Source organism: Colletotrichum paranaense (assembly GCF_030867605.1).
Source record: "Colletotrichum paranaense strain IMI 384185 chromosome Unknown Scaffold_31.1, whole genome shotgun sequence".
In the NCBI taxonomy this organism is placed as follows: Eukaryota; Fungi; Ascomycota; class Sordariomycetes; order Glomerellales; family Glomerellaceae; genus Colletotrichum; species Colletotrichum paranaense.
The window spans coordinates 1-54346 of NW_026848989.1; the positions used below are offsets into that span (position 1 = coordinate 1).

At 53.7% G+C, this 54346-nt stretch overlaps 18 protein-coding genes across 18 annotated transcripts; 6 read left to right on the forward strand and 12 right to left on the reverse strand.

The window, feature by feature from the left end:
- Positions 1-544: 544 nt before the first annotated feature.
- On the reverse strand, positions 545-1897 carry CPAR01_16754 (uncharacterized protein; the record flags this gene model as incomplete). The annotated part of the gene is made up of 1 exon (XM_060500998.1): positions 545-1897. The coding sequence occupies one exon, from the start codon at positions 1895-1897 to the stop codon at positions 545-547; it is 1353 nt and encodes a 450-aa protein (XP_060340282.1).
- Positions 1898-2711: 814 nt separating this feature from the next.
- CPAR01_16755 (uncharacterized protein) lies at positions 2712-3074 on the forward strand (the record flags this gene model as incomplete). The annotated part of the gene is made up of 1 exon (XM_060500999.1): positions 2712-3074. One exon carries the CDS (start codon positions 2712-2714, stop codon positions 3072-3074), a length of 363 nt encoding a protein of 120 aa, XP_060340283.1.
- Positions 3075-4236: 1162 nt separating this feature from the next.
- On the reverse strand, positions 4237-5784 carry CPAR01_16756 (RNA recognition domain-containing protein; the record flags this gene model as incomplete). The annotated part of the gene is made up of 3 exons (XM_060501000.1): positions 4237-4570; positions 4624-5228; positions 5284-5784. The coding sequence occupies 3 exons, from the start codon at positions 5782-5784 to the stop codon at positions 4237-4239; spliced, it is 1440 nt and encodes a 479-aa protein (XP_060340284.1).
- Positions 5785-6355: 571 nt separating this feature from the next.
- CPAR01_16757 (NADH-ubiquinone oxidoreductase 12 kDa subunit) lies at positions 6356-6763 on the forward strand (the record flags this gene model as incomplete). The annotated part of the gene is made up of 2 exons (XM_060501001.1): positions 6356-6581; positions 6684-6763. The coding sequence occupies 2 exons, from the start codon at positions 6356-6358 to the stop codon at positions 6761-6763; spliced, it is 306 nt and encodes a 101-aa protein (XP_060340285.1).
- Positions 6764-7329: 566 nt separating this feature from the next.
- On the forward strand, positions 7330-8074 carry CPAR01_16758 (uncharacterized protein; the record flags this gene model as incomplete). Its single annotated transcript, XM_060501002.1, has 2 exons — positions 7330-7732; positions 7818-8074. The coding sequence occupies 2 exons, from the start codon at positions 7330-7332 to the stop codon at positions 8072-8074; spliced, it is 660 nt and encodes a 219-aa protein (XP_060340286.1).
- Positions 8075-8416: 342 nt separating this feature from the next.
- CPAR01_16759 (uncharacterized protein) lies at positions 8417-9901 on the reverse strand (the record flags this gene model as incomplete). The annotated part of the gene is made up of 1 exon (XM_060501003.1): positions 8417-9901. The coding sequence occupies one exon, from the start codon at positions 9899-9901 to the stop codon at positions 8417-8419; it is 1485 nt and encodes a 494-aa protein (XP_060340287.1).
- Positions 9902-10738: 837 nt separating this feature from the next.
- Positions 10739-11786, reverse strand: CPAR01_16760 (uncharacterized protein; the record flags this gene model as incomplete). Its single annotated transcript, XM_060501004.1, has 3 exons — positions 10739-11205; positions 11256-11646; positions 11709-11786. 3 exons carry the CDS (start codon positions 11784-11786, stop codon positions 10739-10741), a joined length of 936 nt encoding a protein of 311 aa, XP_060340288.1.
- Positions 11787-12279: 493 nt separating this feature from the next.
- On the reverse strand, positions 12280-13389 carry CPAR01_16761 (uncharacterized protein; the record flags this gene model as incomplete). Its single annotated transcript, XM_060501005.1, has 1 exon — positions 12280-13389. The coding sequence occupies one exon, from the start codon at positions 13387-13389 to the stop codon at positions 12280-12282; it is 1110 nt and encodes a 369-aa protein (XP_060340289.1).
- An 834-nt stretch (positions 13390-14223) lies between these two features.
- Positions 14224-15943, reverse strand: CPAR01_16762 (eburicol 14-alpha-demethylase; the record flags this gene model as incomplete). The annotated part of the gene is made up of 3 exons (XM_060501006.1): positions 14224-15360; positions 15426-15623; positions 15698-15943. The coding sequence occupies 3 exons, from the start codon at positions 15941-15943 to the stop codon at positions 14224-14226; spliced, it is 1581 nt and encodes a 526-aa protein (XP_060340290.1).
- A 4063-nt stretch (positions 15944-20006) lies between these two features.
- CPAR01_16763 (uncharacterized protein) lies at positions 20007-21860 on the reverse strand (the record flags this gene model as incomplete). Its single annotated transcript, XM_060501007.1, has 1 exon — positions 20007-21860. One exon carries the CDS (start codon positions 21858-21860, stop codon positions 20007-20009), a length of 1854 nt encoding a protein of 617 aa, XP_060340291.1.
- A 941-nt stretch (positions 21861-22801) lies between these two features.
- CPAR01_16764 (uncharacterized protein) lies at positions 22802-23787 on the reverse strand (the record flags this gene model as incomplete). Its single annotated transcript, XM_060501008.1, has 2 exons — positions 22802-23279; positions 23699-23787. 2 exons carry the CDS (start codon positions 23785-23787, stop codon positions 22802-22804), a joined length of 567 nt encoding a protein of 188 aa, XP_060340292.1.
- A 116-nt stretch (positions 23788-23903) lies between these two features.
- Positions 23904-25005, forward strand: CPAR01_16765 (uncharacterized protein; the record flags this gene model as incomplete). The annotated part of the gene is made up of 3 exons (XM_060501009.1): positions 23904-24224; positions 24278-24463; positions 24526-25005. The coding sequence occupies 3 exons, from the start codon at positions 23904-23906 to the stop codon at positions 25003-25005; spliced, it is 987 nt and encodes a 328-aa protein (XP_060340293.1).
- A 3242-nt stretch (positions 25006-28247) lies between these two features.
- On the reverse strand, positions 28248-31196 carry CPAR01_16766 (kinesin motor domain-containing protein; the record flags this gene model as incomplete). Its single annotated transcript, XM_060501010.1, has 2 exons — positions 28248-30355; positions 30410-31196. 2 exons carry the CDS (start codon positions 31194-31196, stop codon positions 28248-28250), a joined length of 2895 nt encoding a protein of 964 aa, XP_060340294.1.
- Positions 31197-35329: 4133 nt separating this feature from the next.
- Positions 35330-35518, forward strand: CPAR01_16767 (uncharacterized protein; the record flags this gene model as incomplete). Its single annotated transcript, XM_060501011.1, has 1 exon — positions 35330-35518. One exon carries the CDS (start codon positions 35330-35332, stop codon positions 35516-35518), a length of 189 nt encoding a protein of 62 aa, XP_060340295.1.
- Positions 35519-37350: 1832 nt separating this feature from the next.
- Positions 37351-38598, reverse strand: CPAR01_16768 (uncharacterized protein; the record flags this gene model as incomplete). Its single annotated transcript, XM_060501012.1, has 1 exon — positions 37351-38598. One exon carries the CDS (start codon positions 38596-38598, stop codon positions 37351-37353), a length of 1248 nt encoding a protein of 415 aa, XP_060340296.1.
- Positions 38599-43067: 4469 nt separating this feature from the next.
- On the reverse strand, positions 43068-46679 carry CPAR01_16769 (cyclic nucleotide-binding domain-containing protein; the record flags this gene model as incomplete). The annotated part of the gene is made up of 5 exons (XM_060501013.1): positions 43068-44273; positions 44323-44756; positions 44808-45354; positions 45404-45546; positions 45620-46679. The coding sequence occupies 5 exons, from the start codon at positions 46677-46679 to the stop codon at positions 43068-43070; spliced, it is 3390 nt and encodes a 1129-aa protein (XP_060340297.1).
- A 2954-nt stretch (positions 46680-49633) lies between these two features.
- CPAR01_16770 (uncharacterized protein) lies at positions 49634-52005 on the reverse strand (the record flags this gene model as incomplete). The annotated part of the gene is made up of 8 exons (XM_060501014.1): positions 49634-49727; positions 49785-50317; positions 50381-50506; positions 50568-50625; positions 50984-51209; positions 51265-51644; positions 51871-51910; positions 51966-52005. The coding sequence occupies 8 exons, from the start codon at positions 52003-52005 to the stop codon at positions 49634-49636; spliced, it is 1497 nt and encodes a 498-aa protein (XP_060340298.1).
- Positions 52006-52489: 484 nt separating this feature from the next.
- On the forward strand, positions 52490-54005 carry CPAR01_16771 (uncharacterized protein; the record flags this gene model as incomplete). The annotated part of the gene is made up of 4 exons (XM_060501015.1): positions 52490-52546; positions 52605-52674; positions 52725-53223; positions 53447-54005. The coding sequence occupies 4 exons, from the start codon at positions 52490-52492 to the stop codon at positions 54003-54005; spliced, it is 1185 nt and encodes a 394-aa protein (XP_060340299.1).
- Between the last annotated feature and the right edge of the window lie 341 nt (positions 54006-54346).

Below are 54346 nucleotides of genomic sequence, written 5' to 3' on the forward strand. Positions count from 1 at the left end.
TTGGTTTCTTTTCCTCCGCTTATTGATATGCTTAAGTTCAGCGGGTATTCCTACCTGATCCGAGGTCAACCTGTAAAGAATTGGGGGGTTTTACGGCAAGAGTCCCTCCGGATCCCAGTGCGAGGCGGTAGTTACTACGCAAAGGAGGCTCCGGGAGGGTCCGCCACTACCTTTAAGGGCCCACGTGTGCCGTGGGGCCCCAAAACCAAGCGGTGCTTGAGGGTTGAAATGACGCTCGAACAGGCATGATCGCCCGAATGCTGATTGCCAGGCAGATTCCGCGGTTTCCCCCCCCCCCCCCCCCGTTTGGGAAGAAGAGGTATCCATGAAAAGATAAGAAAAACTTGCAGTCGTCTATATTCGTCAATGTCCGCGCTCATACCCGTTCGTGACGAAAAGAGAAGAAAGCCGACAAGAGGTGTATGAAGAAACAGGTCCGGAAGCCCGAAAGATCCAGTACCCCGGATCCGCCTGTACGTAAATAGCATCCGACGCTTCATGATTCAGACGACATGTCCGACGATCGACGCAGATTCAAAAAATCTCAGGCGACGACGCTTCGACCAACCCCCGCACCCCACCTCAGGCGACGAAGACCGCCGCCGGACGATCGAATAACTTCCCGTCCGCACGAAGATGAGTCCGCAACTGCCGAGGCGTTGACACCTACTCCTGCTGATAGTGCTTCCTGACGTCCTACTTCACGGCCGATCACATATCCCGCACCAAATCCTACCACAGACACCAACACCACCACGCCAGCACTGACAACCCATGTCAGCAACGTCGGGCTGATGAGGGCGTCCTCGTTGGCGGTGACCTTCTTCTTCTTTGTCGCACGGGACGAGCGTGTCTGTGAGGAAGAGGTTCGTTTGTGCTTATCGACACCGTCGCTCTTGGGCGATGAAGGGGCAGAAGACGCCGCTGTCCGTGACGGACGGGCAGCGGGAGACTTGGCAGGTGAGGCGGTCTGAGGTTGGGTAGGTCTCTCAGCCATGAGCTCAGATTCGGGCATCAGCCGTAACTCAACAGGTTGGGAGCTAGGTCCGACTCCGGCATGCGCGGGTGGAGCGCCCTGTCGCTCGGTAGTATCCTTATACTTGGGCAGACCACGGGCGGCAGCGGCGCACGACAGCAGAGTCGTGAGGGAAGCACGGAGAGCCGCGTCATTATCGGCTTGATATGCGGGGGACATGAAGTTTGGCGGGCCCCGGCTGACTCTAGTTTGAGATCGTTGGGATAGTGCGGGCCTTACACCGCTGTGCGGATGCTGGTGGATCGCCGAGCTGGCCGAGTGTCTCCTATCCAAGCCAGAGGGCGGATGAGAGAATGCGTTTGGCTGGGGTCTGAAGACCGGATCATCGGAAACGCGACCCAGGGCGGTAGCAATCTCGTCGCTATCGTCAGAGGCCTCCGAATCCTCCTGCGCCGATGGTTGCTGTTGGAACGACGCTCGCACCGGAGGCCGAACGTTCTCGGTCGAGCTCGTCAGACATCGGTCCTCCTCGCTTTCACTCTCCTCGTACTCCTCCTGGCTACTTGTACCAGCGTGGATAGCCGTCTGGTCGACATGAAAAGATCGTGGCACAGGTTGGTTTTGGTGATGTAAGCGACGTCGGCGGGCGGCCATGGACCCACCGACTCGGAGACCGGTGGTGACGATCTCGTCGCCGATGGAAGAAAGAGAAGATGAAGAAGGCTGCGACGAGACCTCTACCCACGAATCTGAAAAGAGAGATGTCAGCATTCTGTCAATCTGACCAGCCGAGTGGCTGTCTTCTAGTGACTGACCGTCATTCCGTCTGCGAGGGCCCGCGGCGGGCTGTGATCCGTTCGCCGACATTCTGTTATTCTGGAAGTTGTGTCCTGCGCGGTCGTCGCGCTGCTGTCCATCCATTTTGAGGTTTATATTTATTTATTTTTGACGCCGTTGAATTTCGAAGAAAGGAAAATAGTATCCAGAGAGTGATATAGAGAAAGGTCGTTCGTAATCGTCAGACGTTGTTGTCGTCGTGGTCGTCGAGGGAGGTGGTTGGACGTATGTGGGGAGTACTTCCTCCGTCCCAAACCCCGCGTTTTGGAGATAAGATACGCTCGTGAGATCTCCGTAGCAAGGGGTCCGAGTTGTCTGTTCGCTCGACGTTGAAAGTGGTTTGAAAAACGCGCTGGTTCACGACGGAAAAAGAGTTGAAGTAAGAAGGGGAAAACAAAAAAGTAGGTAAGAAAGGAAGGGTTGCAGCAGACCGCTTCGACTATAGCCGGCTCACCAGGCACGCAGGGTCGGTGAGATGGTGTTGAGGCCCGGCTGGTGGATGGCTGGCTGGGCCTTTGTGCAGCACGTAGAGGTCGGGGAACCTGGAAGGAGGGGAGGGGCCTCTCTGTCCCTGTGTCCACCTTGAGCGTGCAAAACGGCAGGTGGGATAACGGACGCTAGTAGATAATCTGGAATGTCACTGGATGTATATCTGCAGCAGTCATTTGCGTGGCAGATACTTGGTCCTCCGAGCCGGCGCTTGGAGGTTCCGGCCACCGTACCGTGTCAGGTGGCATGACCTCCGCCTTATCAGACGGGCGTTGGCCGGCTGCAAACAGCGCGATAAGCACAGTACGACATTTCTCTGATCAAGGGAACGTCCTTGATATGGATGACGCTATCGTTACGGTCAGGGGGGAGGAGAGACAGCCATACACTGCTGCGTACTCCGTACTGAATGGACGCATCCACGTCCACGTCCCGCCTCAGAACATCCCACTTTGGCACTTACACACCGTCCGGGCCGCTAAGTGCAGGCGCTGCAGGGGGTCAGGTGGGGTCGAGATTCACGGCGTTTTGCAGCGGGAAGCGCGAGCTGCGCCCACCACGAGTCCCTCGACCACTTAACACCGTGACACCGACACCGGCTCTCCAAGTTTCGGTCGCATATTGCGTGGTCTACCTCTGTACGGCAACATGGGAAATGCGGAGAGGGTTGCCGTCCGGCGCTGCTAGTGGTCTGCCGACGCCGCGACATGCATCCAACGACAAGGACGATCCCAAGACACGCCGTGATTCTCGTCTTATTATCGTTCCCTAAGTCATGCCAGATTCCACTGACGTGCTGTCGTAGGTAGCACTGGACTGCTGCCCTACTCCTTGTCCTTCCCTTCGCACCACCGTTTTCCAAACAGAATAGCCTCCGTTTGGCGCCTTGGAGGGGGGGGGCACCTAACTTGGTCAAACGGCTGAGCAGGTTTTACAACCATCTGCTGGCGAACGGGTGTTCTCCCGTGACGTTTGTTAGCTGAGAAGGGCAGGAGTGACCAAAGGACGGGTGTTCTAGTGGGATGGGACATTTTAGAGGAAGACACAGCTTTGCCCGTCATCACGGGGCTGAGTACGCACCTCGTGCCGCCCAATGACGCAGAATCGCACATTTTAAGCTGGCCACGAGGCTACCGTTGTATAGGACCGAAATCGGGCAGTTCGCGCCCCCCCCCCCCTCCATTCCCCCAAATGAGACATGGAACCACGTTCCCGTCTGAGAACACGGCCGCGATCTGAGATAAGGTCGCAGACGACATCAAACATCACGTGGTAGGTAAATAGGCATAGATGAAAGAGGATAAATGTGTATTCATCGAGGAAGGTATCAAAACTTTTATTACAATTGGAGCCCTTCCTTAACGCCGAATCCACCTGGCAATATATGCCTTTTTTGAAATGACATTCACGGGGAGAAGTATACTTACTCCACATCCTGCATCGCATTGCATGGTATCGTTCCAAGTTCAAGAGTAACCGAAAGGGAAGAAAAACGCCTGACTAGCCACATCAACAGCCGAAGCCGTTGAAAGCAACCCCCAGAGCCCACAGAAGCCGTCGTCATCTAGAATCATCGAGTCCCCTCCGTCGAGGTCTGCTAAGCTGGCAGACATCGGGAAGGATCTTCCCCAGTTTCATGATAATAAGCCGTCTGCCCACTGTGAAGATGTTGCAGTGCAACGAATGCCCTCTTGGTCAACCCACAATAGCGTACAGATCCCGCGCCGTCTTCTTCCGTAGAAGAGACTTGCCACAAGCCCACGGTCCAAATGAAAAGCCCTCAGGTCCATCTTGTCTCCCAAGAGACTGCTCTCAAAGCCCACAGTCCCAAAAAAGGGAAGAAACTTGTGTCGAACCGACAGCCCACAGTAGCCCACAGGAATGCCCGCGAAGTGCCCTCTGATCAATCATCAATGTGCAGCATGCATCACCGTTTAGAAGGTGACCTTGGAGCCCTTGAAGTCACCGAAACCGCCACGGTTGGTGGAGGAAAAACCACCACGACCGCCACGGCCACCACGTCCACCGCGGTCACCACCGCCACGGCCTCCGAAGCCGCCGCGTCCACGACTGCCACCACGGCCACCACCGAATCCACCGCGGCCGCCACCCTCACGCTGGGGCTTCTGGCCGGCGTAGTCCAGACGGACAGCGCGAGCACTGCGGCCCTCACCAAGGTAACCACCGTTCAGCTGAGTGAAGGCAGTCTTGGCGTCCTCGATGGAGCCGAAGGAGACGTATCCGAATCCCTTGAGGTTACCCGACTCACTACAAAGGCGTTAACATTGATGAAGTTGGTATAAGTTGTGGAAGATACTCACGGGTCAGTGGGCAGACGGACGCTGGTGACCTCAGCAGCCTCAGTGAAGAAAGCGCGGACGGAATCCTGATCAATGTCGAAAGGAAGGTTGCCGACGAAGAGGGTATCGCTCTCGGGGGAGACCTGGTCGCCGTGCTTCTGGGCGCGGTCGAAAGCGCGGGCGGCGGGGTTGCCCTCGCCCTGGGGCTTCTGGCCGGAGAAGTCGATGTTCATGGCACGACCAGAGAGCTCACGGCCCTGAGCGGCCTCGAGGGCAGCGGCAGCAGCCTCGGGGGTAGAGAAGTCGACGTAACCGAAACCACGGCTGCGGCCAGTGTTCTTGTCGGTAACGACGCGAGCGCCAGTGAGATCAGCGAACTCCTCGAAGGCGGCGTACAGGGAGTTATCATCGACAGCCCAAGCAAGGGAGCCGACGAAGAGGGTAGAGCTCTTGTCAGAGACATCGGTGCGTGCCTTCTTGCCGGGGATGACGGGGTCATCAAGGGCCTTGCGCTTCTTGGAGGGCTCTTCAGCCTTGGCCTCAGTCTCGGATGCTTCCTTAGAGTCGGAGGTCTCCTCCTCATCAGAGTCGGAAGAGTCGGAATCGGAGTCGGAGGAGTCGGAGCTCTGTGAAAGGATTATTAGAAAGTGATATGGTCCTCAAGACGATGGTTCAACTCACGGCCTCAGCCTTCTTCTCAACCTTCTTCTCGGTCTTCTCCTCCTCCTCAGACTCTGAGTCGGAGTCAGAGTCAGACTCGCTGTCAGAAGACTCGGCCTTCTTGGCGGTACCGTTGGTCTTGGGGGCAGCCTCAGCCTCAGACTCAGAGGAGTCAGAGTCAGAGTCAGAGTCGGAGGAGTCAGAGGACTCGGCCTTCTTGGCGGCAGCAGCCTTGGGGGCAGCCTTCTTGACGGGCTTCTCCTCCTCAGACTCGGAGGAAGAGTCGTCGCTGGAAGCCTCAGCCTCAGACTCAGAAGAGTCGGAAGACTCGCTCTCGGAAGACTCAGACTCGGGCTCAACGACCTTCTTGGACTTCTTGGAAGCCTTCTTTTCGACCTCCTTTGCAATGGCCTTGGACTTGGCCTTGGGGCTCTCAGAGGCCTTGGTGACGCCAGCGCCCTTCACCTTGGTGAGAGGGTCGGCGGCCTTGGTGGCCTTGGTGGATGACTTGGTCTTGCCCATTGTGATGATTTTGAAAGGGTAAACGGAAGGGGTATCAAGAACAAGAGATTGGTATTTGGAAATAGGCAAGAGAAAGACTTTTTCCAGAGAGGTTGCACAAGAGAAAAGTTGATTGAAGCTTGGGGGTGGGAGCTTGACTTTTAAGGCCAGGGTCTCGGTGGTTGGGGCGAAGGGTCTTGCGACAGAGATTTTTTTTTGCGATTTGCCAACTTTTCAGCGGGGCTTCTCCCTCGACTGCGCGGGCGGTGTGCGAGGGGCTGCAAGATAGCGGGTCCATCTGGGTACGTACCGAAAAGCCGCAGCCGAGTCGCTCTGGGGGAAAGCAGGAACGACGGCCGTGGTCCGTGAGCAACGGGGGCGCGACTGAGCCTGCGAATTAAGGCCGCCGGATTCTGGCTGACCTCTCTAGCTGCCAGGTTCCTCCAATCCCGACAGCCAACGGTCCCGAAGTCGACCATTACGATTCCACGAAGCTTGACCACACTCCGTCCGCGACCTCCGACCTCCCGGCTCAATTCGAACTTCATTCCTTCCTCGAGAAGACGACTTTTGAATACACAACTCAGTCATAATGCCGACCCCCGAGTCCGCGATGTTCCTGGCACAAAAGCCCAAGGTGCCCCCAACTTTCGACGGCGTCGACTACGACGACACCAAGGCATTCAAGCAGGCACAGGACGCCATCATCCGTGAACAATGGGTCGGCGCTATGATGCTGCGCCTTGTTGGCGAGGAATTGGGCAAGTGCTACAAGAAGGAGGGCGTGAACCACTTGGAGAACTGCGGTCACCTCAGAGGTTAGTAGGCCTTTGCGAGAGACGGAGGGGAGAGCTCGATTTGCAGTCCACCAGCGGGTGTATCTTGGCCGGGTGAAGAAAAGACGCTGATCAGTGATACAGAAAAGTACCTGCAATTGTTGAAGGAGAAGAAGGTTAAGGGCACACTGTTCGAGCAGCAGAACTACATCAGCAAGCAATAGATATGCTGTACGATGGGACGGAGTAGAAGGGACTGTTGTGAAGCAGGAAGCGGCGCTCTCGAAGACGACCTCTCTCAGGATTTAGAAATGGGGAACGCAGAGACGAGGCTGTGACGGTACCACGTCAACGAGCCGGAGCGTGATGGGCGATATCCCTCACGATATGTACAAATGAATCAAACAGGGCTTTTGAGGTTATGCATCTATCCGTGTCTCAGCTTCTGGTCACCCAATGACTCTCGAATCAGCCAGCTTTGAGTAAATTCCCGCTGGCTTCTATCAGATAATCTAGATTATTATCTTGTGTTCATCAATTGACTTTAACGACGGGTTGTAAGTGAGGGTGAAGGGCCGGTGAAGCGTAGTGCCCAGAGCCTCCCATGCCAAGTGCGCAACAGGCGCGTCCCGCCCGCCCCAGAATTTTTCCATCCCCGAGCTTCAAGCTCACGCATCCTGCAACACCACCAAAAGTTCAAGGTGATCCTCGTCGACGAACAACCCACAGAGATATCCAGCACCGGTGACGCAGATCGACCGCGCTCGGCAACCCCCCAGATACAGAAGCCATGATTTGCAGAACGTGCATGCGCCGCGGCGCCTCGGCCCTACCCCGTCTCCAGGCCCCTCGCGCCTCGTCCCTCCTCATCAGACCCTTCTCCCTCTCCGCGCCCTCAAGAAACGCAGTAGAAGCGCCTGCTGCAGGAGCTGCTGCTCCTGCTACTCCTGCCGCCACCAACGCCAAGGACGCACCCCCGAAGCTCTCCTCGTCCACCGCCGACATCCCCGAGGCCGCGGCGCCCATCTCTTCCTGCCCGCCCGGTACCGTCCTCAACGGCCTCAACTACTTCAAGAACAAGACGGACCCCGTCGCTCTCCCCGATGAGGCGTACCCCGACTGGCTGTGGACGGTCCTCGAGTCCAAGAGCGAGGCTGTAGAGTCTACGGATGACCTCGCCGCCGAGATGTTTTGTACGTTTCCCTTTTCCCAACCAATTTGTCCTGGCTCAAGAAAAAAACCATGTTGAGTACAACATCTAACATACAAAACGCACAGCCAAGTCCAAGAAGCAGCGCAAGGCCGCCGCCAAGAAGCAAAAGGCTCTCGAGGCCAAGGTTCTTGCCTCAGGCGACCTCGAGGCCCTCGCACCAAAGGTCCCGCTGCCCCAACAGTCCATCAACTTGCCAGGAGAGAAGGGTGGCGACGTCGAGCACAACCTCGAGGCGGCGACCAAGAGAGACGAGCTGCGCAAGGCGATGCGCAAGGACCGCAAGGCCAAGATCAAGGAGTCCAACTACCTCAAGTCCATGTAAGCGGGGGGTCGTGGTGGCACCGCTGTGGTGGCTTGTTGCATCTTGTATGGTTGCTACGTATGTGGCAGGAAGGGGTCGAGATTGTGTATCATAGAGAGCTCTCAAGAAGGGGGCTCCTGTACAATATCTACGGTCGTCATGACCGGCTTGTTATATCATCACCAAAATATCAACTGGACGAGTAAGAAGAACGATGTTCTTAGAGCACTGCGGGCTCTGGTTTCCAATATTAGAAGCTTGTGGGCATGATAACTATACATGGCCGTAGATAAAATTGCTTTGAAGTGGATATTCTTGCCCTTCCGTTTGCAATCTTATGTGGGCGCTCAGGGCGCTTCTGCCTTAATCGTCGTCCTCCTCTTCTTCGTTGATAGACGTTTGCTTGAGCGCCAATTCTGCCCTCAGCTGCTTCAACCTGTCCTCCACACGCTTCCGCAGAATCTTGTTTTGTTGGAGAGCCTTCTCCTGCTCCTTTTTTGCAATCTCTGCCTTGAGATTCACGATATCTTCTCTGACGGCCTTGATTTCGTCCTGAGGCGGCTTGTCCTCGTCGTCATCATCGTCATCGTCGTCGTCGTCGTCATCTTCGTCCTCTTCACTAGCGACGGACTCATCCCCATCACGTGCGTTGGCTGCCGGTGTGCCGGCGTTCATAGTCATCGGCGTGGCCCCCTCAACTTGTGTTGCTGGTGTGCCAACCTCAGTCGTGGCCTGGTTCAACTCCTCTTCGAAAGCAGCCTCAAGCTCTGCCTCCAAATCGTGGTCATCGTCGTCAAATAGTTCGCCGTTGGCATAGCCCTCAGAGGGGAAGTAGCCGCTGTCATCGGCCTCGCCATCGGCGTCCTGTTCGTCGTCGGAGTACTCGTCGCCAGACTGCATCTTTCTGTCGTCGATGAACTCATATTTGGAGGACATAGCGGCCGCATCGGCCTGCAAGAGTTTCTTAACCTCGTTCTCCTTCAATTCGATCTCAGAGCGACTGATAATTTTTGCGAATCTTTGATTCGTTGCGTCGTGCATCGGTGGCGTCAGTCCGTGAGGCCACTTGAAGCCTGGCTGAATCATCGCAGGTAATGGTGCCTTCTTTGCCTCTTCGTCACTCTTTACAGGCTGGAAGACCAGCAGCATATGGCAGATGTCGGCTGACTTCATGAGCGTCTTCCGGTCCCAGGACTTCATTCCTTCCGTGATTGTCGGTAGCTCAACCATGACCGCTGCGTACGGTTGGTTTTTTACGACAACGACCGCGCGCCGGCTTTCGTCGTCGAAAAACTTCATCATTATATCCGCGCCACCATCTTTTCGAGGGAGGCCCACCTTGCCTTCTTCGACGCACTTCCTGACGTATTCGCAATGCTCTCCTGGCATCATGCGCAAAATGAACTGCTCCTCGATTGTAGGGTCCTTCTCTTGGTCGCTGGCTTCCGAGTCGTAGCCATCACCAGGGGGATGTACTGGTGGTTTGCCTTTCGACTTGACAACGATGTGACCCGATCTAGGTGTCGATACGTTCGGCGTCTTGAGAAGCTTGATCTTTTTCGAAGACGGTTGGTTTGCGCCGTCGTCATCTTCGTCTTGTTCCCTCTTCTTCGACTCGATGAGCTTGCTCGTGGGCTTCGATTGACGCCCAGCTTTTGTCTTGATCGGTGTTGGTGCTACCGGCCCAGCCGGCGTTGGCGGTTGTGATGATTTGAGTTTAATCTTCATCCCAGAAGGTGTCGAAGCTGTAGGTGTCGCGCCGTTCTGTTCGCTGAATGATGTCTGTCGCGAATTCACGCTGAGCTTCAGCTTCGGCCGTGGCGGCGGCGGCGCACTGATGTCTGGCATCTTTCAAGGTCGCTCGTCGAAAGTATCACGGGTGTTCGCAGTAAGGTATTTCTGTTTGTCGCATCCAGGGGGTATAGTCAGAGTTAAGAGAAGGATTTCGTTTGTGTAGATCGGAAAGGCAGGCGCGCCTCGATCTTCGCGGGGAGGTTAAGTGGAGCGCATACGGGATCCCTTTCTGATTGAAGGCGCGGGAAACAATGTTCAAGGACTCGTTGAATCAAGTGCGCCGGAGTTGTCGCCTTGGAGAAACTCTTGGCAGATCCGTACGCAATAGAATTCTTGGGTAGAGATTCGAAGGTGCGTGCATCAAGGCCGGAGGCGCAAAGTTAGAAGCGGAAGTTGAGATCCATGGGTAATAAGGTACCTTAGGTCCTAGCTGACCACGGTACTTACGCAGTAGAAAGGTACCCGCACCCTGGAAAGTAGCTAACTTTGAGCAAGACCAGCCTTGCAGGTCGCGTGTGGTGAGTGGAAGCTTTAGCGTGACAAACGCTGGCGGCATGGTGCACAGACCCGACTGCTCCTTCAGGCAATGGAACCAACCGCATTCACTTCAATCACCTTACTGGAGACGTTGCGGTCGACCGGATACTCAGATCCATCTTGGTACGGAGTCACAGACTACGTAAGGTAGTTGGTTGAAAGCAAGTCTTTTTCAGTATCTAACTAGGATAACTCTGGATATGAGCTCTGTTGCCACGCTACCTGTTAAGTTCCATCATCGCTATTTTCTCATCATACATTGCGTCCTCTTCTACTTGCCTTCTATTGGCCGACAACCATTCTATCAATGTGCTTCACCCAAATATCGAATATTCTGCGCTTTGAGCCCGCGTCTCACTCCAAATCATCTCGTAGCTTCGGGTCATCAACAACCTGACTGATATCTTCCCATTGGAGCTCATTCCCTATGGCAATGAATCGGGATCCTTTACGGGTCTTGAGTTTCCGAACTGAGCCAGAAAACTGTTTCAAGAGGTTATCCTGCACAGAATTAGAAATTCCTTCGTCTTCAATGCCCTGAATAAAATCGTTGATGAATTTCCTCAAATCGTTGCCCCTCCTGCGAGGCGCTCGGTAGTACTCATCCATTTTGCCTTGCTTGTATCTCTGGAAGATCTCAAATTGCGTTGGGAGGCGCTTGGGAGCATTGGACTTTGCCGGGTTGGACTTGGGGGCTCTAGACTTGGATTGTTCGGGGACCAATTTAACGCGTCTCTTCGGTTGCTGTTGAGGCTTGGGCGGCGCTGAGATAGGCTCCTCACTGTCGACAGCTCGAGGCCTCTTTCTGACAACAGCCCGAACTAACACATGTCAGCTTCGTACTCTGTGTTTTGGGATTTGGATTTCCTACAGTTATCTGGGTCATCCTGCGTCGCCTGCAAGGACTGCTCAGCGACGAGTTGTGCAACCTTGCGGTCCAAAGCCGCCCTCTCTTCATCGCCCTGGAAGAGCCTATCTGCAAAAGCTCTAAGCTCTTCCTCCTGCTTCCGGATCTTTCCCTCTGCTGCTGCATAGTGATTGTTCAGTTCGGCTCCCAGATCATCCAGTCGCTTAGGCATGGGCTGCAGCTCCTGCAGCCTCGTCTCGCTGTTTTTGTTCGTCTCGTCGCTCTTCTCCTGGCGACGAGAAATGTCATCAAGAGCACGACGCATGGTCATGAGCTCTTGATAGATGACAATGTGGCTCATGCCAAAGGCCATCTGGGTTGCGGGAATGGTATTAGTTGCAGCGGCACCATTGTTCTGCATGTGCCCTGACGTATTAGAACCAACGGCATCATACAAACAGCTCTACTGTTGCTTACAGACGGTCCGGCAGGGGCAGCTGTGTGTTCGAGGTTCGACGCTGTAGCTGACCGTTTCTTCGACGTTGCCGGCGGCATTGTGATGGTTGTGGCTTCTCCTGGTTTATGTAAGAGAATAGGAAGGCACTGAGAGGAATGACGTGATAGAAGAACACACACAGAAGTGGTTGACGAGGACAGAAGAGAGGAACGTCGAGCCGGTTGATGATATACAGAATGAGGGCTGAAGAACCGCCTGCGTCTTGTTTGGCGATGTGTGGAAAAGGGTTGAAAAGAAAGGAGGGCTTCGATTGCTCCCACAGAAGTCGGGGATGGCAGGTCAGGTGTCTGGTTCCAGGATTTGCATGGCGTCGGAGGAAGTCAGGGCAGGTGCGAGAAGGTTCCTACCATTCCCAGATGTTCGTTGTGGGAAGGAGCCCAAGCCAGTCATTCATGCACCTGCTCTTCCTTGGGGGAGCTGAATCTAGAAGGGGCTCGAGGCATTCAGTGGCTTTTAACGATCATATGTATTAGCTTAAAGTCCTACTGCAACTTAGATATCGCGTGCTGGAAACTTGCAAAAGGCCTCCTCTCATGCGTGTACCTGGCCATTTGTCCCCGATCCTCCTCCATTCGTACTTCCTGCCGCTGGCTCTTTCCCATTCCTCGAAGACACGCCTTGCCTCGAAGTGCGACCGCCCTGCATCGAAGACTCGGCATCCTCCAAAGTCATAGACGGCTTGCGGTTCGGGATCTCACTCCCTCCACCGTTCCCCTTGACGGCAGTCCACTTCCCTACGCTCGTTCCCTTCTCCCGCTCCTCAGCAATCCAGCCTAGAAACAGCGCAACGTCCTTAGCCACCACGCCAATGACGGCCTTTGCCTGAATCCACGCAGGCAGCACCCCCTTCGCGTCCGACGCCGTAGCCATAATCCATTCAATCGCCCCCGTCGGCAGCTTTCGAACCCTCTCGACGCTCACGTACGCGCCCACAACCACACCCTTATCCTTGACGAGCTTCCCGTGCTCCGACGCAGCTAGGTCCGAGACGGGTATCGACACCACGACGAACTCGTCCACCGCACCCTTGGCCCTGGCCGAGATAATGAGCACGGGGAACACGCGGTTCTTGAGCGGCATCCCGAGCTTGTGCTTGATCTCCGACACCCCAACCTTGAAATTCTCCCACGACAACCCGCCCTCGTCAACGACGATACCGCTGCAATCCCACGCGAGCGCCTCCCGCGCCTCCATCACGTTGGGCGTAAACGCCTTCTCGGCCTCGACGTGGTCGTCCTTGAAACACTTGACAAACTCCTCCCACGCCGCCGTCCCCTTGCCCGGCCGATCTTTGTGGATGCTCCGCCGGCACGCCCACGTCTCGCTCGCGACCGAGCTGCTGTTGGGCAGCTGGTTCCTCGCCGCCTCCTTCTCCAGCTCCGCCGCGGGCACGATGCGCTCGTACAGCTCCACGGGCGCCGTCGACTCGGGAAACGTCTTTGTGCCCTTGGCCTTCCACTCATTGGGGCGCGCCGTGCCGTCCTTGGGCGCCACGGCGTCGATGAACGGAACGGCTTCTTGGAGCACGGCGATGAGAAACGGTGCCAAGTCCGCCGTCGTGGCGCTCGGCGCCGGGAGCTGCTCCGTCCGGAGGCCCCATAGGCGGACCAGGGGTCCCAGGTTTTCGTCCTCAGTGTTCATTCCGGCAAGGTCCGGGGGTTTGTTGTACGCCTAAGCTTCTGACTTTATGAGACTGTAGATCCTGGTTGTCATACGAGTAATGCGTGCTTCCGTCGCAAAGAGCTCAAGGTCCCCCTAATCTTGTCGCAATCGCAAATTCCCTACGGGGTTCTTATATGAGACGGGTAGATCGGAACGCAGTCTGTGGGTTAAGTAGATGTTGGCTACGCGACGTCAGTGAGCAAAACTCAAAACCCCACGTTTGGTACGCGGCTGTTCGTCTGGCGATTGCGCGAGGTAGTTTGACAGTGACGATGTCAAAGAATAAAGCTCAAGCTCAAGCTCAAGCTCCAGCTTTGGGATGAGTGTGAGGGGAGGAGAGGGATGCGAGGGGGAAGGGCGGAAGGGGATAGCTATACCTAGCTGTCTGAGACGTCCTTGCCAGGTTCGCCGCACTGACCTTGAAACAGAACCAGGCCGATCAGCCGGACCACTCAGCGACGCACTCGATTGTCGTTATCACCACTCTCAGTCATGTCAGGACCCCGCAAGCTACCAATGCTGGTCTACCATGCTCCAAGTGCATGATTATTCTCCGAAATCTTCTATACTGAAAAAAAGATCCATGGTCTGCACTGGTTGGTGGATGGCCGGTTGGATGGATAGTCGTGATGTCATAACGGTCTTTTGTATTAATATTATTCGGTGGTGACCGTCTAGTCTGCCACCTTCTGGCGCCGTAGCGCTGTCATGTCTAAGTCTCTTTTATCCCTCTTTACCATGTGATATATAGTCATAATGGCTTGCAATGTACAGTCCTCAACCCAGAATCCCTCCTTTAAAAATACTCATCATCTAGGGGTTGCGCTTCTCCCAGTAGATGTTGGCGGGCTCCAATGGCCGTGAGAAAAGGGAGGCGTAGTCTGTGCCGTTGATCTTATTGCTGCCATCGGCGTTGCGGAACTTGAATTCTCTGACAATCATGGCGGTAATGGTCTGCAGCTGCAGGTTGGCAAAGTGCTCACCGATGCAGCGGTGACGACCAGCGCCGAAGGGGAGGTAAGGCGATCCGGCACCCTTGCTAACCAAGCCGTAACCGTAATCGATCTTCTCATCATCGGCATCTTCGGGGCGTCCGAGTCTGGGGGCGATAGGAGAGTCGGCGTCCCAGCGGTGGGGGTTCCATTCCTCGGGCTCGGGGAAGTAGACGGGGTCGGAGCCAGAGACACCAGGAGCGGCGAGGAGGGTGTGACTGGTAGGAATGACGTACTTGGTACCGGGAACGGGCATGGGAGATGTAACGGCGCGCATGATGGAGTGGATGGGGGCGTGCAGGCGAAGAGTCTCCTTGATGATGGCCTGGTTAAGGGGCAGCTTGGCGAGGTCTTCGTAGGTCAGGGGAGGAAGGTCGGCGCCGAGAACACGGACCTGCTCCTCGTAGAGCTCCTCCATAATCTGAGGGTACTGGGCGAGACGAAGCATGATCCAAGAGCTGGTGGAGGAGGAAGAGTGCTGGCCGGCCATGAGGAGGGCAATCATCATGTTGGCGATCTCGTGGTCGGGGACCTTGGTGCCGTTCTTGTAGGTAGAGTTCATCAGATGGGTCATGATATCGAGTCCGTCGGTGCGGCCTTGCTCGCGGCGCTGCTTGATTTCATCCATGTAGATCTGAGCAACGGTGCGCTGGGCGTGATCACGCTTCTTGTTCCAGGGGAGAGGAGCCCAGTGCAGCACAAAGTTGATGGAGGTGAAGCCCATGTCGAGGTCATGGTAGAGAGAGGCAAGGGACTCGTCAAACTTGTTGCGGATCTCGGCGCCCTGAAGAGCGTGGGAGGCGGTGAAAATGGTGATCTCGGCCAGCTTGGGGGGCAGATTGACGACGCCAGACTTGCCCTTGAAGTCAGGGCTGCGCTTGAAGTAGTTGGTAACCTCGTCGGCAATGATGGGGGTGTAGGAGCGGAAGGCCTCAGTGGTGAGGGCAATCTTCATGAACTGGAGGGGCGCGTAGCCAGTCAGCATACAACTTTGCGCAACCAGAGTTTGGACTGTCCGCATACCTTCTTCTGCTCCATGAGCTTGGCGTTTGGGCAGTCGTAGACAACATCGCGTCCAAAAACGGGAGTGGTCAAAACAGTGTAGATATCCTCAGCATTCACATCCTTGAGCTTGCCGTTGAGGATGAAGTCATTGCCCTGAGTTCCGAGAGCGACCGTGGTCTTCTTGCCGAGGAGAACGAAAGTGAAGACATCGCCAAACTATGGGAGTAGCGTGCATTAGTAAGAGACCACACGAGGTAGGTGAGAGTTAGTTTCGGTGGTGGTGCGCATACCTTTTCGCGGTTGGCCTTGAAGAAAGCTGGGGGGTCCATGCCATAGATGACGGTGCTGCCGATGAAGGGGAACCAGTGGAAGACCATGGGAGGCTCATTCTTGTTCTTGAAGAGGATCTGATTTGCGACGTTGAGGATGACAGAGACGACCACGACAGCAGCGAAGACGATTGCGACTTGCGACGCAGTTCCCAAAGTCTGGAACTGCTGGGACACCGGTCCCGCGACTTCTTGGAGGAGACCCATGCTGGGCAGATGAGGGTCTGAGGACAGATGATGCGTCAATCGAAATGATCTGGCGCGGTTGTCGAGGTTGCCTGTGTTTTCGAGAGCAGTGACCGCACGCACAAGTCGAATATCAGTGGCACGAAGAAAGTGGAAGGCATCGAGAAGGGGGGTCCAGCAGTGGTTTTAAATTATCCATTAATGAGATTAGATACCTGCCGCGTTTTGTTGGGTTCCACATTTTCTTTGCGTAACCAAGGAGCACCACTACCTTACGTCTGTGTGCGCCTACCTTACCTCACATTACCTGGCCAGCCAGCAGCTAAGCCAATGTACCTAAGTATCCGTTGCATAGCGGCCATGGCTAAGGTAGGCGGTCAAGCATTTCGCATGTCAAAAATTGTCGTGGAGCCAAGAAGCTGTGACATCTGGCCACCCGAATCGATTTTGAGGCGTCTGTCACAGGGTTTCTAGCGCATTATGGCAGAGAAAGCCGCGCCGCAACCTCTTCTTCCTTTTGCTTTCTGCCCTTTTTTTCCCATGTTCGCTTCCATGAGATGCTAGGTGCCCCCCCAGTGGCCCCCTTTCCACTCGGAAGCACCTGTGCGTCCCTGTTGGTCCATGTTGGACGTTGCGCCAGAAAATCGGGAACAGGGGAGGGACCAATCGGTGGCACCAGCAGCTCATCCAATGACGGGCCGTTCGTATTCGTATCTGGAGACCCTCCCTGCCTATTCGAGCAATGGGAGATGGGAATGATTCGATGTGTGCTCCAATTCCCCAGACTCTGGAAACCACCTTTGAACGCGATCAAGCCATTTCAAAATTGCCTCGCTGGTGTCGTCAGTTTTGTCATTGCATGCTGCTGTTGTTAACTTCTTACCTCTTTACCATCTTCAGGGGTTCTGGGCTGGATCCTCTTCTTTCTTCTCATTTGTTTCCAACCCACCTCAGCCCAGCCCATCCGTGCCATCCATCCCACTTTGCTTGACGAAAATCTGCGAATCCTTCCGAGGCAGGTACCAGAGAAGCAGAGAAAAACGGTCTGGCCACTCACATGTGCTCAATTGACAACCCTGGCAACCCGAATAAGAACTCGAGCGGCTCATGCCGTCCAACTCCCCGATGTCCACTATCATTGCCTGCGCCTCCTAACGCGTACTTGTTTCTCATACAGTCTTCAGCTACACAAGGGAAATGAATAGCAGCATATGTCTGGAAGCTCAAGGTCTTATCTGCGAGGAAGCTCATGTAATCTCAAACGTAAGTATGGACGTAGATGAGGGGCTGCTATTTACCCCTCCATGAGTCCATTCCTCCTCTCATTCTGAATTCACTGAGCTAGGAGTCTAGTCTCTCGAGCCACGGGCAGTACAGGCGAATTGGCATCATCTGACTAATGCATCACAACGGTCTTAGCAAGACATCCTTGCACAACAGGTTTCGACGACCAAGTGAAAGCCACATCCGTTCGAAATCACTGTAGAACCTCACTATACTCATTGTTGCATCCTTACAGATGGGAATTTCATTATCGTTGCTACATGTCTGCAAGCGGTGCCACTTTGCCAATCGTCCTATGAAGCATAGATCTGCCTAGATAGCAATAGCCAGACGAACACACGATCTCTGCGATCGAGCTCTGCTTGACACTTGTTGCGGGGTCATGGGCAAACAGCAAGTGGCAGTCTACCTACTGCGAGGGACGAGGAGGGTGCCGTTAACAACGATTACTTTCAACTGATCATGATAGATAAGTAGAAAGAAGCATTGCCGAAGTATCCTTGAACTCTTGTTAGCTTATGACTTGCTGAGTGGTGACGCATGGTGCAAATCGTCGCGCCAAATTGATCGAGTATGTTCATGTTGCTCGCAACAACTCCGGCGCCGACTTTTATGAATGGGCTCAGCTTTGACTGTTGGCATAATCAAAGATCAAAGATGCTAGACTCGTCTTATTAATCTTGTCAAGTTGAAGACTCATCGCAGCGACGGACTCTACAACCGGGTCAATGTTTCAAACGCAAGTAACGGAAGGGAAATTTGGACGCATGTGCCGGCGGCATTCATTCGATGGTGTTTCTTCAGGAGTGAATCACCTTCGGAAATACCAGTATCGACCCCGTTGCGACGCGACACAATGACAAGCTCACCCATAAGTTGAATATAAGCGAAGAACATTCATGTTATGTCCCTGCGTTACGAAGATACGATACAATCGGTATATAATGAGAAATCGCCGACGGCCTTATCGTTACGCGAAACTCGGGCCAAGACGGGGAAGGGCTGACAGATTCTCATACGTAGGGTGGGGGTTGGGGCTGGGCTCCGGCCTTGGGCGAGGCGGACAGGTTGCCCGCTCGGAGCACTAGAGTAGATTTCATGTCAGCAACATGAAGACAGAGTAAGGTAAAGGGTATTACTGCAGAATGAAGAAACGTACAGGTAACCGCCTTAGTGACATATGCGAGGGCGATAAGCGGAGGGCAAACTAGGTCCTAGTGCTATAAGAGGATCTATTTGGCTGGCTGGACGCATTCCTCGGCCAGAGGATGTTATCGTGTCGGTCAAGCTCTTTTACTGAAGCACAACAGTGTTATCCGAACCTGATTCTGGTGCTCATGGCTGCTGCTGTCGTGCAAGACACTCCTTCAGCACTTCGTGTCGATCATCACCAGCTATACTGAGCATATTCCATGGAGAATACATCATCAAACTTGACGGCGACTTCTGTACCGTTCACTACATCTGTCGCCTAAATGATATTTTGATAACCTCACGAAGCCAGATAACCGCCCACCCATGACTCATGGCGAATTGCTCAGCAAGTTGCCATCCGACATATTTCTCTGTGCCTGGGACGAGTATTACACGGCACCGTGTCTCCTATTTAAACCGTCATCGCCGGCCACATCTCTTGACCCTTTCAGATTTATCAGACCCATATCAAGGAAGTCTTGTGCTTGCATGATTGGTATTGGAGGGCAGGGTATGCGAAAATGCCAGCTCGCTTGTGGTTGAACGCGTTCGGCCGCAGAGTCCCGGATGCCCGTTGAGTCACGACCATCGCCCATCGTGGGACACACTCGTCACCAGAGTGCCTTTTCCTGTTGCCTGACGATACCCGGGTAGTCATTCTTGAGTTGTAAAAAGCTGTAGTAGCGTTTGCTAGCGACGGACGACGCACCCAGAAGCGACTTACAAAAGCCCACATGGTCCATCGCATGCTTTTTACAGACTTCCTAGAAAAGGCAGGAATGGCAAGGATATGACGCATGTCATGCCCTGTCGTCGACCCTTCTGCCTCAATACATGAGAAAGACTACAACATAGACAATAGCGATCTCTTGTCACAGACAAGATAGTAAAATGCTCACAAAGCCTGTCTGGACAGCATGTTGCAAAGTTGACATATGACGGTGCCAAATGTTACTATGCTTGTTCATGGGACCAGTCTTACCTACAGTTACAAGGTCAAGAGATTACCGCTTTGTCAAGATACTGGTCTGAAAGGGCACGAGTACTGTATGGCGGATGGTGTTTATCACATACCTCATAGCAACATAATCAAGTTTTCTTGGTAGCATAATTACTCATCAAGACATGATCAAATCACACGGAGAACAAGCTAAAGTTTAGAGAGATGTCTTTCTTAAGACATTGATTCTTGCTATCTAGCGTCTAGACTATAAAGTCTGCGCTCCTTGTTTGATGTTTGTCTGGTTGTTTTTTTGTGTAATATAATTAGTTGATGCAGTAACGACCGTCGGCCATGGCAATCCGCCAGCCCTGAATGCATGCAGTTGGTTATGATATAAACAAATCAAACTGCAGAGGTATCTCTTTTGTGTAAAAACCCAGAAAGGAAGAATCCACGCCAGAAATGAAAAAGAGGAAAACAGAAAAAAAAAAAAAACAAGCAAGGTACTTTTTGCCTTTGTTTGCTTTGGACGCCGTAAACACCGGAAACCATGCTATGATGAAAAATAGTTGAATGCTTTCCTCATGGCCCGAAATATACAAGCCATGCATGCCCTTCCTTTATTGTTTCTGTAGAAATGTAGGCGGCAGTCATCGGGGTAGCTCAGAAGGACATACCAGTCCATCCATAAGGCCCGTCGACGTTGACCCAATTGTGTGCCTCCATGGCGGACTCCCAGCCCATCATGACGGCAAGCAGGCGGCAACCCATGGCGCTGACGGTGCAGACAATCGCATCGCTGGCGTTGGCGAGCACAGCAAGGTCCATCATATACGCGCGACCAATGTAGCCGCGTAGTCGAAGAGTCTCGGCCGAGGGAGCCAGCTGCATGTTCTTCGCCGTTGCAGCGTTGGACGCGCTCATTGAGGAGAGACCAAGATTCCAGAACATGGCCGCAAAGAAGCCACCCTCCCATCCAAAAGACTCGTCCTCGAAACGGTGCATGACGTGCTTGTCCGTGGCGGGCTTGTGGGTCTCCTGCTTGGAGGCAAGACGGATCTGCTCCTGGGCACGCATCGAGCCCTTGAAGTCCTCGGAGTCGTACACGGTCGGGTCATCGGATGCCATGACAATCAGCGACTGCTTCTTGGCAAGTTTGTCGTCTGCACCATCTCTACCGGTGTTGTTGTAGTTGGCGTCAATAATCTCCTGGGCGCGGTTGGCGATGATCTCCATCGGGATGTATGTGCCGCGGTATTTGTATTCCAACGGGTGACAATCCCCATGCCGAATATGCACACCAACTACAAGACCGTCGTTGGGGTTGGCGTCTCCTGTGAGAGACTTGGTCTTGACCTCCTTGACCCTGTTGATGACATACTGAGTGTCATCCTTGTTGAGATCAAATAGTGCCCGGTAGCCGTCGTGCGCGAGATCGAATAGTTCGCGAAGACCTTCCTCGTCCTGTGCACGGAAGTCGGCATAGGGTTTGCTCAAAGAACCAGCCCAAAGAGACTTGGCCGTTTCTGAGGTGACCACCAAGTGGCGAGCTCGGGGAGGGCAGGGAATCATCTCATGACGTGGTGGTGGGCGGCAGTTGGGAATGGGAGGCGGTTGGAAGATGTCGGTGTATTTGCCATACGCCCACCGGGAGTCGTCGATGAAGAAGGCTCGGCCCTGCCTCTGTGCAAGCCCGTAGAAGGTCCAAAGCTGCATGATAGAGTGTCCGATTCCGGCGTCTTCAGTCTCCAATACGAAAGTCATTGACCTCTGGCAAACAGGCTTCTCAACCAGAGAGTCCTTATTCTCTCCAACGAGGTCTCCGTCTCGGCCCTGACCCTTGCTCGGCCACTGGCTAGTGGCAAACTCCGGGAGGAGACCTGATTCCTGGGCTTCCGTGACATCGATAAAATATGGATCGGCCGGAGCATCGTTGCTCAAGAGATTCTGGTCGGTGACCTGAGAACGGTGTCGCATGTCCCTCACACGGGCAGCCACCTCACGGCACTTGCTACACATGTCTCCATATTCCTTCACCGACAATGGGAAGTCGTAACTCGGGGGGATCGAGACAGTCCATTTCGATTTGCCACTCTTGTCGGTGATGACGATAGGAGTTGGGAAGTCTGGCAAATCATCCTGCCCTACCATCTCAAAGTCATCGTTTTTGCCAAGATGAGGCAAGTTGAGCTTCGGCACGCCGAAGATGCTCCGGAAAGGGAAGGTCGCAAAGTAGAGGAAAAGCGCTCCGAATGCAAACCAAAACGTGAATCGAAATACGCGACTGGGCCGCGGGTGGATGGGTGATTTTCGGGGAGGTGGGATGAGGGCCGGTAAGCTTGGGGACGGCGGTGGCGACGAGAAGAGCAGGTGATTGAAGCTGAAGCGGGACGAGGTGGCGGACAGCGGAATCTTCTCGTAGTTGGTGTTACCCGTATGTGAGGCAGACCGTCGCAAGTTCATCCGCGGGTCAGAAATCGACAGCTTGGATTTGCTGAGATCCAGAGGAGCTGGCATATTTGCTCGCATTATAAGCAACGGGGTAGTAGAAATATTGTTGGTATCCAAAAGAAGTAGAATTCGTAGAGTCGTCGTTGTTGGGGGTCGTGTCCACTAATAAGAAGCGGTCCCAATGGGTATCTTGTAAGAGGGTTCGAGCTTGGAGCTTTCAGAATCGAAAATAGACTGATGATGGTCTTAGTAAAGGAGTGTCGGATGGCTTCGAGCCTAGTTGGTCATTGACAAGAGGATCTCCTTCCTTCTAGGAGGCGTTCATGATAGTAACTGTTCCAGCAACGGTCGCACAGGATCGGAGGTCGACGTGGGCAGGCGGCAATGCGGTGGCCAGCGCGGTGGAAGACGAGCAATGCAGCGTGCGTTCTGTGTACAGGACGAGACCGAGGCCGGGGGCGCGATCGGGTCAGGTCTGAAGGAAGAAGAAAAGTATGAAGAAACCGGGGGAGGCGGGGATAGAAGTAAGGTCGTGGGCAGACAGTGAGGGACGGAGCAAGGTGAGGCAGACTCGGCCAACTTCTTCTTTTCGGGCCAAGACTCCAGGCAAGGTACGAACACTCAGTACGGATACTCCGTGGCCTCCAGGGTAGCAGCTGCAGGAGGAGGAGCTTAAAGGTATCCAGCGGCCACGCAGAAAGTGGCCGACCCTTGTCCGAAATCAAGCAGAGAACGCAGTGAAAAAAGACCCAAGGGGACCCAAAGGGGACAACCGAAAAGGATGAAAAGTGCGATCAACTGCGTGAAGTAAATGACTGATGGTGGGTCTTGGCGGCGATCATCAGAGACCAGGGTTCGGTTGGAGTAGGAGCTTCAAGCAGTGGTGGACTCAAGAGGCTGGTATTGCCCCGTATGTTCGGCCGGACGTTGCGTATGGAGCGGGAGAAACTGGATCAGGCTGCAGCCATTGCTGTAAGGGAAAATCGGGAGGGTAGAGAGACGACTACTTAATAGACTGGGTTGGACGCCGGCTTGCCGACCGAAACAGTCTTGTATGTCATGTAATGCTGCTGGGTGCGTCGTGGACCGGTTGTCTCGTCCGCGGTCTGTGGTATATTGTTTGCAACAATGTGCCCCGTCTTTGCCTGTGTTCGGCCCTGGCGTTCCCCTCTAGGCTTTGGCTCTGACTTCCCGGCTTTTGGACAAACTCTATCCGATGCCAGTTCGAGTGACAGCGAGAGGATGAGGGAGTATGGTACTGCGCGGTAATTGGGCAGAAGCGAAGGATGAAGATGGGACGATGAGTTGTTCGTCCGGGCCTTTGACTTGATACCCGGTCCAGCAGCGCCGAGAAGGGGGAAGAACCCAGAGGCGAAAGTTGAGAAGGGGGGTGCGGCGTGCCGAGCAAAAAGATGGGCCGAAGGATGGGCAGATGGGGAAGGGCGGGAAGATTGGGGGACAAGAGGTGTCAGAGCTCCTAGGAGTCTAGGAGGTGTCGTGTGGTGTGCGGGTGAAGCGCAATTGCAGCGTCAATGTCCGTGGGATGAGGTGTCAGCTGTTGCTGTCAATGCCTTGACCTCTTGCTTTTCTGTGATGGTGTTGGTGCCGTGATGGTGCCTCGTCTAATAGAAACTCGGGTGTGGCGACGGGCCTTGCGTTTGCAACAAAGGACAAAGACTATGTTTCTCACGCTTTCTTTCTACCTGAGTTCGGTTAGGACTTGAGAGGGAAAGAAAAAAGTCTGGGGCGCCCGTTGTCAAAAATATTTTCAATCCAGCGGTCTTTCGCATTCAGCCTGATCGGCCTGCTTTGGTCTCTGCCCTTTTTTGGCTCAATTGCAACGGCGGGGGTAAGGTGGACCAACAAAATGCGTCAAACCCGGTGTGCTTGACAAAAGGTATGACGATTGGCAATGGTCAATAGCTGAGCATCCCAGAAAACCCAACTGCGAAACCATGAACCGAAGCAGCCGCGTGGCGGTGCGAGGTTCCATGGTGGAGGGAGCAGCATTTACAGGCTACAGGCTCCAGCAGTAAGAGCAGTGAGAGCAACAGTAGTAGCAGATCGTCCGAGGCTGGGCGGGACGGAGTTTCTGATTCTTGCAGCATCATGATCGTCCCCCGAATAGAAACTCAGTTCAGGGTTTCCCCTCGAGCCCCTCATCTTCAGCTGGCCCTTTCACGTCGTGTCATTGCTCCAATGCTGCTCTCACTATTGCCAGGGAGCCAGAAGAAGCAAGAAGCGAGGGAGATCCCACGGGATCGTCATACCCAAGGCGATCCCGCAGCAGTGACCACACGGTCGAACCCAGGCAGATGCCAAAGAGCCCCAACAACCGTCGACACGTCCCTACATTGTGACGGGCGGATGGACGGTTGGCGTTGTATTTCGCATGGGGGGTTTCGCGAAAGTCGGAACCTCGCGGCGAAAGTTGCAACACCATGAAAAGTGGGCAGTAGCTTTTTCAAGGCCAACCTTGACAGACGGAGCCCAACGGTGAGCCCCAAACCAACCTAGCCGTACTCCGTAAAAGAAGTGGAAAATTCGCCTCCAAGAAGACACCGAGGTCAGAAGGGGGAGCAGCGCGCATTGCATCTGCGACACTGGTTGACTGGTTTGCGGGACCGGTCGAGTACGCGCTGAGTAAGTTCCCAAAAAGGAAGCCGATGGTTCAAGGGTAACCCGCCGCGCAAGTATTTTCCTGGTATTGTGCATATGCCATCCACACAAGGTAGGTGCTAACTTGGTACTTGCTACCTCTTTAGAAGTCAGGAAGTGTGTGTGGTGTTGGGCGGAGGAACCTCACCGTTCAGTCGCAGCTTCCCAAATGCTTCTCCCCCCACCTTATGTGGTCGCCGGTCACGATTTTAGCACGTTTCAGAACCTCCGGGGTGATGAAGCAGCCAGTCAGAGCCCGCATTCTTGTGTCCCTGAGCCGCAGGGGTCCTCGGATGAGATCCGCCCCTCTCCATCCCAACAGGCCAATGAGAAGACGTATTTAGTACCTCCCGCAACGTCTTCTACTCCTTTCGGCGCTCTTACTCTCATCTCTGGCCTCCCATTGGGCATCTTGGTTACCGCACCTCCATCGCACCTCCATCTTGTTCCTCCCGGACCTTCTCCCGAAGACGGTCATCACTTCCTTTCTCTAAAATCTGAAAGCGCGTTCCTCCTCCTCTTGGCTGTCAGTGTCACGAGTGTCAACTCATGATCAAGCGCCGCTCCAGTTCGCTCATTCCCAAAAAGGTCATAAGACGGTCCTTCGGAATATTTGTGATGGGGATTGCGGGACCGCTTTGTGACCCCTTTTCCTACCATCTCTTCACCCTCAATCTATGACTTGTGCGAATTCTTCTCATCCCGTCCCCTTGGCTTCCCTCTCGCAAGTCCGTATCCCCAACGTGCTTCTGCATTTTCATCTGCACGTTACAAGGGTACAGAACCGCCGTAATAGGCTTGGACTCGTCGTCAAAAATATGTCACGATTCGAGGCACACACGCACACGCATCCGCATTCCCAAATCCAGAAGGCCGCACGTGGACATCAAAGATGGGGAACTCACACCCCTGTCGCGACCCCTTTCTGGATCCCCCAATTTTGGGTCAATTCCGAGCAGGGAAAAACAAAGGGAAAAGGGCACTGCACAAACTGGGTTACTGAGCGTTGACATACTGAGTATATACCAGGCCGTTGGAAAGAGAAAATCTGCTCTAGTTCATTTTTTCCCCTCCCCGCGCGCGCGGGATCCGCCGTCCTGGACTCCTACCTTGCTCGCTGTCACGCTGAGCACTTTTTAAAGTGGCATCTTAGCTCGGCTTTCCCGCCCGCGCCGTTGAAACCTTGAAGTATGACCCAATTACGAGGAAATCAGCGAAGCAAAAGGTAAAATACACAGCAAGCTGCAAAACAAGGCGTCACCATCACAATTACTATCGTCAGACGGGGGAAATGGTACAATGTCGTACCACCTACTGTGTAGTCTCTCACAAAGGCAGAAGGGAGCAAACAACTTCTTCAACTAGCCAAACACAGCATCTCTGTGCTCAGTCACAGACTCACAGGATCGTCCAAGCACCAACCAATGGATCAGCAATTATACCCACCAACCGAGACAGACAGACGGCAGCTGAGAGACACGGCTCCACGAAAGAGTCAGGGAGAGTCAGAGAAATGAGGCCAACGACTGGTCGGTGATCAATGATTGACAATAGACAGAGAGTCATGAGTGACAATCAAGGTTTCGTCCTTTTTGTCTGCAGATCGCCATACTTCGTGCTGCGCAAGGTAGGTATTCGGTACTCGGGACCGGGGGTTGCAAGTCCCCATTTGCGTCATATCAAAACAAATTTTGATATTGCGATCCATCGTCATCAATCACGCAGTGCAGCAAAACCGCGCCCATGCCCGTGCCCGGCAGGCAACCAGGGAATCAACAGATATCGCGAACCCACTCCCGACTGTTCCCTGTTCAACTGGGAAAGAAAGGCTCCATCGCAAGGCGCACGCGTCAATGACAAGTCATTGTCTCTTTTCAGAGTTTACGCCAACAAACACCAAACGACCCATCACAAGATTGATGATGGAGAAGCCTAAAGTCCCATGGGAAACCTAGATAGACAAGAAAGAAGACAGAAAAATAACGAAACCGAAAGAGGCATGATCCAGGTTTACAAGGCTTTCAAGGCTTCATCCGAGTCAAACCCCATCACCGGAAACTCAAATCAGCTTGCTCCCTCACAGCAAGTCTCGAACCCGTGTCCCTGCCCCATTCAGCCTCCTGCCACATGGGCAAACAAACAACTCTCTGTTCAGCAGCCCGTTTTCCAAATCTCACCATAACTACTCCGTACAATCAGTCATCAACACCATCAATCCAAATTACATCCCAACGCTCCGCGCGCCCGTGCTCGCTCCCGACCGTGCACCCGCCACTTCCGTCCATCGGGTCTCGTCTCTGCCGCCACGCCGCGATCTCTCCGTATTCAAACCCCTAAGCCACACGGGAGGAACTTCAAACCACCACCACCAACAACGTTAATGCTCTTTGAGATTTTGCTCTCTCCTTTTTCCCGCTTGCCATCACAAGCATCCCCCTCCCTTCTCCTTTCCCGATCCAGCCATCTAGCCTCTCGCCCAAAACCACAAGATTCCCATGTGCAAAATCAGCGAGGAAAGCAGAACTAAAAATAAGCTCCTCAAAGTTTCGCGCGCCCGCCCGACCCAAGCTCACGCACCCCTCCCCTCCTTCTCCTTCGATCCGCCTCGTCAAACCGTCATCTTGGGAAGAACCTGCATCCCATAAACTCTGTTTGCTCCCCCAAGAAAGCACTCTGAAAATGATGGTCGGGAATCGCCGAGATTGCACCTTTGTGATGGCCATGTGATGATCTGATATCTTTGTGATGGCCTGTGATAGTTTTCCTACGTTACCGTTGAGATTCTCGAGTACTCATTTTGCATGAGATGAGAAACTCACGCTAGGGTTGAACTAAGACGCCTTGATCTGACATCGCGACTAACATGCGGCCCCCCTTCGACATGGCGTTGAGAAGGGTCGCCCCGTCTGCCATCCCCCCCTTCCCCCGCCCCCTCTCTCAACGGTCGTCCTCCGCCTATCCTATTCTGCAATCTTAGATTCACCAAGTCCCGGCTAGCACTCCGTCTCGTGAGGCGACCTGCGTTGCCATCAAACAGAACTGGTGGTCACAATGGGTGGCAAACAGAATGCAGTAATCCGCGAGGTGAAGACGTGACACATTGTGACGGGTCCTTGCGATTGGCACACCGTTTCCCCAAGTCGATTATATATGCGCGTTGTAGGTCCAATGGGCATGTAAAGCAAACGTACCCAACCCTTACAATCATCTCCGCTGTTTGGCTTCGATCACGGCCACAGTCACGGGTACGAGCACGGGTACGGGAAGGATGGTGGCATTTGATGGATCGTGGTATTCTCTTCTTCTGGATGTCGTAACCGCTCATCCGTTATTAGCTAGCTGACCAGGCCTGCTTTCTGATGTACGTGAGCCATCATAATCATCCATCAATCCAATATTAAACTGCCACAGGCAGGCCTCGTCGCTTTTCCCAATCCTTCTCTGAAACTTCCGCCAATATCAATATCCTGAGCCTGCCTAATGCACTGGGACCACACCTGGTCGTACAGTGCCTGAAATCTCTGCCGACTCCTCCTTCGTGGGCGTATCAGTACGCTAATAAAACAAACCGACAGTCTCAGCTAACGTCGAAAGAGGGTGACTTGAACCGCCGTTCTTCCAACCAGCGACTACGGCGAAGTAAAGTGTAGGGTATAAGAAGAAAAAAACAAAACCAGATCGTTGTCGACCTTTCCCGAACGCCTTTCTGGCCTCGTGAGGCACCCTCGCGAAGTCCAACCATTCCCACACCAGATAAAAACGTTGAAACTCACACTCCCGACAGAAAAGACCGTCTCACATGCCCATCACCGAGACCTTGTTGGTTTCATCAAATGATGCTGCCTTCCTGAGGGGTTCGAGATCCGCAGGCAACTCTGGATGCACCTCAAGTTTACGATCGCTGACGACGCGAATGCTTCCCCGTGCTCCCTTCACGAGATGGCCCGTCTCGACGCGGTCCTGGATCATCTCATCCAGGATCTTGCTCATTTCATCGACACTCTTGGTACGGTTGCGAGGAGTGTTATGGGCGGCGGATGGTGCTGGTGGCGGGTTCACCGTCGGTGGTGGGCTGTGTTCGTAAAGGGCCGATGTCCTGCCATCGGTGTGGCCCTCTGCCGTGTCTCGAGAACGCGCTGCAGACCGAAGCGCACCCAACATGCGATCCTTGTCGTCCAGTCTAGCCCGAAGCTCTGCGATCTCGGCGTCCTTCTCCCGCAGAAGCGTTGACACACTATGGTCTTCTCCGACCATGATGCCCTTATTCGGGGCGGAGAAGCCAACTGAAGTCCTCGAAGAACTGGCTCTTCGTGCCTGCATAAGCCGTTTCTCCAGCGTCTGGATGTATCTTGTCTTGTCCGCTAGGTCGGCTTGCAAGGCGCGGTTCTGAGCTGATAGGGAGGCGCTTCCGTCACCATATTCGCCAATGCTGTCGTCGTCTGTTACAAGCCCTCCTTCGCCACTAGATTGGCGTTGTCCTCCACTCGATCGACCGCTAGAACGACGGCCTATGGTCGATGACGCCGATGTCATTGATGCTGTCCTTTCGAGAAGTGGCCTGCCGCCATTAGAAGTGGCCAATGATGATCTTGCTGATGCCATTGAGGACCGAGGATGGATGCCAAGAGCGCTGTAAGAGCCGCTGACGTTGACACCAATTGATTTGGAACTCAAGATCAGACGGTTGAGGTGATCGATCCGTTCTTTAAGCGCTGTGCGAGCCAGCTGCATTTCGAGCATTTGCTCTTCATGCCGATGCTCAGCCTCAAGTTCACGGGCCTTCTCCTCCAAGACGTCTCGCTCTCTTTCTTCCTCGGCATACTTTGCATTCTTTTCCTTGGCTTGTGTATCGAGCTGTTGCCGTAACTCAAGGATCTCCATGCGATACCGCTCCAAGAGAACTCTCGCACCGCCATCACCACCGCTTCCGAGAGCCTCTTCCGCCTTCTTGGCATGACTGACAATATTATTCTTTGCTCTGGATGCGAATTTGAGGGTGTTGATCGTCTCTGATGTGTGGGAGTTCGAGGACGCAGCGCTGCCAGCCGCGCCAATCTGAATAGTGCAAAGAATGCTCACCAGCGATCCGCCTGACAACGCGCCTTGCAAAAGCCTGGTCAGCTTGCTGTCGCGATAAGGCAGATGCTTCCCGTCCTTGTCGGCCGCCTTTCCATCCTTGTCCTTGTGCTCCGAGAGTTTGGAGATGACAGTGCCCAAAGTGAGCAAACTCTTGTTGATGTGCGAGCCTTCGGTTCTTCGCTCTTTGGACTCGGCAGCCTTTTCGGATCCAGCGAGATCGATCAAGCTCAATGTTGACACTCGCACGCCACCGGGTAGCATTCCGGACCTTTTGCTGTCGCCACCTCCAGGGTTCCCTGGTATCCGCTCTCGGCTCTCCACCACGATTTGTACGACTGCATGACTTCGGGAGCTCCTCGCATTAAACTGGGTGCTTGCAGTTCTACGCGCTTGGTCTCCACGCGCAATTACCCTAAGAAGCTGGGTAGGACTCTGAACAATCTCCTCTTTCAAGGGGCTAGCGTAAACACCGCGCTTGCTGTCTTCGCGTAGCTTGATCTCTTCCTGCCCACCAGTGGGTGCGCCGGGCCCAGTTGACATACTCAGCAAGTCGTGAATCTTTTCGTTGTAGATTTCCAAATAACTGACACGAAGCAGGAATTCGCGGGATGGTGTCTCTCTGATGTAGGAAAAGATATCTGTAATGGCGAGCGGGATCACACCAGGCGAAGAGGCGGTTCCTTGCATCGAAAACGTCTTTCCGGTACCAGTCATGCCGTAGGCGAAAACCGTTCCATGATAGCCTTCCATCACACGGCGGACTAGACGCTTTGCTAGGCAGTCGTATACTCGGCTGTTGTCGTCGTGTGTTGTAAAGACATTATCTGACGTCTTGGGTTAGAAGAATTTGCGTGGTTTTGCGGAGCAATAAGCCTCACCATAAAAGTAGTCTCCGCCTTCCTTTCCTCTGTACGCAACAAGAGACTTGCGTCCATCAACCATCCACTCGCCCTCGGCTTTGGTATTCTCGTTTCCGCTCGCATCTGGTCGCACTCTCACACTGACAATCACATTACCCTTGCCGTCTAGTTTGGAACCTCTCTTATCACTGCTGCCGTCAGATGAGGATTTTGCCGCCATTCCATCGATAGGGTCATCATACGTCGTCGCGGAAGTTGAATACGAGTCCTGGGCAGAAGAGCTCCTGCTTTGGGGCGGTGAAGAAATGCTGATAAGGCCATCGGACATACGCACACTTGCGCTTGATATTGACTTGCCCTCGGCACTGTTGTTCAACAGACTTGGCGCGCCGTTGCTTTGCGAATACGTAGACGCTACGGAGCCCTTTGACTTGCGTGTAGAGTTCCGTGAGGAGTCAGCACCAAGTGGACTCGGGGGGAGGCTACTGATGCGATTGTCGCCTCGGGGCGGTTGGGGGAATGAGTTGATGCTCACTGTCTTACGCAACGTCCGCACAGAAGAATTACTCATGGCAGAGGCTGTACGTGGTTGCGGAAGGGCTGAGGTGGGTGCGGGAGTTGTGGGAGGCAGAAAGCCTGCGGAGGGAGCTCTGAGGCCACTCTTCGAGTTCGGTGTTGACGGTGCCCTGGAAGCTGTCGTGGGAATGCCCCCCGTACTTTTCCTCGTTTTCGGTACAGGTAGAGCGGGCAGTGCCATGGTTGGCGGGCCATTTGACGGCCGGGCCGGCCGTGGGAGAGTCGCCATATCGTTGAATAATTGAAGGGAAGGAGCCGTGATCCGTACGCAACTACGAAGTCCCGAGTTGGGCAAGCAACCTTCTAGATTGTCGAGAGCAGTCGAGAAATTGGCCGGTCCATGAACTCGGAGGGTGGAAGAGGGTGGGTGATCGTCGGGATGTTGATTACGTCGATAAAGGGACGTCTTCCGCGTGGGTTGTATTCGTCCGAAAACCACGAGTGTGGACGGGGACCTGGCCTGCGAATATGCCTGTATCCCAGTACTCTGGACCAATTCGAGAACAGGGACGTATGAAACGTTATTATGCGTTGAGGGTGTACAGAGTGAGGTGGGAAGTTTTCATCGGATTGGGGGCTCGACTGTCAGGAGGGTTGTCAGTGCACCTGGACCATGACAATTAAGGCAGAGGGCACGGGACTTGGGCATGACTTGCAGATGCGCCGGCATAAGGGCGATCCCAAGGGGCGGAGCGGATAAGACCAGGGAGGAAGAACCAAAGGGAAAAAAACTTACCAAAATATGATTCAGTGGACAACGCTTGTGTTGTCGTGTTTGGTGGTGGGTCGAGATGGTGTTGGTGAGAAGAGAGAAAGGCAGCGTCGAGCGATTTGAAGGGGGAATCCTGGGATTGAGGTGGCTTCGTATGTCTCGTAGAGTGTTCCTTGCGGTTCAAACCGGGACCCTGTCGGCTCTGTTGGAAGCAAGTGTGGAGGGAAAACAAAGGTCTGACTGTAGTGGATTTTTTGTCGTCGAGCTGTATTCCTTGCGCTAGCGGGCGGCGGGCGGCGTACGGCTTGGGGTTTCTTTTTCGTGGGCTGTCTGCAGAGCACGGTGCCTCTGGTGTCTCGCGCAGCTAAAGTCGCAGGACTGGGATGGCGACGGGTACTCAGATTGGGCGGCAGGTCGGGGAAAGGCAAAAAATTGAGGTGGACGCGGGAGGAAGGGAAGGGGTTGGTTTCGTCGAGTGGAAATGTTTCGACAGCAGAGCTGGGCGCGGGATTTGCGAACGCGGATTCGCTGTAGCTTCGGAGCGTCTGAGCTTCACAAAGGAGAAGTAGGAAACAAGTCCACAGAGTTTGGGTGACGAAGTGCGGAAAGATATTCGACCGGGGCCGCGGTAAGGTAGAGTTGGGACGGAATTGCGTCAAGTCTGAGAGCTGGCGGATGCGATGAGCTCTGTGATGCCGATGGGGTTGCGATGGTTTGTGGAAAGGAGAGATCCGAGTCTCGAGCGCTGGGCTTGTTTGCGTCTCTTGGTCTTGGCGGAGTAATCCGTAGGTTAAGGTAAAGAAGAGGAGGCGGCGGCGGTGGAATCGTACAAGGCAAAGAGTCAGGTTAATTGAGGCGTCCCGTGGGCAAGGTAAAGGAGACGCAAAGCGTAAAAGCGCACAGCGAGACGAGATGAGTAAGGAGTGTTTGGTCGAGAAAATGGAGAAGGCGTGAGTGAATGTGGTGATGAAAAGTGCGTTTCGGTGCGATTAGTGCAGTGGGCGGCAATGTAAGCGGGAAATGGCCGCTATGTGCAACGACGTGGGCGGCGCGAGGAAGGTGAAGGAGTGGCTGAAGGTACTAGGCAGATCCGTCGGATAAGTTGGGAGCGATCTGAATGTGGACGGACGTGGTCGTGAAAGTAGACGTAGTGTAAACGTGGGCGGCAGGCAGGAGGGGGAGAACTTTGGAAGTGAAAGAGGTCGAGAGTCGAGGTGTTCCAGACCAGTGGGATCGTTTCCTCGAAAAGGTCTGTTCCGTGTTAGGCGCGTCCTCGATGCGAAGGATGTCCAATGTTGGACGTTCCTTCCTCTCTTTCTTTCCCTTTCCTCTTTTGCTATTATTGCGAGTGGGAAAGAACCTGGACAAAAGAGAGAGCACCTTCCTCCTCCTCTTCTCCTCTCCGTCTGCTCTCCTCTCTTCGTTGGTCCTACTTGCCCGGGGCAAAGTAGCGGACAAGTGACAGGGTGCAGGAGTGTAAAAAACAGTGGGCCCTTGTACGTACCGTTAAACCATTCTTTGCTTTTTCTGGACGGGAGCTTGTGAGGAATCCACAAAAAGTTGTGCTTGGATATGCCGACAACGGGAAGTATTGCGCAATAGGAATAGAGGGATAAGCTGCCAAACCCAGTGACAAAGTGACGATCCTCGATATCGGCGTCAACTAAGATTGCGGGACGTGATATCTGCAAATCGTAGAGGAAAGAGATAGTCGTCGTCTCTGAGTCAATCGAGAAAGAGCTTGTTCCCCAGAACTAGGTAGGTATTCTAAAGTACCTTAGCTGAATGTGAAGGGGGAAAAGGAAGGAGAAGACAGGATACAACCGGGGTCACGGGTGAGATGGGCAAATACGTATCCATGTACGAAATACTCGTGCCAAATACCAATAAACACAGAAAGGGGAGGAGGGAGGGAGACGAAAGAGAGATGTTGCCTCCCCTGGTCTTCTGCGACCTTGCCCCCGTTTATCGCTTGTCTTTCTCGTGTCTGTGTCATTCCCTGCCTTCGTCTCGATTCTTCCCATTTTCACTTCCATTTTCTTTTCACCCCTCCAGCTGGCCGGTCAGGGCTGAGGAGGGCGTGCAACACGGTTGTGATTTCCCGTCCCCGCCATTCACACTTCGATTAGCACGTGCAACTCTCTCTCCGGCCACGATGGACTTTCAAGAACAAGAGCACTATTTCTCTCTCCTTTCTCGACTCCGTCACGAATTGCTTCCCCATCGGCAACTAGTCAGGTACTAGAGACAACGTCCAAGAAATACACCACTCATCACAACGCCCGCAGCCCAACCCAGGAAGTTTTCCTCGCTAGTCTGATCATCGTCAAATTGGTACCCAGACTTGGAGATTCTACCCCTGTCACATCCCCAGCAAGGACCATCGCTCAACTCAGGAACAGCAAGGGGGGAATCCCTTTCCAGCTTAGTCCCAGAATATACACGGTGCCGCCACGAGCTACCAGCATCAGAGGTACTCGGCACATTATTACGCCCCTTTAACCGCGAGAGACTGCGCGAGCACTTGGACCATGAGCATTGCTTCCCACTGCACAAGCACAAGTGTCTCGAGACACGGCGCTACTATATCCCTCCCTCATGGTCCTTGGATGATAAGCCACGCCGCTCTGTGGCCTGACTCCTGGCCACTACTTGGTCCCTAGGTCTCGGGATACTTCCAAGACCCCTGCTGTCAAATCCCAAACTGGCTTGCATCTGCGAGAGAGAGAAAGAGAGAGAGCTTGTGGGATGATGGATCGTCTACCTCGCTGGGACCGACGGCACTTGATCCACGACAAGACGCGGATGCACATGCGCGAGCTCCGTACCACCGTCGCACGCATATGCGCGTGCTTTCCAACCCTCAAGCAAGCAGAGTAGCAAGCGTCCGCCGTCAGCATCCAGAGCACAAGGTGCGCATGTAACGAATTGTGGTGATATTGCGCAGCCTCACCTGTCCATCCCACGCCGAGACATGGTGCTGCCACATGTCGCCTCTTTGTCTCTCGCAAATTTGTGCAGAGTATGTGTTCTGGGTAGCACAGGATACCAGGTATAGCTACGGATACGCGTCACTCCACTCCTACCGCCCAAAGAAGCCTACTTTGTACGGGTTTCCCACGAGCGCCAACAGCTCGGGTTCCCATGATCCATCTCCATGAATCTTCCTCAGACCCGCTCATCACCCTCGGTGCTTTCTCGATCTGTCCCCGAATCCACAGAATCCTCGACAACGTTGACTCGATCAACAATTGGACAGAGCGCGGCAAATGGACTGACTGGGGGTAAACACTTTAAAGTGCCAACCGTTGTTGCAATCAAACAACGTCTACGAATTGCCAGAGACCCCCATATGGACGGACCACGCTGTAATTTCCGGATGCCATCACATCACTACCTCTTCCAGCCAACGAGCTGCCATCTATGGCGTCCCCGTGCGCAAATCTTCTACTAAGCACGCCGAACTAAGACCTCGATAACAGCCATCATATGCTACACTTTCTGCACGACTGCAGGAGCCGTCTCCGGGAAGCTTCCTAGCACGACCCAGAGTTGGAGAAGACGCTGTTGGCGTAAAAGTCTGTGTGACGACAAGCACCTTAGCTGCACTGCTGCAGCCTCGTCCATTCCCCGCCGAACCTCATTCGCCAATGAAGCATAACGCGACCATGGCCCTGGTCTGGCAATCTCACAGAGCCTGGGCCTGTCGCACGAATCCTACGAAGCCCCCCCCCCCCTTCGAACTGGTCAGATTGGCACCATTGGACATTGCGTCTTGGGGTCTGGGGCTCAGGCCATCAATCTATCTGTTGTTCGAGCAGAAAACGTTCAGAGAATGACGGGCGGGATGGTAGAACCCCCGACACCGGGTCACTCTCGGCGAGCCGTCGTGCCGGACGTTCATGTATCACTGCCAGACCTCATCCCGTACTTCACTGTTCCCGTCATCCGATGAACCTAGCGTTCTGCCGCGTTGCTCCGTCTCCGCATTCCCACGTCGCAGGATGGTTGCGCAAGTGCCTCACCATGCTTAGCACTTCGATCCTCTGTCCACATCAAAACGGTACCTGTACTGACGAGCTTGGAATTTCGAGTCCCGTTCAAAATCGAGCGTTCCACAAGCTCAGATAGAAGCACAGGCGATGGATGGCCCAAGCTCAATTTACCTCACTGGGACTGAAGTCGGTATCCATTCCCCAATACTGCACCTCAAAATTGCTTTTTCTACGTTTGGTTAATGCACGCAGGCAAGCTGCAACGTCTTGCGCCCCCAAAGAGGATGTTGGAGTTTCCAATACTTTTTCCTGGTGGGCTAAGAGCCTAGTCTACGGGGCAACGGGGCTGTCGATCTTGGATCATGTTCCTTCCGACGATCTCTGCTGAGTGTTAGCGAGCTTCTGACAAAACAAACGCTCTTTTGATTAATGAGCTCTATATTATCTATACACTGACTAGTCCAGGTGTCTTGACTCTTGCACGGCTGCCATAACATCCGAGATATCTTGGCTGATTGGGTGAATTTGGATTAGCTTTCTATGCTCTCCCACCCGACCTCGGATGGCGGGCTGAAGTATGGCAAGCATTTCAATTTGACAGTTGTGAGCCAACGTCTTCTTCGCTCGGACAATACTATACTCTGGAACACTAGCTGCAGATGGACATACACTATCGTACCTCTCTCCACACAGCCTTTGTGTAAGTTTCGAAAACCTCAAATACAACCCGAAATTTCTGGCGACTCAGCCAATGCAGTGTGTTGTTTGGTCTTCCATGTGGAGGCAAAACGAATGGTGTGTGTCGCTTTTTGCTACCAACTACACCTTTAGGTCCCAAGCCTTTCAACTTTTGACAGCAGCACGCAAATCGATGCAAAGAACGGATGAGAGGCGGTTGACATTCATGCTCTGGCTTTCACAGGTCCGTTCATGACTCAAGAGCCTATACCTAACGAAGTCACATTTAAAAACCGGCAGTTCTCGTCTAAACGTTGGTCCAGTTGCACGATGCTCCGCGACTGGGCGAAGCATGGAAGATCAAACCCCAGGCCCTAGGATTTACCTAGGTGAACCTGGAGCCGCATCACCCTCCGCCTCGCCTTCAAGTGCGACCCTTCACCCTCTACAACAATTTTCGTGCTTGGCAGATATTGACAGGGAGCCGGGGTTCTGGGGAAACTTCACTAATCAACAGGCTTGTTCCCCTTTCAAGCTGGCCGCGCAACCTTCACGGGTTTGCCGTCTATCTAGCGGTTCAATGATGTATTTCGAGAGTAGGGAAGTAATTTTCTTCTCAAATTACGGAAAGAAACGCTGTTAGCAGATAACAGCAGCAACTGACTCAATCGGGGTGTGTTATACGTACTATGCTACAGTAGCTCTATCTCTATGATTTTTCTCTCATCGAAGAATGTTCCCGAGAAACGACCCTCGGACGAACATGCCAGGAGGCGGCCATGGCATCCCAGTCAAGTTGACGTGATGGGGGGCTAAGCGACACGGCAGCTTGTCAAGAGGCAGGTTTCATCGACGCCGATGTTCCCAACATTGTGTCTCTGGTCGCTAGCGACTGGTCGAAGAACATTTGGGATTTCCACGGTATCAAGCTTAAAACCTTTCCCCCGCTACAGCAGACGACGTACACGGACTCCGAGGTCTCACCCACGATCACTGTATCACAGGAGGCGGACTCCCCTACCTACGCTCCGTGTCTCAAAGACTTCCACGACACCGGCGCCCATGGCTTCCTCCAACACCCAGTTGAACTCCAAACCGTAAAACTCCTTCCATCGTTTGGTCCTCCCCGGCAGCACGCCGGCGAATTCTCCCCTGGCCCTCCTTGCGAGGCGTGCCTCGTCACGGGCTACGCCACCCTCCCACCGCTCCCGGAGCATAGACACGGGCATCTCCCTAAATTGAGACTTGGACAGGAGATGGGCCAGGTGCTCCACAGCGGCGGCGGTCAGTTTTAGAAACGACCCGTAACCGGGCACCGCGATGGTGAATTCGGCCCCCGAATAGGATGACGCGTCGGCGGCGGCGCCGCGGGATAGACGCGGCGCCCCTCCCCCACCACCCGCGGCGTGTATTCCTCCTTGTCCGCCCACGGCGTCGAAGCTTCCGGATGCTGCGCGGGAGACTGCTTGAATGCTCATCAAGCTACCGCGGTCTTCGGGCCGCAAGTGTAAGTTCATCAATGGTGTATTTACGTGCTGCGGATGCATGCTGGATGTAAGAAACCCGGCCCGCACCAGGGCATCGGCCTGTATATGGCCGCCGCAAGCCAGTCGCGGCATCGTCTGCGCCAGCGGGTTCTCTCTCAGGAACTTGACATAGGCGGACCTCGCGTCGTCGTCCAGCTCCGCCGATTTTGCAATCATGTCCTCCAGCTCAGACGTCTGGATCAGCGCCTCGCCCAGGCCGCCGCGGCGTTGCACGTAGATCTTGCGCAGCGCTCCGCCGCGCTGCAACTCTGCGACCTCGCGCTCCACCGCCGTGGGCGAGGCGAGGAGTGCGTGTAAGTGCGATGTTGTCACTATGCCCGGCATGGCTCTGCGGTAATTGAGCACCTCGGCGATGCGCGTGGAGTTCATGCCGGCCGCCTCCGTGGGGACGGGGCCGAACATGCGGCTGCGGGTGTACTTTATGGCCTGGACGACGTCGCGCAGCGACATGTCCGTCGCCAGCGCCGCGACGAGCCCTGCGTCGTCGAGCCTGTCGTGGAAGAAGTCGTCGTTGTAGTCGCCGTCATCATCTTGGACGTCTGATGGGGTAGTTGTGTTCCTCTTGGCGCTGCTGCTCCTGCCGCCGGCAGACTTGCGGGGGCTACTCGTCCCGCTATCCTTCCGCGGCGAAGCTGATGGTTTCGGCTTTGGTTTTGGCTTCTTTACTCGGCCGCCGCTTAATATTGACCGCAAGCTCATGTTCTATTACTTTTTCTTTTTTTTATTCTCCTTCTTCTCTAGGCGTGTTCCCTAGCGTAATTCGGAAAATGACAACGTCGCAAAAAAATGAGAGAAGAGGTAAATAAGGTTGAGGATTCGTACTGACGGCCTGGGGTGTGTAGTGTGAACGTGGGATCTCCGGTACGTCAAAGTCCGGGCGGCTCCACTCGTGCTTTTATGCCCTGTTGACGGATTGACGCACGTACGCCGCCGCGCCCTTCCGGGTGTAGAATTCGGGTGTAGGACCCTTTTTTCGTCCCTCCTTCCTTTGGTTGGTATTAGTGGTGGCGAATCCAACGACTCGGTGCCGCGTCCTAGTCTCTGCGTGAGATTTCCCTTCGTTCAGAGGACAAAGTATTATTAATCAGCAGTCACGGTACAAGTAAGTAGTCGCAACTCGGGCCCTCGCCAAGAAAGCTGTCAATTTACGTGATGAGAAAAGAGACAACGAGGCTGACCGGTCCGTGGCCTTTTGATTTTCCTGCCTGAAGTCTGTCTTATTCTGCCCAGAATAGGGGGTGAGAGTATGTCAAGTTCCGGTCCGTCTGTTCTTCTTTCGGCTTCCTTGGCCATGGTTCGGCTATGTTGGCGAAGGACCGAAGAGGTATCGGAGAAGAAGAAGATGACAGGTGAAATGCTTCTACTTCTCTCGCATTGTTACACAAAGCTTAGATTCTTGGAGAGAATCAGTTCTGGAACAGAGGGTTGGGACGAAAGAACGTCCACGTTAGTTCTAGCACAGTAAAAGAGATACCTCGCCAACCCTAAGAGCATCGATCTTGGGACGAACATCAAACCCGAAGCTTGGCAATCTTTACTGAAATTCGTATCCTACACTGTGCTTATGGGTTGGAAATTGTAACAATTATTCTCTGCAAAAACGCGCTGACGCTCTTTACTTCATCATGCTGAAAATGAGACTTTTTTCCAGGGCAGCGTTGAGCTGGTTGACGGCCGAAATTTGAACGTTGTCTTCAATGGAAGGTTGCTGGTGAGTTGCGGCCGCAACTTTCCTTGTGAGTATCATCAGTCCGGTCAGTGTTGCAGCTCGGCTACGTGAGCACATAAGACTGCAAAGAGAGTCTCGCCGTTGCGCTGTTACGCCGGGCCGAACATGCCGCTCCTCTGCGTTCGACACGAAGGATGGCCGAGGGCCATTGTCCTTTTTGCTTCTCTTTTCGTGCCCCTTTTTTTGGTTTCCTCCACCCATCCTAGTTGAGGTAGCACCGTCATTTGATAATGTGTTATCGCGATGAATGCTATATCGTCGGAATCCGGCCCCCAGGTTGCACGCATTAATTTCCCAGAATTCAGGCAGAACCAGACTTCGGCACGGCATTGATGTTGGACGGCGGTGACATCGGGATGTAACGCAATGAGTTTGCCTAAAAGGGGGAGGAGTCTAGGAGGTTCATCTGAACTCTTTTCTGCAAAAAAGAACTACGGTGAATGTTTAAAATGGCGGCAATGATGTTGGTCTCCTCAACGACGAGGGATCTTTGCGTTGCAATGGATTTTAAGGGTCCCGTATCCGTCCCAAACCTACAACAAAGGGGGGCCTTGATACGTTTCTGCGACTCGGTGCCAAATGTTGCCTGAGACTACCGCCAGAGCTGCTGCACATTCTGCTGCGCTGAAGTATCTCTCCATACCGTGCCCAGTATCCTAGAGCTACGTATCGGGTAACAAACGAGTCCTACGTCGAAAGAACTGTTACGCTCCTGTCTAATACGATTCTTCAACCGCCCTTTGCCGTTCAAGACATGGATGGAACTGGGCTCTAGCAAGTCGGGCGCCCACTCTCCGTAGCGTTCAAAGCCAGAATAGTACGGCCTGCCTTCGCATCCGAAACCGCCGACGTTGGAGTCTCCTATTATCAACATTTCGTCTCCGTTCAGTGTCGCAGAAATCAGTTACCAGGTCTCCTACTGAGTGTGCTGCATCGCCCGCCTCCGCCTCCGCCTCTGAGAGTCGTGATGCTTCAATCCTCATGTGGTCCTCTTATCGACGACGGCGACGACTGCTGCTAATTGTTGATTCATCGTATAGCAGTATCTGGCTTCTTTGGCTGTTCTGTGCGGTTCAGACTACCAAAAGTCAAATTTTCTGTTCCATTGAGAGTTCCACTGTGAAACATATCCTTCGAGTATTAAAGCGTCGGTCGTACTCATTGCAAGAAAGGCGGCATGCTACCCTCTTCTCTTTAACATTCTGCCCAATTCCGTTCAACGATGATAGAGTTCTGGTGATATGACAAAGAGGTCGTAACACGGTTGCAGAGGCAGAAGCCCGCCTTAGATCTCGATTCTCCTGACCTACCTCGGTTATGGCTTCACCAAGAAACCTGCCACTCTTCTCGATAAGTATGAAAGTCGAGGTCAATGGCCCGTTGATATCATTGTCGAGCATTAGGAATCGTAAATAGCTCCGAGCCGCCCCTCCAGCGTTTATGTGTCACCTCACGAAGTCGTCGGGGCTCGACTAAAGGCTTTGACTCTGTAAAGGTATCACAACCAAGCTCTCAGACAGCCTCGCTTCCCAATGCGAGAAAAGCCACGGCACTGTCAGTCAGACCGTAGCATATTTCTCCAATATGGCTCTCACTGTGGCTGAGAATAGAGCCCGGTTGCTTAATCATGCCGCAGCCCGAGTACCTATATCGCGGGCATCTGCGTTTCGTGTAGTCATCAAACTCGAGGCTCGCATGAAACTCATAAGTCGCGACCATGCCGTCTATACCGGGAGCTCTTGTCTCTTGCGAAAGCGTCGCAACTTGTGGAGAGTAATTTCACCGCGGGGATGACTGATATGCTTCTTCAAAAGTCCTCAACATATGTTCATCTGAATATTTGGAAGTCTCCGCGAGGTGATACTGGTACAAAATCACTGTTCTCGGTGTCGATTTTACTTAGTGGCGAGCAATCTTTAATCGTTGCTTGTAGAAAGACATTGGCTTACTCTCACGCCACGTCCCGTTGTGTCCACGATGCCTGTGGTCTTCTCATGCCGTTGATATGGCTCCCGAGCTCCTCGCCATCCAGTATCGTAGAATGCCAAAGCATGGTTGGACATTTCCGCTGCTCTTCACTGGTCCTGGATATTCTAGTTAGGAAGCTTCAGAGACAAATCCCTCAAGGGTACTCCCCTGGCGGTCTAGGGATCGGAGTAATAAAGTCAACCTCGACATGCCAGAAAACGAGAGATACGCGTGTAATTCCTGACTGCACAAAAGATATCACGTATTCTTTATACTGGCCAAGAGTAAGTTCATCTCCATGACCCATCGAGCACTGGTCGCTCCCCGTTCCAAGCTCCCAAGAGCTCCCGCCAAGTTTCTACGGGAATCTCGAATTGAAATCCAGGATACGCAGCATAGCTAGGCGACTCTAGCAAACGTCCTTTACCTAGCTCTTGTAGAATACCAGATGATACGTCCAAGGAAACGACGAAACAGGTCTCTTAACTCGGGATTTACAGGTATCTTCGTCCCGCGTCTACCTGATATGAAAAGAAGACTCCGACTCACTCCTATGAAAGCGCACCAAGCTCAAGCTTGCGGTTCCGCGAATCCCACTCCAGACAGGATATAAAAAACAAATCATACGAAAGACAGCAAGAGCCATACGATTGCCCATCCCCAAGTCCAGCCTGCCATCAAGGTCACGGACTCGGGCATGTCATAGAACCAGCTAGACGTCAGACGCAACATAACAATACAAAACCTCACACGAGCCTAGAAGCCGTCCCTTGATGAGACCAACCCAGAAGAATACGGGGAACGCGGGCCAAAACAGCCCAGCGTCAACATCACCACAGCTACCAGAATTTCATAGCGAGCGATGCTCCCAACAATAGAGAATGAAAATAAAGAGAGCACACGACACCAAAACATGTCCCCCCGAGACAAAAACAAACCAACGTTTGGGCGGAAATCAAAGGGTCTCAGACACCCCGGCAAAACCAACTAAGACATTGTCTCTTCCTGACTCGACTCTTTCTCCATCCGCTTCTTATCAATTTGTCACTGCTCACTCAACAGTCCAAAGGACAATACCAAGAACGAAAGAGCAGACTCAAAGTTACAAGACAAGCGATCCTCTTGTTGATGTTAAAGTTTTCTTTTTTTTGCTTCTTCTGTAAGCACAGCGGGAGGAGTATTTCGCACTCTGTGATGCCTGATGTCTAGGTAAGTAGGTAGGTAGATACTCCAACAAGGGAGTAAAAGCTATAAACAACAAGAAGTATGTAAAATAGCACAACCTTCGCTAACGGGAAGTCCAAAATCAATGTACCGGGAAAAGTAAAGACACCCCAAACCCTTTTACACAGCCTTCTCTACTTTTTTAGTATCCTGACAACTCCAATGACATAAAGAAAAAGAAATAGGTAAAGTATCTCGATAAATCGCGCTCGGTGATCGCGTGAGAGATACTTCGTCCGTAAGGTGCCTAGCCGGCAGTGGTTAAGATGTACGAAGTGATGGAGGACATCCGCTCACTCGTCAACTTCAACGAAACCCTCAACAACTCCTGCGCAACATCCGGCTGATCTTTCTGCAGCCGTTGCCATCCCTCCTTGTCCATCCGCCAGGCGACGCAGTCCCTATCAACCGTCACCGTGGCCGTCCGGTCCGTCTCCGAGAAGAAGGGCAGCTCGCCGCACGTCGTGCCTGCTACAATACTCTCCGTAAGTTTGCCTTGCGGCATGTCGTAATCGGCGCGTAGGATGCCCTTCTCCACGAGGTAGAAGCCCTTGGCGGGCTCGCCTCTCGTAAACAGGACTGTGCCGGCCTGGTATTCCATCCGTGAGAAGTACCCAACGGCCCGGAACCAGAAGTCCTCGTTCCTCTCGCTCAAGCCCTGGAAGATCTGCAACATCAACCGCAGAGGCTCCTTAAAGCTCTGCCACCTCTTCGTGCCCGAGGACTCTGTGTTCGCCAGCGCGTTTCTGGCAGCTTCGTGCAAATGGTTGCGTCTCGGTGAGTTGATAACCAAATCGAACGATCCCCGGTCTGGCTTCGAAGGGACGTCGAGATTCGCTGTTGGTGCGTGACGAGAGCCGTTGTGAAGCGCCTCCTGGCTTGTGTAAAGAGTCTTGAGCAATTCGTTTTCGCAGCTCTCCAGAGCCGAGTTGAGGTCGGGAAGCAATGTAACTTCGATGCTTTCATTGTCCTCATTACCCAGTCCCATGGCCCGCAAATTGCGGCCAACTTCACTTTCCGCGTCCTTCCCACTCAGCACCATGACGATGCCCTTATTGTCGAGCAGCCTGCTGATAGTATTGAAAGCTTCACCGGCGGAGTAATCAAGACCTGTGACGTGGTACAGGTCGAGAACGAGATACTTGATGGGCCTCTCTGCAAAGGCACTGTCGTCGATGAGAGCCCGGATCTTTTCTTCTACACTGACGACGGTGCCGAAAAAGAGGAAGCCAGTGAGCTTTACAATGTAGATTTGTCGACGCACTTCCTGCAAGTAGTGATGCTGCGAGGGGTTTCTGCGTACGGTTGAGCCAACGATTTCGCCTGTATAGCTTGCTCTTACAGCAGATACTCTCGAAGTCTGAATGATTAGTGACGCAAAGGCGAGGATAATGCCCACACCGATGCCAATGACGAAATCATAGATGCCCATTACTAGGACAATTACAACCACCTGATCAGGGAGTTAGCAAAGACTAGTAAAAGACAGACAACAAACATACCGTCAGATACTCGGCCAGTTTCAGCTTCTTCCTTGGAAGCCACACGGCTTCGAGAAGAAGCTCAAAGCCAAGGTCGAAGATAAGAGTGCCGACCATCATGATGGGGATAAAGCCAATGATCTTCGGGCCAATCACCATGACACCAAAGGTCAAGGCTGCTAGCATGACGCCAGCAAGCCGGCTGTCTCCGCCAGACCGCATGAAAAACACGGTGTTGGCGTAGACAAGATAGTTTTGAATACTACCGCATAGGCCAGAGATAAAGTTGGAGTAGCCGTGCAACTTCAGCTCACGGTCGAGGTCAGCATTGTCCTCACCAGTCTGCAGGGCCAGGGCCGGAACATTGATGGGAACGTGGAGGATGCCGAAAAAGGTGAGTGCCAGCATGGCTGGAATGCACTCCAAGACGGCATCCCACTCGACTAGGTTGAATTCTAGAGTTATACGTTAGCAATAGCTGGATACATGAGGCATGGTTCGCTTACTGTACAATGTATAGAAGTACCACCAAGGCTCATCGGCCGGCGGTCCTTCAAAAATCCAGCCATGATCTCGGAGAGTATCGGGCTCTAGCGCATCCAGAGAGAACACAAAGAAATAAAAGACAATCGGGATGGTGATGATGTACAGCGGCAAGAAGTACTTGGAAGCACCTCTTGTCTGACTGTAGAAAAGAACAATGGCCAACAAGAGGGGGATCAGCCAGAGAAGTACTGTGTCGGACTGGAAGAGTTTGTGGAGGGTGTCCATGTCGTATTCCAGACTGCCATCCATTCGGGCAGAAACTTCGAATCCCGTGGCAACCAGGAACCATCCGACACCTCCAATGCAGCCGATCAAGATATGCCTGGGGATGAAGCCAACCATGTAGCCGAAGTTGAACTTGCCCATGAGATAGAACACCGCGCCAGTCATCATAGAACTGATAGCATACGTGACAATCGTCGTTGCGATTACAGCGTCTGGTTGATCCTCGCCAATATGGTCCGTAATTGTTTGGGCCATATTATGGAAAAAGGGTACGACCTCGATCTGCGGGAGAGTGAGCGAGGGCCCTATTGCATGATCTGGAAGAACTCACCAATTCGGAGCCGACGCCTCCCTTGAAAATACTACCAGTTGAGAAGGTCAATTGAGAAACAATGGTGCTAACATAGAAAATGGAGATGCCCGCTGAGCCCAGCCCGGCAAAGATGGGCTTGCCGAGGGGGAAGAGAATCATGCCTAGTCAGTCCAGTTAGAATAAATGCCGTGGATTTGTGTACCAATTTCTTTTTTTAAATAGAGAGGGGCATACCGTAAGATAACGCATCGAGAACATTGAGCAGCAATCCAACAATGACAGCCGGCAAGCAAGATACCGGGGCCACCACGGCATTTTGCCATAACGCTTGGCGGTCCCATGCTTTGGGACTCGTCGCAATCTGGTAACCATGAACGATGCGCTCTTCGACGTTCACGGTGAGGTCCTTCAGACCTCCTAACCACCGCTTCTTAGGTCGCTGTTTCTGCCCTTCCACGTCGACTTCGGTGCTAGCTCCGCTCGTGTTGTAGCTCTCGAGACTATCAGACGATAACCTGGGAATCAGGGGAGTACGCTCAGTAGGCTGTCTGACAACGACCTTCGCCGGTTGCTGCTCCTCTCGTTCCTGTCTCTCCGCAGAGAGCGCTCGCTTCGGTTCGGGCCTCGATGGTTCCAATGGTTCGGAATGGGGTTCTGGTGACGGGTCTCGGTGCGACTGAGGAGGTGACTTCTTGAGTAAGTTCGTCAAGATTGAGGGGCCATCCTCTGGTAGTTCATCCTCGTTTCCATCCGGCGACGGAGGCTCCGATACCTCTTGTATCGTCTCGGAGCTAGTTGCATGCGTAATCTCGTCATCGTCCTCCTCCTCGTTGTCCGAAATAGCAGTTTCCCGTGCGAGAGCTGACGACTGGGCGCGTTGGCGCGACAGGAAAGCCGGGCTCTGACCCGTCTTCTTGTCGGACAGCAGATACGAGGCGAGTTCAGCCGTATCTTCGCGCACGCTGCGGGCGAACTGGGCGCTGTCGACGGGGGCTACGGATAGCATGTTAGCTGGTTGTGTGTCCTGTATGACGTATGCGCCGACAACGGGATGCTTGCCTAGGTGGTCTCTCACGTTGCCGTGAATGAAGGAACGGATCGGCTCTCGGTGACTCGAGCTCACGGAAGAGGATAGTAAAGTTCTCGAATCGGGAGCATTCTGCGAGTTCCGGCCGGGACTGAGGAGCGGGTTTTCCGGGTTAATCTCTGCACTGTTCCTCTGAGATCTCTGGGAGCTCAAGGAAGCGGCTCTTCTCCTCCATGGAGAGAAACCGGCAAAGTTGGGAGAAGACATGGCCAAGGTAGCTAGCTAGCTGGGTGACTGAGTATGCGAACAGTTGGTGTTTGGGCGCCGAGGATCACCGTTGCACCTCTTAAAGGCGCCAATTGTCAGGATGCCAGGCCGGTGGTGCGGCTGTTCTTGCAGGTTTTACGTCGTGGAAAACATGAGAAGCTGAGCTGGGGTGTGCGCGCGCGAGAGAGAAATGTGTGGTGGGTTTCGGCGCAGATAAGAGATGGGAAAGTGTAGCACTCCGTAGGAGATAGCAGACAGACGGGGCCAGATCTACGGGAAGAGCCAGGATGGCCCGTGTAAGTCGTCCTGGTTTCTGGGTCGTGAGCGGAAAGGCTCCAAAGGCTAACAAAGCCAAAGAAGGGTTGGATGGAGAAAGATGGAAGAAGAGCACGAACCTGGAAACAGGAACAACCAAGTGGGTGGACGGGCTGGTTTAGAGCAGACGGGACGGAGATGGAAAGCGTGGAGACCGTGGAGAGCGTAAGAGCCACCTGAGAGGTAAGTTGAGGGTAAGACGTGAGGGAAGTAGTGGAAGTGTACCAGAGAATTGGACGAGGTTCAAGAGGTTGTCGTCAACATGGCAAGGCATGGCGCGCGCAACGCAACAGCATGCAGAACGACGCAGCACGCAGCAGGTAGCACGCAGAATTAGACGAACGACAAACCTTGATCCAAGTCAAATTTGCATTTTGCATGTGGCCCCTCGCCCCTCAGTAGCGTGCCTCCTACGGCATGCTACCACTTTTACTGCATGGGAGGCACGCAAGTGCTGGGTCCAAGTCGCCCAACTCGCTCAAGCTTGCCAAGTTGCCTCTGTACCTACCTTACCTCAGGAGGTACTTCACTTGAGGTACCTACCGGCTAGGCTGTTACTGAGATGCTTGTCCCTCTCTTTACGGCTAGCCAGCGCAAATCCTCGTGGTATCTTGGTGCGGGCATTCCGTAGCCCATCGCAGTTCGGGTTGCCGTAACCACCGCACTCTGTATCATATGTGTTCATGAACCATGAAGACCTACGCAGTGTGTATTGTGTGCATCCATTTCGCTGACTGCCCGCGGATGGGTGCCGATGGCGCTCGACTCTCCAGTTGCACTACGTAACGCCCGCGAACAATCCCTACACCTACAGCACGGCGACCCCTCCAGTGAGCCACTTACAGCCGCTGCAAGGCGAATAGAATGGCGAAATGGGTACCGAGTGCTCTGTACCTCAGAAAGTATTCCGTCCGGCACAAATGAATGGTTGGACTGGAAGCACGGCAGACCAACTGGGTAGCCCACCCTCTCCAAAGTCGGCTCCCCCACTTCGGATCCAAGGATTTTTTTCCCCCATCCTCTGGGCTTCGGCGGCCGGGGCCACACTCTGCACACCCTCACTTCTTTCTCCCTCCATCGTGGATCGTGGTGCGGTACCTACCTGTGCCTGTATATCCGCACCTACCCTCCGCTCTCCATGACTTCCCAACAACAATCCAAGCATCAGGCTCTGGACCGGGGGCTATCCAGTGGGCCGTGGGCCGCAGGCAGCATACGGAGGGGAACGAAGGCCAAACGCCCGCACCGTCGAGCGGGTGTCTCCGTCTGGTGTATCAGGATTCATGAGTGACCATATCCTAGCCAAAGCTCACGTCTGAAAGAGCCAATGCAATGCATCTTCAAACTCTGCTTCCTTTACAAGTCTCGCGTGGGGTAATACGGCGTGTCAATTGGAGAATTTGGCGTCAATTGCTCGTCATCGTCTCCCTTCAATGGCTCGACATGTTCTGCAACGCTGCAAGATGTACTAATAAGCTAAGGTCACAATCAGCAGACTAACACCTTTGGCCGTCTCCTATTTCGGCCTACATCGGCCCTCCCTTGCTCAGTTGCTGAGGTATACTGTGGGTGTACCTAGCTACCTCATGTCCGGGACTACAGGTCGACAGTCGACCAACAGCGGCTATGATGCGGCGCATGATGCAATGCAGCGCACAAGGCCATGCCTGTGCTGTGCAACTGAGCTGTTTTGTCCACAACCGACTGGCTACTCTTATTGCGGCTCCGGCTCGTTAGATGACGGCCCTGCTTTGAATTCGCTTCAAGAGATGTCCAAGGTCGTAGACATGTCTGAGGTTTCAATGCAGCCCGATCTTCCAATGTCGCTATCGCTTTTCGTTCTTCTCATCCGCCGCCGATATCGCGACATCTGATGTTCATTCCCCGCGCGCCACCACAACTGGTCCAAGCTGCCGCACACTGGCTTATTATCGAGGTGGCCCAAGAAGTTGAGATGCACGTTTGCCTGCCACATGCGAGACATATTCCCCAATTCTCCCCTCATCGCTGACAGCCCAAAAGCAAGGAGCCCGTTACAGACTCAGTCAGCCCAGCAACCCTAGATATGCCGCATGCCATCTTGGCCCCGGATTCCGTTACTTGAACCTTCATCAGACCCTTTTTGCGGGCCTCATTGTGTTGTTGCTATGCGAGCCACTAGATTTGGCCCCGAGTCGGCCGCATCGGAAGCCGTCCGCGATGATGCAGATCTTGGCCCCCATGTTGCTCAGGACCAGGCTTCATGTTGGCAATAACGTTACTTTGATCCATGGAAAGAAGTCGCCTGCACCGCTTGGTCTCTTCTCGCGAGCCCGATCGCTCACAGCCCCTTAAAACTGCATGTGTGCACCCCGCGTACCCCGCGAAGTGCCAGCAGAATCTTGCTCACATGTCGAGATGCTCGCATCATCTTGACGCATCGCACCAGGTCATTTTGCCGGCAATGGTGCACCGCCTTGCTTTTGACGAGAATTTCGAATCTTATCATTCGTGCAAGGGTCTGGTCAAGGCAGCCGTACTTCCGTACCACTTGAGCTCCACAGATCTCCAAGAATGGTAGAAATGAAGACACATTCCTCTTAGTATCGTTATCTTGAGACTCCGAGGTCAACCAGCCAGGTCGAGGTCGTTCATGAGCATCAACTGAGTTTCTGGAGATAACCCTGTGCTATGAGCCGCTCCACGTCGCCCTGTCTGACATAGAATTGACTGTTCTTGGTCAAGTTGATGGCGCTGGATCCCCGGCGTCAGACGCAATCCTTATCTGCGGTTCAAGAGGTTCGAACTCACCCGTATTCGGTCTGGATCTCTCCTGCATCCTTCAAGACTCTCACGTCAATGAAGAGGTCTCGCGGCGGCTCCAAGCTACCCGTCAAGTCGATGTCCGTCCATTGCCCTTTGTAGGCAGCCAACAGATCGCCGTACTGCCTCACATACTCCTCCTCTTGCGGGCTAAGGCTGCTCGTAGGACCGTCGGCATTGCCAGTAGGGCCCCCCGTTGATGATCCCGCATTGCCTCGTACTTGTTGCCCGGCCAGGTCAAGCACATCGACTCCCTTCCATGCCAGCTCCTCCAATTTATCTGTCCGAGTTCGGTGGTATGCGAGAACGCATCGCTTATTCCTTCGCATGGAGAGATAATTGACAAGGACTGTGCAGGCTGTCGCTTGGTTGGCGGCTGGATCGAAAGAGCCCTGGAAAGGTTCAAGAACCTCCGTCACATCTTTTTCTAGGTCTCGTACTTCGCGCGTAACGGCGCGTACTATCTCGGCTTGGTACGCTGGCAAATGCGAAAGGTTTTGGGTTCGTTTAGCATGTTGCACCTGGCAAACGCGTTAGCTCTTTGCAACTACGTGACGAAAGGCTGTCTTTGGGCCTGGTCGTACCAACTTGTTGCCCAAATCGCCGTACATCTTGACAAAAAGTATTTCAGCCTGGGCAAGCGAAGGTGAGCTCGTTGTGTTGCTGCGGCTGGCGCGTCTCGTGTCGACGTTCGCGTTGTAAGCTTGAAGCTGGCGGGTACGCAGGCACGGTTCACAAGCTACTCGAGTCGCGTTGCATTGGCTTGCTTACCCTCCCGGGAGGGCCCTCGATGGAAGCGAAGAATTGCCCCTCACTTAGCGCTGCCCCACTTTGATACACAATTCACCTTTGTAAGATTTTGACTGGGCGAGAGCAAAGAGTCATCAAGGTCGAGAGGTGCCAATTCGACCCCTCAATCAGGATCAAGGAATCGAGACACAGAGAAACTGGGGATTGGAACAGAGGTATTGTCTTCTTCAAAAGGTTTTCATAACCTCATTTGTATTCATAAAAGGCCTTGAGCCCGCACTCTTTGTGCGACAAAGGACGCTGCCTTTGTTGGTGCCAGAAACTGTTGCGTTTCCTGAGCCATAACCTTTCTTGTGAGGATTCTATGGATTTTTTTTCATGTCTCCACCATCATGCCTCGTGAAATCATCCCTCCCGTTCATCATAAAGCCCCTTACAGCTTCTGCATAGCAGCAATGTCCACGGACTGGACGTAGTCCTCAAGCTCGGCAATCTCCTCCTCGAGATCAGACAAGCTGATCTTCTCATCCTCGACAACGAGGTTGATCTGGAGCTTCTTGATACCGAAACCGACGGGAACAAGCTTGGAGGCACCCCAAACGAGACCGTCGTGCTCGATGGCACGGACACCAGCCTCGAGGGCAGCCATGTCAGTCTCGTCATCTGCAATTTAGTCAGCGTCATATCCTTGATTTACAGTTCAAGGAGAAATCCTTACCCCAAGGCTTGACATCCATAGTGACGACAGACTTGGCAGCGAGCTTGGGCTTGTTGTCCTTCTTCTTCTTGTACTCAGCAAGGCGCTCCTCACGGATGCGGGCAGCCTCAGCGTCCTCCTCCTCGTCGTCAGAGCCGAACAGGTCGACGTCATCCTCGTCCTCCTCGGCGGCGGGGGCCTTGGCGGGGTTCACGGGGAGCTCAGTGGCCTCAGGGCCGTAGACGGAGTAGGACTTGGAGGCATCACCGGGGAGGGTGGCGAAGTCGCTCTCGTAGGAGGCGATGTGCTTGTACCATCTGGCGGCGTGGGGGTACTTCTCGGCATCAGGAGCGGACTGAAGAGCCTTGAAGGTGGCAACGTCGGCCTGGGAAGGGGTAGAGCTGTGCCGATTGTTAGCGGCAATGTCTTGCCCAAGTTTGCTTTTGCGAGATAAAAGTGAATGGGTAAGGCGGGGGTCAGAGTTGCACGAAGTGCTGGTTTTGTCGTCAAATAGCAGGTCTTGAGGCTGCCTCCGAAACACGGACCAATTTTCCTCATCATGTAATGCCAAAAGGGAGTCGAGAGAGGATAATTCGGGAGCGGTGAACAGGGGAGTTTTAAACTTACCCGACGATGTAGGAGCGGGTGGTGAGCCAGCTGTTCAGCACTGACACGATTGTCAGCCCGTGAAAGAAAGAAGAATCATCGCTGCAGAAACTTACTGGCAGCACCAGCATCAGTGAGAAGGTCGGCGAAGCCCATTTTTGCGTTTTGAAGAGTGTGTAGGGGGAAGGGAAAGGGGTATCTGTGGAAGAAGCAGAAGAAGGAGGATGTGTTGAGGTTCAGGTAGAAATAAGTAAGTGAAGGTGGGGTTGGGAAGGACCAGGTCGAAAATTTTGAGATTGCGGTGCTCTTCACTCAGGCTCTGAGCGGCACGGACCCCACCATCTTGGTTGCCCAGCGCCAGACCCCTCTTCGGAGTAAGGACGGGCCGGGAGAGCAGAGCCCCTGCGGTGGATCCAACGACGGGTGGGATGAGGTACCTGATGGATCCGACGCCGCCAACCCACCTCAGGCGGTAGGCAGGGAGCTCCTACGCAATTGCGGTCGATAGCTCCAAACGGGACAAGCTCGACCTTACGCCAATCGCCCTTCTCCAAATCACCATACAAACGACTACCAAAACCGGACTTCACGACAACAACCCGCTGTTCCTCATCACCCAAATCCAAGTCGAAGACACACCATGTCGTCGTCGATTCTGCCGATAATCACCTTTAAGGCTGGTATCTGCGAGGCAGATGTCAGTAGTGCAGTTCCACAATCATTGCCAGACCCTGGTTCGCTGACATCTATCATAGACCTCCAGCAAGCCTTACAAGATCAAGCCGCAGGCGACACCTGGCTACATCTACCTCTACTCCGAAGATGGTTCGTATATTCGCTACCGATATCTCTTGCAGATGCCTAATAAGTCACAGACTTGATTCACTTCTGCTGGCGAGAGCGCACCGCCACCATGGAGAACCCCGATCTCGACCTCGTCATGGTGCCCATGGACGGTGAATTCGTCGCTCACGCTGCAGCCGATCAACCCTCAGCAAAGACAAACGGTCGCGTCTTTGTCCTCAAATTCGGTTCTTCCTCCCAGAGACACTTCTTCTGGCTCCAGTCCAAGCCTCAGTCGCGCAACGGAGACCCCAGCTGGTTCAGCCCGCGCGACAAGAAGATTGGTGAAATCGTCAATGCGCTTCTCCAGGGCGAGGAGGTCAACGTGAGCCGCGAGCTGGCGCAAGTTCGCAACACCGACGACAGGCGGGACGATGACGATGACGAAACGATGGAGGATGCTGAGGGTCAGGGTGACCGGCACGAACAGTCCCAGGGAGGCAGCGGTGGTGCTGGTGCTGGCGCTACAGGAGGCGATATCAGAGAAGAAGGCGAGAATGCCAGAGAAGGTGGAGGTGATGGAGCACGAGCGTAGGTTACTTCCTCATGCATGGCTCTGGCGGTTGGAGCCTAGGGTCGTTAGAGTTACACGGGCTACATGGGCACTGGCGAGGAAAAAGACGGCCCGTCTTATGGCGTCACCTGTACTTTTAGAGCCTTTCAAAAGACAAGAGGGTTCGGAGTTTCGGCTTTTCAGCGCAGTGCCCATGGCTTGACTCTTCCATTATATGCTCATGTGCTAATCGCTTCATAGTGCTGCTGGTGGCTCCAACACTGTCGCGGATGCTGCCGTTCGGAACTTCCTGGCATCATTACAAGGCAACGCCAACTTGAGTGGATCACAGCAAAGCGGGCAGCAGCAACACGCAGACAAGCCTTTCCCGTACCTAAGCCATCTTCTTCCGAACGAGATCACCATTCCAATGCTTCGATCGGCATCGGAGGAGTTTATCGACAGCCTTTTGAGCTTTCTGCCACCCGCAATCGTCGTGCTTGCCACGGAGGCGGACGACCTGGGTGACTCTGAGCCCACGGCAGACGCTGCTGCTGCTGCCACAGCCACGTTGAGCCTTGCAGAGAAGAAGAGCCTGCTGGAGAGAGTGCTCAGAAGTCCCCAGTTCCACCAGGCACTTGGAAGCTTGACCATGGCGCTGCGTGATGGCGGTCTTCCCACAATTGCGGAGGCTCTTAGTGTTAAGGTGCCCAATGGCGGTTATATGAGGGGTGGTGCTATGCCCCTGGGCGGTGGCGAAGCGGTAGAGGCCTTTGTCGAGGGCGTCAAATCAACCGTCAAGGAGAAGAAGCAGGGCTAGATGTGGCTTGGATGTTGAGATGATAGAAATCGAAACAATAGACTGCCTGATATTCAGACCCTCGTCTGGCATCTAGCGATGATGATGATGATGTATCTGGTGAAGACCCTCTGACCTGTCTGCAGATTGAGTGCGAGAACTCCCAGGAGAAACTGAATACAGCAACACATTGTAGGTGCCTTGGGACTAGGCATTGTATGCGCCGGACATATAGAAGGTAAGGAAGTCGACACACGCCCCAGCAACTGATTGACACAAATGAGGTTCTACAAAGACAGACAGCACATTCGACATGTCTGTTCGAAGCCGCCAAATGCTGATTTTACCTCGCTTCCAGTATC